This window comes from Camellia sinensis, unplaced genomic scaffold (assembly GCF_055761805.1).
Source record: "Camellia sinensis isolate YWXY unplaced genomic scaffold, ASM5576180v1 Unanchor3, whole genome shotgun sequence".
NCBI classification, from domain to species: Eukaryota; Viridiplantae; Streptophyta; class Magnoliopsida; order Ericales; family Theaceae; genus Camellia; species Camellia sinensis.
Genome location: NW_028129178.1, coordinates 13263312 through 13324259, shown reverse-complemented (window position 1 = coordinate 13324259; position 60948 = coordinate 13263312). Strand labels below are relative to the sequence as shown.

Below are 60948 nucleotides of genomic sequence, written 5' to 3'. Positions count from 1 at the left end.
CCTACAAGGTGGTTCGGGCGAGCTCAAGCGGGTACTACAAACTTGTAAGGGTTGAAGACGGCTTCCGAACTGGCCCGCTCAATGCAAAGTTTATCAAGCATTACTACCCATAGTTGGACTCATCTATGTTGAAATTCATTTTCACTTTCTTACTTTGTCTAAAAGATGTATTTCCCTTATGTTATGAAGAAGCTGGTTTTCTCTATGGTGCATGTTTTATCCCATCACTTACAGTGAATCTATTATACTTTCGTCAAGAAAGTTGAAGAACTAATGAGAATATTTCAGCTTTTATATGTGCATATGATTGTTCTTTCCATTGTATCATTCGAAATAAATATTTTATCAAGTAGAATGAGAAAACAATGCGAAAATGTCCAAACAACAAAAATTTTGTCATTTCATTGCATTGTCCTAGATAAAACATTTTTATCGAAAGGGGCAAGAAAGTAATGATAAAAAAAAAAACTCAATCTTTCCTAAAGACACCCTCGAAGAAGCTGCCCGTCATATCTACATCTGGAGGACAAACAGTAGAGTGTGCCTCTAAAGTCTCCAAGGCCCGAGCATAACCCGACTCAAGTTCACGAAGAGTTGCCTTTATCTCATCTATAGAGGTGCGATAAGAGGCAAGCACAGACATAAGTTCCAGCTGATGACTGGCGTTCGAAGCTATATCCAGGCGCTTCCGAAGCCATGATAAGTCCACTTGGTGACGCTCCATGTCAGAGATCCCCTGATACGCCGTCTCGACTACTTTCCCATTAAGGTCACACAACCGTTGCCTGTCCAAGCTATATAAGATAGTGGCAAAAGACTCGAGAAGAGCAGTCTGAATGAGTGGACACTGGCAAGCAAATGAAGCAAAGGTCTCCGGGTAACTTGAATGCACAAGCTGTAGAACTGAAGCAAACTCAGGATCTACCCAATAATGGAGAAATGATACTTTGCCAGAAGCTGAAGGAGGAATTGGGGCCGGAAAGCTGCTAGTCTCAGGAATCTCCCCAATGTCTATCGGGTTAGATGAACCACCCGGAGGGGTAACTCCCGGCAGAGGTCCCGAGCCTGAGAATGCCGAACGGTAAGGGGAAAGACCAAAAGCATCACTATCAATGTGGAAATCACTAAGATTCAGATCCAAAATATTCGAAGGCACTGGCGATGAAGAACCTCTGGCAGTCGTCTCAAAGGCAGGTGTCCCCCCTTGAGAAGGAGAACCGTGAGGAGTTACAAAGAGAGTCGGAGTAGAGCCCGAGGCAGGTGAAGGCAGGACCCCGGTAGCAGCTAACACTGGAGTAGAGCCCGAGGCAGGTGAAGGCAGGACCCCGGTAGCAGCTAACACTGGAGCAGAGTCCGAGGCAGGTGAAGGCAGGACCCCGGTAGCAGCTAACACTGGAGCAGAGTCCGAGGCAGGTGAAGGCAGGACCCCGGTAGCAGCTAACACTGGAGCAGAGTCTGAGGTAGGTGAAGGCAAGACCCCGTTAGCAGCTAACACTGAAGAAAAGATAAGAAGGCCTTATTAGAGGTAGGGAACAGGAAAGTCATTTAAGTAAAGATTTCTCACAGATATAAGTAAATGACAAACTTCAGAAAGAAAGATTACCAGAGGGAGAATCAATATGCAAAGCAGGGGCAACTGAAGGACTCCTAGCATCAACAAAGTCACTTGGTCGTGTAGAGACCACCTGATCGATCTCAATGTCTGATGAAGCCTGAACAGTAGCAGTCATCCCTGAAGAAGGAAGGAGGGCCGGAGGATGAGAATCACCATAAGTGCCAGAGCGAGTCTCAGAGATTTCTAGCACATCCACCTCCACACCATTCCCAGAGGCGCACCTCGTCTCTACATTGCTTCTAGAAGCATGGCCTACGGCATCAATTTCTGAGGCATCAGTCCCTCCAGTAATCTCAACATCAGAACGGTGAGCCCCAATAACCTCGTCACCAAGATAGCGCTCCTCCTCAGCTATGGTAGGGCGGTGACGATGCATACGTGGAATAAGGTCACAAAATTGGTCGGAGGACTCAGCCTCATCATCGTCATCATCTATAACTGCTATACGAGAGGTGCGCATCTTCACAAGTCTTGCAGACAAGGGGAGGGTGTCGTCCAAGTCTGAGTCTGGCCTGGGGGAGGCAGCATGGCCAGGAGCCACGGTACTGAGAACGTCAACAACCGCAGGATCCTACACAACATGGGCAAATAAAAGTTTTCATTTTTTAGAAGGTATAGTCGCAAAAAGGAAAGTAGCTTCAAATCAAAAATTTCGGGTACCTCATGAAGCCTTTTGGAAAGGCGAGGAGCGGAAGGACTGGCATCAGAAGTCCTCTTGTGAGCCATCTTCTTAAGGCGGGTCGTCCGAGGACCAGAGGCCTTATTCAAAGGGACTGGCTCTGGAGAAGTAATTGCCAAGCTAGAAGTAGATGCCCGAACAGAAGGGTCAGTTGGAGCAGATGAGGTGAAGAAACTCTCGTACATATGGTCAGATTTTCGGCTCTCGGGTAGCCGAAGAGAAGAATCCTTCTTATAAATCGGCGGAGGCAAACATACGGTCGGTCTGCTCTGGACAAATGCAATAAACGCATCGATATTCTTCTGCCAATACCGCCTGAAAGAAGGGGTGAAACCCCCTACTCGGCTCAAGCCTGGCATCGTCAAAGAGCCGGATATGGGAAGCACGGTGTGTACAAGCCCGCGACTGAAGCGCCCGTAGCTCGCTGAAAATGATAATAAAGGAGGTGCTGGCCCCGGGGCACATTGATCAAACCCGAATTGACATGCTACACGGTCAGGCCTATAAACGGCACTATCAACGCCTTCCTCATGCCACACCGGTAATGAACTCGGACGGATCATAATCAGCATATCAACAAAGGGTGCAGGGATGTTTTTCGGCAAAGGAAAGGACACCAAGCGGGAGGAACCATGATAGATAAGCGGTGTGGCCACACCCACAGGTGGGCATACATACGGCTGTGCCACAAAGCGTCGGGGATCATCCACCAGAGTATTCAAGGATAAGGTGGAAATGGTACGTGACCACCGTGTAATCAACGGCTGGCAAGACTTCGCTTTCTCAAATGTCCGAGACCCATCAGTATCGAGCACGGGGATGCCATCTTTATCCACTTTCTCCCGAAGAACTTCCGCCTCAAATACAGTCGGAGCAGGGGCAAATTTTGGGAACCTCTCGAAGAAGAAACATAGCAGGAACTGGCTGTGAATAAAGGAGACAGGCTCATATCGACCCACGGAGCGAACCATATCTCGATGTAGTAGATCCAGCCGATAGTAGAGATTCCCAAGAAATAGGGGAGCCAGAGGGATCCGATCTCCTCTAAAGAGCCTGACTGCCAAGGGGAAGACGAAAGGATTGAGGGAATCCGGAGGTGTGCTCGGAAGAATGAAGAATGAAAGGAAGCAAGCCAGAAATCCCAAGAAATAGAGCCTAGAGCCATACATCGGACCGGCTTCATACTCCCGAGAGTCAGGGTCAGCATCTCTGGCCAAGGGCTGAAGATCCTTGAAGAAGTGACGGATCCATGCAGTATAGGAGGCACGGTCCGTCCTTACTCGACTAGTCCTCCTCGCTGAACCATCAAAAACAGAACTCCACCGACCACAAGTTTGAAGATTTAGCTTCAGAGATTGGATCAAAGAATCATCTTCGGGGGGTGTCTGCTCAGGGTCGAAGGCATCAGGGCCGGTCACTTCCAGACGCAGCAACATGAACACATCCTCAAGGGTGGGCCCCATCTCGTGCTGGCCAAGTATAAAGGTGTGTGTCTCGGTGCTCCACCGAAGAGCCATGGCTTCCAGGCTAGCATTGTTGCGACGGATGGATAGAGATCTAGATATTTTCACCGGGATCAATAGCCGAGCCTCCTGAAGCCGTTGACAGAGGCTCTTGTCCGAGAGGACATCATCGACCCACTCTTGCCAACCGAAATGAGGGTTTGAGAAGGCCTTGAACTGAGGATAACAGTATGGAAAGTCCCCCCGCTCAATCCGAAAGCGTAGCACCGAGGAAGGAGAAATGAGGGCCTCCTGGCCAGAGTCAGTGTCCTCAGTGAGACATAATGGAGCCCCCTTCGGAGATAGAAGAGAAGTGGTAGAGGTAGCCGCCCGCCAGAAGGGGTCCTTCCGACCAAAATAAGGAGATTTCCTCCACTCAGATACCGGAGGTACATCCCTCTCTTTCATGAGAGCTGGTTCCGATGACCCCGGGACAACGGGTTTCTTTCGAGAAGACATATGGCTGAAATAACCTGTATAAATATTAAAGAGTTGACCGTATTAAAATTCAGAATATTGTTACATGCAACATGATGGGTTTATCAACAAATTCAACTTCGGACGTCATCAACAATTCATTTTCTTGGATATTCTTCAAGCTCAACAAATTTTAATACCAATGGGTGCATCATCAACATATAGATTTTCGTCTTCTATCATCAATAAGAGGTGCAATGTCATAGGTCGCTTCATGATGAAGTTCAATTGGGTCAATTTCTTAAAGTCACTATGTTCTATATTAAAGGTCCAATTTATACGGGGTTCAAAATTTGGACAGAGTGAAGTTCAATAGTAAATTTCAGGCCCGAGATCCGAAGTATATTACATTGCTTATCAGTAGCAAGATTCAATGGATCATTATGCAAATTACAAGAATGTCCTTTCCAAAGTCCATATTCATAAGTCCAGGGTTTTCCCTCTCCATGTCAAAAATGGAGCTCAAATACTAGTCAACAAGTTATATTCGGCCTTTCCTCGGTGATAAAGTTCAACAAATTATGTTCAAGCCAAGCACCTCAATAAGGTTTCAAGTGCTAGTGCATGTTTTCATATGGCCAAAATCACGGTGTTTGAGCTAAAAAAAAATATATATCATCGGGATTGCCACAAAAAAATTGAGTCCATATTCAGATTCAGTTTTTATTTATGTATTTTATTTTTATTTTCATCAGATTGCTTGAGCCCTCTACATTGCCACAAAAATATATTTATATATATTTAAATATATTTATATTCGGAAGAGGGGGTCGAATGTCATACTTACAAATTTGGGCAGTTAGAGAGGTGAAGTCCGAAGCCGATACTGGAAATTTAAGCTGAAATCAGAGAGGCTTTACAGACTGTAATCAACAAGACTGGGCTAGGCTTGGGCAAAACCACACACGTTGCGTTGAGAGGGCGAACGTGCGTGGTCAACGTCGGATAAGCTGAAGCCGGAAGCAGCGATGTGGAGCTAGGTTGGGCAAGACCACACACGTTGCGTTGAGAGGGCGAACGTGCGTGGTCGACGTCGGATAAGCTGAAGCCGGAAGCAGCAATTGATTGTGCACAAGCCAAGGCTAATGTGGGTAATCCGAGCTCTAAACAAAAAAAAATATATATATGATAATCAATATATATATATATATATATATTTGCCCAAAGTTTGTCAAACAGCAAAGTAAAAAAAAAAATGAAACAACCAACGAGTGATCAATATTTTTCAATAGCTCTATTTGTATCAAAATCATCAAAGCACGGGCTCAAGTTTTAAATATTAGCAGGAGTGCAATGTCATGAAATTCAACAGAGTATTACCTATCTCAGGTGAAAAATTGCAAATTCTCGGAGTATTAAATCAAGTTGTTCAAGGGCCAAAATTTACCCAGATTTTTTTGAAACCCGAAATCAAGAGAAGAAAGTTTTTTAAAAAAAAAAATGAAATTAGTTGAGAGGAAGACCAAGGCCCACCAAAAATGAAGCTCCAGAATATGAATTTCAGGATTACATTTCATATGCAAGTCAAGATTCAATGGAAGCTTCAGTTATCTCAAATTCAAAATTAATATAAAACAATGCCCACAAATCTCAAAGGCCCAAATCAAAAGAAATTCAGATTTCATCAAAGCAAGAGGATCGAGAGTGGGTTTCGATAAAATACTTACAGATCTGAAGGCCACGCCCATGAGAGAGAGTGGCCAAGAACAATACAAACCGAGATCGTGATGAAGTGGCGCCGGAGTGAGCAAACATTGAAGTTGGCGAGCTGAACGGGCGATGGCTAGGATCGCGGTGTTGGCGTATTCGGAGCAAATATAATCAGTGAACAACAGCGCAGCAAAGAACAGTAGCGCAGGTTGAGGCGGCTGCTGCGGCACCTAAGGCTGCTGTAACAAGTAACACACAAACAGTGGTGGTCTTCGGCAGAGCAAGACTGAGCTCTGTTCGGAGTTCTGAAGTGGCGTTGCTGCGCCGAAATGAAGCACCGACAGTGAGCAGCGGCTTGGGTCACAGGTGCGAGCCGAACCGTAGCGCAGTGAGGTCACAGGTGCAAGCCGAACCGTAGCGCAGCAGCGGCTGGAGCAGGACAACAACGCAGTGTACTAACTGCCGTGAGTGAGTGTGCGCTGCCGAGTTGTTGTGTTGGCGACAAGCTGAACGGTGGCCACACACGTCGCGTTGAGTAGGGCGACGTGCGTAATCGGAGCTGGACAGCAGAGGCTGAGAAGTGGTGAAATCGCAGCAGAGAAAGTGTGCCGAAATGGGCTCTGGTATTGTAGAAACAAGTTTTTCTTAAAGAAGAAGAAAAGCTGGGTTAAAGAAAGAAAGAGAGTAGGTGTGGCGGCTGTGTAAAAGATTTTGGTGAGGCTTAGGGTTTTGACACTTTCCTTAAATAAAAAAAAAAAGCATTATCCGTGTGTGCCAAACAACAAAGGCACGTGTGAGCCTAAAAAAAAAAAAAAAAAAAAAAAAAAAAAAAAAAAAAAAAAAAAAAAATTAAATTTTTGCTTGTCAATTTTTTTTGTAAATTGAAGTGCGTCATCAACTTTATCCATAGGCTCTGTCGTGACAAAATGTTTTTTTTTTTTGGGGAACGTGATGCGAAACAGGGTCGAAGAAATGACAGTATGCATGTCTGAGAAATTTAAAATTTCTCATACACGCAAGGGGCAAATGTAAGAGGGGCTAATTTGAGCCCACTAAATTATTTAGGCCCAATAGCCCAAGATTAGTGGGCCCGAATTTATCGCAAGTCCAAGAATCGGTGGGCCCAGATTTATCGCCATCAAACGGATTGAATCGCTGTAAGCCTCGAAAGGGTTCGGGTCCACGAACCTAGAGACTTACTCGGGCCCGGACTCGAAAGGGTATTAAGCAAGCCTAGAGATCCGAGGCACTCGGACTCGAAAGGATTCGGACCCACGAATCTAGAGATCCGAAGTACTTGGCTTCGAACGGATTCAGACGCAATCTAGAAGTCGCTCCGTTAATGAGTCCCAGAACACTTGCGGGCTCGGAGCTTTCCGGGATCTACGCACCAGAGCCATGGGCGTAATGGAGTTCGAACAAAGGACCCGATCCCGAGGACGGTGAGTGGAGATAAATTCACTCTTCGGTTAAACTAGCCTATACCCGGGTCGAGGTGGCACGACCCCGGGGGGTCCATGAGACTCGGCAATATTTTGCGGCAGGACGTCCTCTGGGACTACCCCTGACCCTTTGGGATGATTGGGGATCATTGGTTAGGTGTGGCTAAGAAGAAGGGTTCGCCGAGGGAGTGATCTCCTCTTCGGGGTTTTCTCATCCTCGGAGAAGTCACCTCCTCGGAGAGGTCACCTCCTCGGACAAAGTGGTTAGAGAGAATATCCCCCATGTGCCTTGCACATGGGCTCCATCCTACATCATGAGGTGCCTATAAATAGCACCCACCCATAGCTTTACAAGGGATGAATTTTGGAGATTTTTAACTCTTGGGAAAGAACTAATTTCCCTTCTCCATTATCAACCTTGAGAGTGAAAGTGGGAGATCACTGGGAGAGCCTTGCCATTATTCTATTCTCTAGCCATTTTGCCTTCTTCTTCACCCAATCTCTTATCTCCATCATCTCCTTTATTGTTGTGTTCCTAAGTTGAGATTATTGAAGAATCTAAGCCTCTCATCATATTCTAGAGAATTCGATCTTCGAATTTTCCAACTCCTTTCTTGAACCCTCTCCTACAGCACCTAAGGGAAAGTCAATCATATATGCTACCACCACAGAAATCAAATGTTGGCAAGGTAACAACAGAGGAAAACAAAAGCAAAATAAAATTCAGGAAACCAGCAAGAGTATCAGAACAGTCCCCAGTTTAGCCCAAGTCATAGCCGCTAAACCCACCAATAAGGCCAGGCACCAGTGTCTCAAAAGAAGTAAAATCCTCATATGATTGTAGGAACCACGAAGAAGGACTCAGCAACCCAAATATGATTGAGATGATGAATGAAATCATTAGCAGAGTAACCCAAATTCTTATGCTTACTTTTGACCCAAAGGGAAATTCTAACTTTAATTAATTCCACAACTCTCTTCCCATTGAATTCAGCTTCATTGTAGTTGTTGTCGTTCCTAGCCTTCCAAATTGACCAAAACATACCAGATGCAGAGTATAAGAAGCTCAAGGAAGCGATGATATTTGGACATCGGCATGATTTTAAATAGAAACCAATGGGAACATTATAAAATTATGTTTCTAGTGTTATTAAGTATTATTTTATGATTATTTTTATGTTTTCTAAGATTTTCAGGTTGGGTACTTTGATAATTTTCATATTTGCTGACATGAGTAATAAAGGGCTGCCCATGGGTTGTCTTGTAGATCAAATTATTTAATTGATTTTTATTTATATTTCTTATTTTGTCTTAAATTGGTTTTGGAAGTCAAAGATGCCTAGACTTTTTCTTCTTCTTTCTTCATTATTTCCTGAATAAATTCAGCATATTTACTGTTACTGAATGATGGTTCACAACTCCTAAACAGCCCTTACTTCGATCTCTTTCACCTGGTTTATCAATCCTAAACCTACTTCATTCCATTCATTAATTGAAATCCTAAAATGCCCATTGATTTTCAGCTTTAAACCACCATAAAAACCCACCGAAAATTCAGCTTTTAAGTCCTTACAGTGTTGTCCTGCATCAGTGGCTAAGGGGATAACTTCCAGCCCCCGCCAACTAAGACATTCCACCCAAATTTGAGCAAGGATCCTCTAGACACTCTAGAGGATCCTTGGTGCCCAAATTTTCCATGAAGCTTTCAAATGAATAAGAAGATGGTTGATTGATTCAATCTCGCAATTATAGAGAATGCAAAGTGCAGAAAAATTTTCAGAGAGGTTGAGCCTTCCATTCCAAACTAACCATCCCAAAAGTTGGACTGGAGGTGGGGCAAGATTTTCCCATAAAGGCTGAGGAGGGGTGTGATTTTGGGCGGTAAAGATTATCAAATATCATGTACAGAGAACGCAGAGAGAGAACAAATTAGGGCAATCAACACTAGTAATGCCTGAGACATTCTCGGAAGATATGAACATACAATTATTTATGTTTGATTGCTTAGCATCTTGATTGTTTTGTGACGTGAAATATCAAGAGTGAACTTAGGAATGCTATAGTTTTGAAAGCCTTAAAGATTTAAACTTCCTTGCCGTGTGTTGGGAGTTCAGGGACAAAAGGAATAGTCTTCTTTTGAGCACAAAAGGCACGCATGTATTTCCGAAGTCTTAAGGTGCATAATGTGTGTGATCTAAGGTGCTGGATAATTATATGAATTGTATGAAACCTTAATTGGGATTAGTGATAATTAAGTAGATTAATTAGGCTTAGGTTTGATTTGGCAACATCACATTTTAGCTTAAAAGTTAGAAAGTTATCAAATAAGCCCAAAAATCAACCGTTTCAGCCAAGCCCGTGACTTGCATGCTTTGAGGGCACGGATATGGACACGAGACACGATACGGACACACAAATTTTCAAAAAACGAAGGACAAAACACCTTAGGGATACGTTCAATATATATAATTTTATTTATTTATTATATGTCTAAAATAAAAAAATAAAAAAAAAGGTTCATTGGAAGGTAATTAAAAATGCAAAATAACACTAAAAAAAAAAATTAAAAGAAACATACATTTCACTACTTTTACATCAAATTTCATATTTAAGAATAAAAATTAGTATGAAATTACAATAATAATATAATTAATAAACACATTCAACAAATTAATTTTTCTAACAAATAAAAATAATTATTTCTATATATATGTTCACGGTTAAGAAAACAAGAATATCCAAAAAAAAAAAAAAATAGAAAAAATGAAAAGAGAGGAAAAAAGAAAAAGAAAAGAGGGGCTCAGATATAAATAAAAAAAATTGTTATAAAAAGAAAAAGAAGATATTTTTAATCTCTCATCGGAGAGAGAGGAAAATAAACAAAAAATAAAAAGTATTTTTAATCTCTCATAAAAGAATAAAAAATATATATATATATATATATATAAATAGAAAACAGAGAGGAAGAGAGACGAAAACATAGAGAGAGAAAGAGAGAGATGAACTACGTAAAAACGAGAGACAGAGAGGAGATGAAATGCAAGAGAGAGAGAGAGAGAGAGAGAGAGAGAGAGAGACGACCTGTGCGAACTAAAGAAAGAAGAAGAAAACAAAGCAAAGAAGAAGAGCGAAGGATACCTAGATCTACGCTTCAACTGGTTCTTCACCTACTTGAGTTTCAACAGGTTTAGGTTCTTCTTCACCCTCTTTCTCTTCTCTCTTCTATGTTCTTCTTTTCTCCTTCTTTGATTCTCTTCTTTTCTCTCATCTCTCTCTTCTTTTTTGGTTTTCATTTTTTACAATTTGGCCCCATATAGAAGCTTCAAAATTACATTTTGTACCTTGCGGTGTTCGAAACGTTTCCGAGCATGTCCATGTCACGATCCAAACCAGCCCTTATAGGTTTAGCATCGTGATCAGCCAGTAATCCTAGGATCACCGAAAGCCTCTGAAACAGATAAACATAAGAAGGGGGCTAGTGGAAGTAAATATTAAAATACAATATCCATAGAGTTATGTAGACTTACATGGGACAGAAGATTTAAAACTTATATTCACATATAAATAGTGACGTCATATATACATATCATTGTCTTATGTCACTCTTACATATAGATAAACAAAAGTCTTGTCCAAGTAGAAGAAAAGGAAAGATAAAAACAAACGTCACGTGCACAAAACTTAATCACTTGAACCACTTGGGAAACTCATCGGGAGACACATTGGTTGGCTTGACAAGACAGAACTCCAGGCAACAACTTATGCTTGGTCCTACACTTGATCACCTACATACATAATAATACAGTGAGTTAAAGCCTAGTGAATAACAACATGGTAAAGGATTTATGAATGATGTCCCATTAGATTTAAAAATCAGATTTTAGATCAGGAACAGATTTAGATTCACTTGCTTGTATAGATTTCATAAACAATCATACGTGGTACATCCATTAGCTAATAGATCGGATTGGTCATAAAGACCCACGTGCAGAGTAAGTGGTCATTAAAACCATAGTCGGTACCGACGACCATATAGGTCAACATCTTTGTGCACATATAGCCATGGTATTGTTACCCCTAGGTGAGGGCCACATGAACATAGGCCACGATATTGTCATCCCTCGGTGAGGGACATACAAACATAGACCACGTGAACATAGGATGCCACATTACATTACAGAAAATTAGACATCTATTTATGGTTTACAAATAGCATTTTAGAAAACAGATCATATCATTTCAGTCAGAACATACTTATAATCAAACATAACTTTATAGAATTGTGACTCACATATAGCTCCAATAGTAGAATAGATCACTAGAACAGAACCGACTGATCAGGCGGGCGATAACACGAGACCAATACAAACACATGATAGATACACATTGAACACACGTGCCAAAGGTGTTTAACTTGTCATTCTTCTATCTTAGCGTGTGTTTCTAACTCTTATCTTCATTATTGTTGCTTAATCATGGCCTAAGAATGCCTTAGATGCAATAAGGATGCAAATATGCACTTTGGAATACTTAACCAAATTTCTGAAAAAAGGGTAGTTCGCTCGAATGAAATTTTGGTCACAAGAGCAGTCTGTAAAGTCTGTGAAAGTACTGGATGCTCGATTTTCATACTTGACGGTTGCTTAAGCCAAGGTTCAAAGCAAAGGTTGGTTGCTCGAGCTCAACTTTAGCTGCTCGAGCCAACCCCCAAACTCTGCTAAACTTCTAAGAGCTTGAATTTCACGCTCAAGCGAAGGAACCGTCGCTTGAGCGATCATGCCGAATTCTGGAATTTTTAGATTGCTCTCTAAGCTTCAAAACACATTCTTTTGGGCCAAAACTTGAGAAAACAGGTGTAGACTTGTAAAACCTCATGAATTAAAGATCATTTCACAAAATCAAAGCCTAAAAGCAAGTCAATTATGCAAAACCAAAATTGAAACTTGAGATATAACCCATGAAAGAATTTACATGCTATTTTTCCTTCGAAAACATGATCAATTGAGATGTTTAGCATAAAAACATGTTGAAATCTTAAAACATAGCCAATATAAGAACATGCATGTGAGAATTCTTTGAAAACAACTACAAAATGAAATGAGATAGGCATGCATGCATGTATTGAGCTTAAATCTTCAATCCTAGCTTCATTCTTCTAATTCTCTTGATTTCTTGCACTAAGTGAATCAAATTCATAATTTAAGAGTTGAATTACTACCTTAAGTCTTCAATTGGGCTTTATATAGTAAATCCCTTGAGTTTCCAAGCTAATTCTTCCAAATTCCTTCTAATCTCATCAAGTCTTCCTTAATTCCCTTTTGTTTGATCTCTCTCTCTTCACGTTTTTGAGTTCAAATAGATGAAAAAGTGTGTATATATGAGTGTTTCTATGCTTGTCTAGGCTTATATAGATGGGATTAGTGGGATTTAATTAAGCATACTTTAAGTTGGTTAATCTAATTCAATTTATTCTAATTATTTGTTTCCGATTCAAATATTTATTAAACTTACCATAAATTTCTATAAGTTCTAAATTACATGTTGGCCTAACCAATTTTGTGTTCAGTTGTCGATAAGGCCTTTAGTTCACAGATTCAAATAAAATTACAGACATATATTCCTACAGCAGACAGATGTAAACACAAATAACACATGGCATATGCAATTAACTTAGGATTTCTCCTTAATTACTTGCTAAACATTCTTAATCAAGGATTATAGGCTAATCATAGGTCGAGATTATTATAGTCTTCCCCCCTTAAAGAGTTTGCTCCTCCAAACTTGAATTACCTTCATTTTGAAAGAATGTTGGGTCTAGAGGGAACAAATCCGGATATCGTTTCATCTTATCTTCTTCGATCTCTCAAGTTGCATACGTCACTCTATGATTCTGCCAATCTACTTTCACCAATGAGATTTCTTTGTTTCTTAATCTTTTGATCCTCCAATTGACAATTTGAATCGGTCATTCTTCATATGTGAAGTCATCTTTCAGTAGCACATCTGTCGGTTCAATTACATGTAATAGGTCTCTTAAATAATCTTGAAGCATAGAAACATGAAAGATATTGTGCATATTCTCTATGATTGGGGGTAAAGCCACTTGGTACATCACCGGATTAATTTTCTCAATGATTTCATGCGGCCCAATGTACCACGGTGCCAACTTGCCTTTAATTACAAACCGTGTTTGGCCCTTCATCAGAGTTACATTAATGAACACATGGTCGCCGACTTCATATTCTCTGTCTCTTTTTATGACATCCGCATAACTCTTTTGTTGACTCTGAGAGATTTTCAAACGTTGCTGAATTAGTTTTACTTTCTCAGTCATTACTTGCACAAGTTCCGGTCCCATTAATGGATACTAGAATATGATAACTCTTGTAGTAGACAAATTTAGCCAAAGGAAAATAAGCTTCTCAATTCCCTTGGAAGTCCAACATGCACATTTGTACCATACAAAGTTTCGTAAAGAGCCATACCGATACTGAAATGATAACTCTTGTTGTACACAAATTCGGCCAAAGGAAAATAAGCTTCTTAATTCCCTTGGAAGTCCAACAAGCACATTCGTAGCATGTCTTCTAAAGTTTGAATGGTCCATTCTGAGTGGCCGTCTGTCTGTGGGTGATAAGCACTACTCAGTCTCAGTTCCGTTCCTAAAGCTTGATGTGAACTCGGCCAGAATCTTGAGGTGAACTTAGTATCTCTGTTAAATACAATAGATACAGGTACTCCATGCAATCTCACAATTTCATTCACATAGATGTTAGACAATTTATCCACATTATAAAATGTTTTCACAGGCAAAAAGTGAGCAGATTTAGTCAAGCAATCAACAATGACCCAGATAGAGTCCATACCTCAAGAGGTGCGAGGCAGTCCAACGATGAAGTCCATTGTAATATGCTCCCATTTCCATTCTGGTATTGGAAGTGGTTGTATCAGTCTAGCAGTCGCTGATGTTTGGTTTTCACTTGTTGGCAATGCTAATACTTAGCCACATAGTCAGCAATACACTTTTTCATTTCATGCTACTAGAAATTCTATTTCAAATCATGATACATCTTCGTATTTCCCGGATGGATAGCGAATTTAGAGTTGTGAGCCTCGATCGTAACACGCTTTCTCAATTCTGAACAATCAGGTACACAAAGCCTACCCTAAAATTTCAACACATTACTTTCATACACAATCTTGGCCCTGGTTTTGAATCAATCTTATCAACAATCTTCTTCAAAAACTCATCTTGCAGTTGCATTTCTTTAATCTCCTAAATGATAGCTAGTTGTGCAGAAATAGTAGCTAGGATTCCACCATGTTCACGTAAAACAATCTCAATTTCATTCATTTCTAGATCATATAGTAACTCTTTCTAACTGGCGAGCAAACATGACAAATTCCCAATGGATTTTTTGTCATGACCCAAACCCGCCCCTATGGATTAGAATCATAACCAGCCAGTAATCATGAGATTACTTGCGACCTCAGTCAGAAATCAAATCATATTTAATAATAGAGGCTAAATTGCGAAAGTAGAATTTACAAAGATTGTCCAATGAGTTGTGCATACATGACTCAACCAAAACATTCTCAGATATCTAATAACTCACACCATTCAAACATCTATATTATGTATGTATTACATAAGTCCAGGATCATTCAAAAGTCAATATAAACAAAAACCAAGGTTATATGTAGGGTTGGTCATACATGACTATAGAAGAACAAAAGGGAAAGCAAAACAAAAGTAAGGCCTCTTGCGTGAGGCGACCTTGGTTGACCCCTCAAACCTTGGTTTCTCATTGCTCACTGGGGCTGAGGTTGGACATCCTGTTACTCACCTACATACATATAAATAAGGAAGGAGCTAACACCCAGTGCATAATACCAAAGCAAAGGAGTTCATGAACAAGATTTTTACAATCATAATTCACTATTACGCTTGGAAATCAATAATAAAGCAAAACGGCCTCAGGTCCTTTCTATCATTTCTTAAACACAAAACGACCTCGAGTCCATGTAGCATACAAAACGACCTTGGGTCCAACTTACACACAGAACGACCTTGGGTCCATTACACACAGAACGACCTTAGGTCCAATTCATATACACATTTGTGTGCACACATTTATATCCACAGTCATATACATATTCTTCTTGTATCCAAAATGACCTTAGGTCCATTCAACTCCTTATTCCGAACGGCCTTCGACCCATTTTACAATTATACAAAACGACCTTAGGCCCATTTCATACTTATATGTCGATCATTTCACATATTTCATTTTGAATTAAGTGATTAGAATACTCATTCATAATATCAAAAATATCTTTGCTAAGATATTACTCACAGTGTTCCGGTGCTTGATTCGTCCTTGCACTTGACCCTATATAATTCATAACACATTGGGTCATAATACAACTCAATCTGTTCTTTAATTTGCTTACTATTCTTAGGCTTCTTTCATGTCCTCTAATTCATTTAGGATGCTCAATGTGTGCCTAAGAATACCCATAAATGGAAGAGAATGAAAATTGGAACATAATACTGCTTTTCAAAAATTTCTAAAACAGGACACCTCGCGTAAGCGCAGCTTTGGTCGCTCAAGCGGTCTGTGAAACTCTGTAAAAGTACTAGTTGCATGAATTTTGTGCTCGAGTGAGACTTTTGTCACTTGAGCAATGAGCCATATAAAACAGGGTTCGCTCGAGCATAGGGTTTGCTGCTCGAGCTACCGTGTAATTCTCTGTAAAACTTCTGGGAGCTTGATTTTTACGCTCGAGCGACACTTTCCTCGCTCGAGCGGACATGTCGAATTCTGGAATTTCCATAATTGTGTTTGAAGCGCAAACTTGATGTTCTAAGTTCTAAAGCTCGTGTTTTTGGTACAAAAACATAGAAAGACATTACATAGCGTGAAAACATAGGTAATTTGAGACCAATTGTCGAAAACCATGATCCAATTCCCAAATTATTTCATATTCTTTTTGACAACTTCAAAACACATGCAACCAAACTTCATAACTACATGGATTATGCATGCATGTGTAATATAGACTCTAATACCATTTCAAATGGTAGAAATGATGGTCGAAATCATGTAGCTCAACAAAATTATGCATACATGAGTAATTTGGCACCAAATTCTTCATATTAAGTTTGTATTCTACAACAATCCACCAATTCTTCTCGAATACACATATTCTTGAACTTTAACTCATGAATTAGAGTACAAATACTCACTTAGAGCCTTCAATCCTTCTAACTCTATCAAATTCTTGAGCCTAGCTTTCCAATTCTTCAATTTTGAAGTTAATTCTCCAAGAATTTGGTCCCTCTCTTTCTAAATCAAGTGTTTTACCTCTCTAGTGTATAAACTCAGCCAAGATGTGAGAAATGAACTCAAAGATATGAGCTAGGCCCCTAATTAGCACATATATAGGTCTCACAAATCATATTGACTAATCAAGGCTTAGGCCTAATCAAATGAACATAATTAAATCAAATAAATCTAATTATTTTGATCTGAATCAATTTTTAATTAAATTTCACTGTAAGCTCTAAAAATTACACTTATCGCAATGGGACAGTCAATTTCACTTTTTATCGCCTCTACGGCCTTCAATTTAAATTTTTTAACAGAAAATCAAACAGATTTTTCCTACAGTGAACAGATAGAATTTAAAAAACACGTATAATCATAGAATTAGTACTCAAAATCATATCAAGCATATAATTATAAGCATAATTAGCATAACACAGAGTAGGGTTGTCTCATTTTTCTTCCCTTTAGAAAGTTTGGTCCTCCAAACTTATGTTACCTTCCGTTGGAAACAAATGTGGGTAGTGTTGTTGCATTTCTTCTTCTTCCTCCCACGTGGCATCCTTACCATAATGTTCTTTTCATTCCACCTTCACTATTGGAATGGATTTGTTTCTCAGTTGCTTTACTTGTCGATCGATGATTCGTTCTGGCCATTCCATATACTTCATATTTTCATCAAGTGTTATTCGGTGATGATCAATTACGTGAAACGGATCTCGGAGATACCCCTTCAACACTGATACATGGAATACATTATGCATTTGTTCTGTTCCCGATGGTAAGGCAACTCTATAAGCAACTGGACCAAGCCTTTCTAAAATTTGGAACGGCCCAATGTAACGAGGTGATAATTTATCTTTTTTGCTGAACCTTAATTGGCCCCTCATTGGATTCACACGAATAAACACTTGATCACCGACCTCGTATTCAAGTGGTCTTCTTCTAACATCCGCGTAGCTCTTTTGTCAACCTTGTGCTGTCTTAAGCCTTTGTTGAATAATTTTGATTTTATCGGTAGTTGTCTGCACAAGCTCAAGTCCAAGCAAGATCTTATCCCTAACTTTAGTCCAGCATATCGGAGATCTACATTTTCGGCCATACAAAGCTTCATATGGTGCCATGCCAATGTTGGAGTGGAAACTGTTATTATACTCAAATTCAGCCAACGATAGGTAAGTCTCCCAACTCCCTTGAAAATTCAAAGCACACATTCTGAGCATATCCTTTAGAGTCTGTATAGTCTGTTTCGATTGTCCATCAGTTTGTGGATGGAATGTTGTACTAAACCTTAGCTCTGTTTCCATTGTTGCTTGAAGACTTTTCCAGAATCTGGATACACATTTCGGATCTTTATCTGACACAATAGACACCAGGACTCCATGTAAACGAACAATTTCATCAACATAAATGGTGGCTAATCTATATGCATCAAACGCGGTTTTCACAGGTAGAAAATGTGTAGATTTAGTCTGTCTATCAACTATAATCGAAACAGAATCCATACCTTTAGGTGTTCGAGCTAGGCCAACAACAAAGTCCATGGTTACGTGCTCTCATTTTCATTCCGGAATAGGGAGAGGTTCAAATAGACCTGCCGGCTTTTGATGTTCAGCTTTAACTTGCTGGCACTGAAGACATTTAGACACATTCTGCAATTTCACATTTCATGTTTGGCCACCAATAACTCTATTTTAAGTCCTAATACATCTTGTTGTTACCCGAATGCATAGCAAACATTGATTTGTGAGCTTCATCAAGAATTTTCCTCTTTAACTCAGGGATGTTTGGAACACACAATCTGTCTTGGAATTTCAACACTTCATTTATAATAGTATATCCCAATTTCAGATTTGCTTCAAATTCATCAACCATCTTTTTGAGGAATCCATCCTTCTTTTGTTTCTACTTGATCTTATCAATGATTGCTGGTTTGGTTGAAATGACAGCTATCAATCCGCTTTGCTCATGTAATACTATTTCAATCCCAGATTTCTTGAAATCTTACAAGTTTTCCTTCTGTTCCGTAAGTAGGCAAGCTAAACTCCCTGTCGATTTTCTACTCAAGGCATCAGCAACTGTATTGGCTTTCCCGGGGTGAAACTGAATCTGAAGATCATAATCTTTTATTAGTTCAAGCCATCTTCTTTACCGCATATTCAACTCTTTCTGAGTAAAAAAAATACTTCAAACTTTTGTGATCCGTGTAAACTTTGCATTTCTCCCCATGCAAGTAATGTAGACAAAATTTCAAAGCAAAAACAATTATGGCTAATTCCAGGTCATGTGTTGGGTAGCTCTTCTCATGTGGTCTTAATTGTCGGGAAGGCATAAGCAAATACCCGTCCTTCCTGCATTAATACAGAAGCTAGACCTTTATAAGATGCATCACTATAAATCACAAAGTTTTCCGTACGTGCGGGCAATGTTAACACTAGTGCAGTAGTCAATCTTGTTTTCAGTTCTTGGAAGGCAGATTCTCTTTCATCATTCCATTCAAATGGTTGTCCTTTGCGTGTCAGTCGGGTAAGAGGTATAACTATTTTTGAGAAATCCTTCACAAACCTTCTGTAGTACCCAGCTAAGCCCATGAAACTGCGGACTTCTGTCACATTTGTTGGTGTAGGCCAATTTACAATTGCCTCTATCTTCTGTGGGTCTATCAAAATCCCATCTCTGTTGATGACATGCCCTAAGAAAACAACCTCATCCAACCAAATTCACATTTTGTGAGTTTAGAAAATAATTTCTTTTCTCTAAATGTTTGCAAGACAGTTCTCAGATGTTGTTCGTTTCAAATCTACTGTTTGAATATATCAAGATATCATCGATAAAAACCACAACAAATTCATCAAGATAAGTTTTAAAAATCAGGTTCATAAGGTCCATAAATGTTGCCAGTGCATTAGTCACTCGAAATGGCATAACAAGAAATTTATAATGTTCATATCTCATTCTAAATGCAGTTTTCTCAATATCTTCTGCCTTCACCTTCAACTGGTGGTATTCGAATCTCAAACTAATTTTTGAGAAGACTTGTGAACCCTGTAACTGATCAAATAAATCGTCAATTCGGGACAATGGATATTTATTTTTGACCGTTACCTTGTTTAGTTTCCCGTAGTCAATGCATAAACGTAAGGTTCCATCTTTTTTCTTTACGAACAACACTGGAGCGCCCCATGGCAAAGTGCTTGGTTGGATAAATCCCTTGTTTAGTAAGTCTTGCAATTGTTCTTTCAATTCTTTCATTTTAGCAATGGACATTCTATAGAGAGTTTTTGAGATAGGTTGGGTGCCTGGGACAACATCAATAGTAAACTTTATTTCTCTGTCCACCAATCCCCTTGTTAGTTCATCAGGAAATATATCCGAAAATTCTCTAACAGCAGAAATATTATCCATTTCAACACTCACCGATTGAATAAATAACATTGATACCCTTTCCTAAGCAGTTTACATGCTTTCATTGCTAAAATCAAATAAGGTGGAGGCACTACCCCATTACCCACAAATTCAAATTCAACATGCCATGGCAGTTTAAACACAACCCATTTTGTTACACAATTGATAGTGGCACAATATTTCAACAACCAATCCATACCTAGAATTATATCAAAGTGTCGAACGTCCGAGGGTAACAAATCCACATATAAGATAGCATCACCAATTCACATATCATAAATACGATACACAGATGTACACAATACAGATTCCCTAGATGGAACAGATACAAACAACAAATATGGCAATGGTTCTAGGGGTCTAGTCAATCTAGATGCAAATATAGTAGACACAAAGGAATGCATTGAGCCAGAATCAATTAACACAAAAGCATCTTGATTGCATATAGAGATAGTAGCTGAGACAACTACTTCCGTATTCCGTGTGTCACTTGGGACAAGTGCAAAGACTCTCCCTTGTTGCATTGTGTCTTTGGTAGCAGCAGGCCTTGTGGTGTTCCCTGGTTTTGGAATGGATCCAGTCGAAATAGCAGTCGGTTTCCCATTTCTTTGTTGCTCAGTTTGGGTGCAATCCTTTGCCATATGCCCCATTTCACCACATTTGTAGCAAGCCCCGGAAATATGGTAACAAACCCGCAATGCTTCTTACCACATTGAGTACATGTTGGTGCCGTATTTCTAGTGGAGCCCGAAGAACTTGAAGACCTCGTGTTTTGTTTCTTTAATGATTTCTTCCTTGAGAAAAAGCCTTGCCTCTGTGATACCCCTATTCCGTGTTATGCTAATTTATCCTCCTTATGCATATGATTATGTGTTTGTTATGATTTTGAGTGTCATTTATATGAATATATGTGGTTTTGAATTTCTATCTGTTCATTGTAGGAATATCTATTTGATTATCAGCTTCGGAATTTGAATTGAAGGCCTTATCGGCAACCGAAATCAAACTTGATTGCGCCATTGTGATTAGTGTAATTTTTAGAGCCTACGGTGAAATTTAATTGGAAATTGATTCGGATCAGATTAAATTGATTAAATTGGTGAATTAGTGCTCAATTATTTTATATTAAAATAATGTGACCAAGGGAGGTCTTATTAAGGCCATTCCACCCTCATTTTTGTTCCTTTTTGAGTTCAACTTTTGAAATTATGCTCTAGAAAGAGGAAAGGGCCGGATTTAGTGAGAGAAGGGGGCTCAAACTAGAGATTTGCCAAGGAACTTGGTAAATTTGAAGCCTAGCTCAAGAATTAACCATAAATTGGGAAGATTGAGCCTCTAGGTAAGTGATTGATTATGAATTCATGAGTTTGAACTTGTGATTTTGTGAATTAAAGATTAATTGGTGATCAAGAACAAGAGTTGTGCTCTAATTGATGAATTTGAAGTTGAAATGCACATGCATGTATAGGATCACCATGATTTTGCATAATCAAGCATGTATCAAGTTGAATATGGAAATATGAGTGTTAGATCATACATGCAAACATGTTTTTGTTGAGTTTCATGAGGATGAACACCATTTGCATCATCCAAGTTGAGAATAAGAGTAATACATCACATGCATGTACAAATTAAAAGAATAGGAGCCTTGATTGCATGAATTTGCATGTTGGAAATGAGTTTGGTGTCAATTGGGACATGCATGTGTTTGATTTATGAAATTGAGCTCCATTATGTTGTAATTTAGTGTTTGTACCATGTTAGTACACGAATATGTGAAGTTTGAGCTGAGATTATGAGTTTGGAACCTTTGGAGGTCGGATTTGAGCTCAAGAACACATTCTGGAAAACCCAGAAATTTGATTTCCGCTCGAACGGGGAAACCGCCGCTCGAGCGTGAATTTCGTGCTCCTAGTATTTTTTGCAGACCATGATATCCACTCGAGCGGGGAAGTCCACGCTCGAGCGGGGAGCTATGTAAGATGGACTTCCGCTCGAGCGTCCAAGTTCCACACTCGAGCGTAAAAATGACATAACTGGTACTTTTGCAGACCTCATGGGTCCGCTCGAGCGGGCAAGTCCACGCTCGAGCGGGGACCCTGTTTCTGAAAATTTTGTGTGATCGTTCTGTATTTCGTTTTCCGTTCTCTTTCACTTGCCAGCACTCTTAGGCATGCATTAAGCATTGTAATTGAGTTAAAGAGATAAGAAGGAAGCCTAAAGAGGAATATGTGAATTAAAGAATGGGTTGAATCATTTATGACCCATATGTGTTCTATGATGTGTAGGGTCAAGCTCTAGGGTAAATCCATGAGCCGATCACTATGAGTAATATCGATGTTTTGAAGTTTGTCAATTGTCCAATTGCTTATTTCTTTACAAGTTTGCTAATTTGAATTATGGACAAACGATTGATATGAATGATTGGGCCAAAGGCCGATGGACATGAATGATTGGGCTGAAGGCCGTTTTGACAAGAATAAATGATTGGGCCGAAGGCCGTTTTGACAATAATGAATGATTGGGCCGAAGGCCGGTTGACTGAATGATTGGGCCGAAGGCCGATTGACATAAATGGTTGGGCCAAAGGCCGTTTTGACACAAATGAAAGTTTGACATGCATGAATGGGCCAGAGGCCAGTTTGACATGCATAAATGGGCCAGAGGTCAGATTGACATGAATGAAAGTTTGAAAGGCCTAAAGGCCAATTTGATATGAAAGTTTGAAAGGCCTAAAGGCCAGTTTGATATGGAAGTTTGAAAAGGCCAAAGGCCAATTTGACACGAATAACAGTTTGACACGAATAACAATTTGACACTAATTGGAACTGCAGTTACTTAACTTACATATGTCTATGTATGTATGTATTAGTAGAAATATAAATTAGGCCCAAGGCCGTTTGATGTATATTGTTCCAATGTATATTCTTCATTTGATGTTATTCACTAGGCTATCGCTCACAGTCATTCATGTGTTTGTAGGTGAGCCAAGAGAGGTCCAGGCCCAGCCCCAGTGAAGTCTGTGTGGAACAACCGAGTTTTGGAGAGTTAGCCCATGTGTCTCACGCATGAGACTCGCCTTCGCCTTTTGTCATTTTGTTTTATGTTGTTATATTGGCGAAGTCTTTGTATATGTTGTATATAGTTTTCATGGGTTGACTTAGTTTTTGAATGATCCTGTTTGTACGGAACTTATGCTACTACATTTCTGTTGTGAGTTATTAATGTATATATGTTTGGTTGCTTGGATGTGCCATGTAAGCACAGCTCTATGGACAAAGTTTTTGAACTGCTTCCGTTTGGCCCCCATTAACTCTGTTAAAATACATTTGTCTTGGTTTGAGGCCGTAGGTAATCTCATGATTACTGGCTGGTTATGTCCTTAACCCACGGGGGCGGGTTCGGGTCATGACAGCCTCTTAGCCTTCCAGTCAGCCGATGGTTTACCTCGCTTCACCATGTTAATTTCTGACATTAAAGCTCGATCTAGCACATCAACAGAAGTGGGCAATTTTAAGACATTCACCCTTTCTAGGATGTCATTTCGAAGGCCATTTTCAAACTTCCTCGCCTTTTTATAGTCAATGTCAACCATATGCAGAGCCAATCTAGCCAATTTAGTGAACTTGGCTTCATACTCAGCTTCAGTCAGATTGCCTTGCTTTAGTCCTTCAAATTCTGACACCTTTCTATCACGGATAGACTGTGGAAAGTATTTCTCGTAAAAGACTACAATAAGTTGTACCCAGTCAATGCCCTTCTTATCATCACAGATTAGCATCCACCACCTTCTTGCTTCATCTTCTAGTGTGAAGGTGGCCAATTGCATTTTCTGTGTCTCCAGGCATCGGAATACTGCGATTAACTTCTCAATGCCAAGGACCCAAGCATCAGCCTTCAATGGGTCCACATCCCCGTGGAAAGATGGTGGCTTCATTTTCTTGAATTCTTTAGTGAGGGCTATTGTTCGGTCATCATTTTGTAAATCCAGCATGGGTTGTACCGGAGGTGGGGGTTATGGGTGTTGCCATTGTTGTTGCCACTGTTGTTGTTGCCTTAGTATTTCTGCCATATCTTTCATCATTCTCTCCGTTCGGTCTAGCCGAGCAATTGAGGATTCTTCTAGCTAATCGGCTCTTGTTCTCACCATTATCTAATGAGACTTGCATTATAATTCATACAGAAGATATACACCATATTCATGTACAGAAGAGCACATTTATACAATTAGGCAGCAAATACATATCATATAGTTGCATACTTCGAATCACTTACCAATTTCTCAATGCATTCAAGCATACATTTATCATATGAATGCAACTTAGACCTTTTCTAGATACTCTACTGCTCATTTGGACAAGTGTGTGAGTTATTACTCATGCTTTGAGATAACCGGCTAGTAATCATGAGATTACTTGTGGCCTCAATCAGAAATCAAATCATATTTAATAATGGGGGCCAAATTGCAGAAGCAGAATTTACAAAGATTGTCCAATGAGCTATGCATACATGGCTCAACCAAAACATTCTCATATATGTAATTAATTCACACTATACAAACATCTATATTATGTATGTATTACATAAGTTCAGGATCATTCAAAAGTCAGTACAAACAAAAACTAAGGTTATACGCAGGGTTGGTCATACATGACCACAGAAGAACAAAAGGGAAAGTAAAACAAAAGTAAGGCCCCTTACGTGAAGCGACCTTGGTTGGCTCCTCAAAACTTGGTTTCTTATTGCTCACTGGGGCTGAGGTTGGACATCCTGCTACTCACCTACATACATATAAATAAGGAGTGAGCTAACGCCTAGTGAATAATACCAAAGCAAAGGAGTTCATGAACAAGATTCTTACAATCATAATTCACTATTATGCTTGGAAATCAATAATAAAGAAAAATAACCTCAGGTCCTTTCTATCATTTCTCTAACACAAAATGACCTTAGGTCCATGTAGCATACAAAACGACTTTGGGTCCATCATAGGCAAAACGACCTTGGGTCCAACTTACACACAGAACGACCTTAGGTCCAGTTCATATGCACATTTGTGTGCACACATTTACATCCATAGTCATATACATATTCATTCTTGTATCCAAAACGACCTTAGGTCCATTCAATTACTTATTCCGAACGACCTTAGATCCATTTAACAATTATACATAACGACCTTAGGCCAAATCCACATCCATACTGAATATACTTGTGGGAGCCGAATATCAGGGGATGCAGATAGGCCGAGTACATATTTAGAAAATCAGGATATATAATATATTCGCCCCCATTTCATACGTTCTAGGTGCCGAGTAACCTAATCGGCCATAAAGCCAGTTGAGCGAGGAGTCGAGTGAAAATTGGAATACGACAAAAAGAGGGCCGAGTGAACAATTACACGACGGATTGAGAGTGGGCCCTACCTTGAGGACCATTAGCGTATATAAATAGAAGAACAACAGCCAAAGAAAGGTATGTGAGAAAAAGTTTAACTTGAGATATAAGCAACCAAGAGAGTATACATTGACTAACCTGTCGGAGTGCTAATTCTGGCACCCCCGACCGGAGTGCTCATTCCTTTTCAGGTGACTAGCTGAGGGTCGCGAGCGTCCTACAGGATCCAAAGAGTATTCCTGAACCACTATCCCACAATTGGCGCCGTCTGTGGGAATACTCTAGCACATCCATGGCGGGCGTGACGGAAACTCCTCCAGTAGTCACTGACGACCTTACACCTACGAGATGATACCACTCTAAGAAACATGTTTGGGCCAGAGAATATTACCGCATGAAGGGCCTTGAACTTCGATTCACCCTCGACATCAGTACAGGAGACAATGCAAGTGATTATGGAGCAAGCGATGCAAAACGAACAGAGGTTGGAAAACATGATGGCTGAGAACGAGTGCCTTCGACAGGATTTGGCCTTGGAGGTGGCAAAATCCCAACAGGCCGCGCGCCAAGATCCGGGACGACCTCTGAGAAATGATGGTCGACAACCTTGAATTCGGAGACATGATAGTGGCAGTGACTCTGACTCATCATCCCCAGAATCTACAAAGAAGGGACGAGTCGACATCTCCAGCTTTTCTGAAGAAAGTCCGCGTGCATGAAAAAAGTGAAGAAGAAATGATTCAGATAAAGAGGATCAACATGACCCCTTTGTGCGACGGATTGCAAGGGCAGTGCTACCCAAAAAGTTCAAAGCACCATCATTCACTCTGTATGATGGAAAATCAGATCCCATCGATCACATTCGTTATTACAAACAAGCCATGACGCTTTATGCAAACGACGAGGCCCTCACGTGTCGAATATTTTCGAGCAGTTTGGGACCACTGGCTGTCAGGTGGTATTATAAATTGGAGTCGGCATCGATCAAAAGCTTCCACCAACTCCAAAAATCCTTCAGGGCAAGGTTCATCACTAATGAGGTCCAACCGAAGCAAGCCAATTCTCTGTGAGCAATGAAATTCAACCAGGAGAAACCCTTCATGCATATTCGGCGCGCTATTGGGAATGTTTTAATCTAGTATATGATGGCTGCAATGACTCCATCGCCATTACCGCCTTCAAGATGGGGTTACATCCTGATAGTGCCCTCTGCAGCTCTTTGACCAGACGGCCCCCCAAAAGTGGTTTGGTCGTTGATGAAAAAAGTTGAGGAATACTGCAAAGTGGAAGACGATGCCCTACGGGTCAAAGCCGGGCATAAAGCCAATAAGCCGGCTCCGCCTGAAATCGTACAGCCGATAACTGTTGTACTACCACAAAGCCCTGAATCACAGAATCAGGCTAAACGAGATAGAAGACGGGATTCGCGCCGATCGAATGACCAATGTTCACAACGAGCTAATGAGCGGCTTCAAGTGGATAGCAGGCGCGCAAGGCGCGCAGACAAGAAATACACGGAGTTATCGGAGCTGATCAGTATGGTTATGTCTAAAGTTCAACACTTGCCGTTCTTTAAATGGCCTTCTAAGATGGTGGGACTTTCCGACACGAGAAGACAAGATAAGCGGTGTGAATATCATTAGGACCACGGTCATGATACCTACAATTGTTATGCGTTGAAGAATCACCTTGAGGAGTTGGTACAAGATGGGAGGCTCAAGCAATATGCCTGAAAGAACAACTCAACCAAAATAGTTGCTTTGCAGCAGGATTCACCTACACTCGGCGTAATTCATATGATATACAGCTTACTGACGGCTTCTGCGGTACATACAATTCAGTCGCATCCTAACCTCCAAAAGCAAATCACACCGGCGAAACAGCCCCATGAAGCTACGAGTATTTCTTTTGATGATTTTGATTTGGTCGGCGTAATGCTCCCTCACATTGATCCATTGGTCATCGAACTACGCATAAATCGATTCACTGTTGAACGGGTTCACATTGACCAGGGGAGTACTTCGGAAGTTATGTACTACAAGACCTTCACCAAACTCGGCTTTACCGAGTCAGACCTGTCTCCAGCTCATTATCCTTTATTCGGCTTTAACGGTAATCCGAAATATTCGTTGGGCAAAATCATGCTACCAGTTCGGGCGGGCTCCCGATCAGTGGATGTGGAGTTTTTGGTTGTCAAGCTTCCTTCGCCATATAACCTCATCACGGGACAAACTTGGCTATATGCCATATAGGCTGTGCCAAGCACCTATCATCAACTACTTCACTTCCCGACTGAACGCGGCATTGAAAAAATTCGTGGTTTCCAGAAATCGGTACATGCATGTTATCTTCTGGCCGCAAAGACACCAAGGGAGATGGAAGTGAATTCTATTGAGGTGCTGGATCGAGAGAGCCATGATGATGTTGGGCGGCTCCCAAGTGAAAAGGAAACCGAAGCCCTAGATCGAGTTGAAATATACGGGAATCCTGACAGGTTTTTCATGGTTGGCGCTACCCTAAATCAAGTCGACAGACAGCAGCTAATTTCCTTTTTACTCGGCAACCTTGATGTATTTGGGTGGTCACCATACGAGACGCCGGGGTTGGATCCATCTGTTTCTCGGCACCGTCTAAACGTTGACCCTAAATGTAAGTCGATTATTCAGAAAAGCCGGTGGTCAGCCGCAGAACACACTGCTACCATTGTTAAAGAAGTTGACCGGTTGCTTAATGCCGGGGCAATCCGGGAAGTGACCTATCCTACATGGCTGTCGAATATTGTGGTTGTGAAGATGAAAAATGGGACTTGGCATGTTTGTGTGGATTTCACGGACTTAAACAAGGCTTGTCCCAAGGATTGCTTTCCCCTCCCCAGAATAGACCAACTCGTAGATGCCACAGCACATCATCAATGTATGAGCTTCCTGGATGCCTACAGAGGCTACCATCAAATTGTCATGCATCCGGAGGACCAAGACAAAACTAGATTCCTCACTCCGAAAGGAACCTATTGCTATAAGGTTATGCCTTTCGGGGCTGAAGAATGCGGGGGCAACTTACCAAAGACTAGTCACTGCCATGTTCAAGGAGCAACTCAGCCGTACTATGGAAGTGTATATTGACGATATGGTGGTCAAGTCCAAAGAAGAGCAAACTTATCTAGCCGATTTGGAAGAGACATTCGGCATTCTACGCAAGTACAAAATGAAGCTGAACACTTCCAAATGTGCATTTGGGATCGGATCTGGCAAATTCCTTGGCTTCATTGTTAATCACCGCGAAATCGAAGCCAACCCGAGGCAAATCACAGTAATTCTAGAACTTGGCTCTCCTCAGTTGGTCAAGGAGGTTCAAAAGCTGATGGAAATGGCCGCCGCACTCAACAGGATCATCAGTCACTCCACAGATTGCTGTCGACAATTCATTCATACCTTTCGGCAGGGTAAAGCTTTTGAATGGACTCCCGAGTGCGAAGCCGGTTTGAACGGTTTGAAGACTTACCTCCGATCAGTTCCACTCCTGACAACACCTTCGGCAGGTGATCCGCTCATTTTATATCTGGCAGTTTCCGATCGGGCCGTCAGCGTCATACTGATAAAATAAGAACTTGGGGAGCAGCGGCTAGTTTATTATGTGAACAAAGCAATGGTCGACACCGAAACACGCTACCTTCCATTGGAAAAACTTGTCCTTGCTCTCGTCATGGCAGCAAGAAAACTGATGCATTACTTTCAGGGGCATACCATTGGGGTATTAACGGACTACCCCCTCTGGTCAGTACTTCGTAGTGCGGAAGCATTAGGGCGCGTTTCAAAGTGGGCTCTCGAACTCGGCCAGTACGATATTCAATTTTTGCCTAGGACCTCAATCAAGGGGCAAGTGCTCGCCGACTTTGTGGCCGAATTCACTGAAGGCCTCGCCGACTTTATGTCTGATCAAATTCAACCTAAGCCGAACTGGAGAATTTATGTTGGGGACATTTGGCAGTTGTATTGTGACGGATCGCCCAACCAACGTGGAAGTGGGGCGGGCGTAGTGATCATGGCTCTCGATGGGGCAATAATCGAGCAGGTTATCAAATTGGCTTCGAAGTATCGAACAATGAGGCCGAATACGAAGCATTGTTAACTGGCATACGGAATGCACTTCTCCTTGGTGCTCGGTGAAAGCTAGTCATCAACCAACCGAAAGAGGAATACGCAGCCAAAAATGACCATATGACAACTTACATGAAAACAGTGAATACTTTGCTGGTAAAATTCGACCATCATGAACTAAATCAAATAACTCGGGATCAAAACACACACGCCAACGCCTTGGCTTGCCTAGCTTCCGCCATCAACTCAAAAATTAAATGGACAATTGAAGTAGGATTCATCCCTGAGCCGAGCATCGCCCCCTCAGAGTCAAGTCAGATCAACATCATACAATCCGGTCCAAGCTGGATGGACCTTATCACTGCATTTTTATCTTCCGAACAGCTCCCGACAGACAAGAAAGAAGCGCACAAACTGCGAAATAAAGCCCCATGATATTACCTAGATCCGCAGGGAAAGCTCTATAAGAAATCCCTTTTTGGTCCATACCTAGAATGCGTTCATCCGGATAAAGTCGAAGAGCTCTTGACTAAAATACATGAAGGTAGTTGCGGTGCCCATTCTGGTGGGCGTTCTCTGGCTTATCGAGCTGTAACACAGGGGTACTACTAGCTGACCATGAGCGCTGATGTCGAATGCTACGTCAAGAAATGTGAATAGTGCCAGAAGTTTTCCCCTTTAACCCATTTGCTTGCTGAGGAGTTGAGCTTAATCACCAGCCCTTGGCCGTTTGCTCAATGGGGGATTGATATCATCAGGCCATTGCCATGGGCTCTAGGGAACATGCGATTCTTGACAGTCGCAACAGATTACTTCACAAAATGGGTCGAAGCGAAGGCGCTAACACACATCCGAGATACTGATGTTAGGCGTTTCGTATGGAAGAATATCATAACGCGATTCGACATTCCAAGAGCACTCATTTCAGACAACGGCACCTAGTTTGATTGTGGAGTCTACCGAGAATTATGCAGCACGTATGGTATTCGGCCCTACTTCTCCACCCCGGCTTGTCCACAGAGTAATGGTCAAGCGGAAGCCTCCAACAAAGCCATCTTGGACAGTATCAAGAAGAGGCTAGAGAAGGCTAAAGACAGATCGATAGAAGAATTGTCGAGTGTATTGTGGGCTCATCGCACTACGCCGAGGCGATCCATTAGGGAAACGCCATTTGCTTTATGCTTCAGAACCTAGGCAATCATCCCCTTGGAGATCGGCCTCCCAACCGTGAAATCGAAAGTTTTTGATATGGGCCGAAATGACATGATGTTGGCCTTAGATTTGACTCTGATTGAAGAATGATGAGACCGCGCCCTTACATCCATGGCACGGTATCAGCAACAACTTGCTAAGTGGTATAATCAACGTGTACATCTACGCCGTTATGCACTAGGAGAGTTGGTCCTCAAGAAAGTACTCCCAGCTGCCAGGAATCCGGCTGATGGAAAACTGGGTCCTAACTGGGACAACCCCTATCAGATCGATTCAATTGCGAGAACAGGGGGTATATCGGCTCAAAAACATGTCCGGGAGAAGTCTGTCGCGTCCTTGGAATTCCACGCATTTGCTTAAATTCTATAATTAACACGACTTGTGGGGCATGATAACTTGTTTTGGATGTTTGCAATGTACAAACTTTCACTTTTATAATGCAAGATTACTTATCTCACTACATGAAATTCTAGTTTGAAGTTGAAAGCTTTCGAATTCGGAGCGCCCATCATGGAATTCATGATTGGCCAATTTAAAAACCTCCGAATTCGGAGCCCCATCAGTGAATGACACTTTTGGGCCGAGTGAGCCTCCGGATTTGGAGCGCCCTTCGTGGAAATGACGATTGGCTAATTTAAAAGCCTCAAAATTCGGAGCCCCATAGTGAATGACACTTTTGGGCCGAGTGAGCCTCCGGATTTGGAGCGCCCTTCATGAAAATCACGATTGGCCAATCTAAAAGCCCCCAAATTCGGAGCCCCATCCGTGCAAGACCCGTTTGGGACGAGTAAACCTCTGGATTCAGAGCGCCCTTCGTAGAAACCACGATTGGCCAATTTAAAAGCCTTCAAATTCAGAGCCCCATCAGTGAATGACGCTTTTGGGCCGAGTGAGCCTTCGGATTCGGAGCGCCCTTCGTGAAAATCACGAATGGCTAATTTAAAAGCCTCCAAATTCAGAGCCCCATCCGTGCAAGACACGTTTGGGTCGAGTAAGCCTCCGGATTCGGAGCTCCTTTCGTGGAAATCACTATTGGCCAATTTAAAAGCCTCCGAATTCGAAGCCCTATTAGTGAATGACACTTTTAGGCCGAGTGAGCCTCCGAATTCGGAGCGCCCTTCGTAGAAATCACGATTGGCCAATTTAAAAGCCTTCGAATTTGGAGCCCATCCATGCAAGACACGTTTGGGCCGAATAAGCCTCCTAATCCGGCGCGCTTTTCATGAATATTATGATTAACAAGCATAAACACAATTGACAAAAAATGTAAGGTGATTGATAATACGTTTAAACATAAATTGAAACAACATGCAAACATTTAAACTAATATGTTTTATTGAATTAATCGATAATACATAATTCGCTCCCAATCTATGTTAGAGTGGTACAATATCTTCAGTTTTATTCGGCATCCTCCTCATCATCGCTCTTCTCAACTTCAAAAGCCACAAAGGGAAAATGATGACTCTGTTGTAATGGCGACACCGAATTAGCGCTTGCTACTTCGCCTTTGCGGCCTGAAGAGCCTTGACCCACCCGTGCTTAAATCCACGGTTCTCACACCGGCAGACCTCCTCGGTGAGCTTTTCTTTAGTCTTTTGTATCCTGACTTTCTGGCCATCGTGGAAGCCTTGTTCATAGAACCTGGTCTTTGCGGCCTCTATTACAAACATGCTTACTGTATCACGATTGACAATCGCATGACTTATAAGCCGTTGGGTCACCCTTTCATCCACGATCGGGTTAGCTTGTCCGGCTAACTGAGTATCCGCGGTATTGACCTTTTTTAACTCAACCTCGGCCTTCTCCGCATGAGCCTCTAAATTACGAATGCGTTCATCCTTCTGTTCGATCTCCCACCGCGTAGCACGAAGGCGCATGCCGATCTCATAGGCGGTGTACAGTCCTTTCACCGCTCCGTGAACGCCCTCTCGAAACACTTTGAAGTCTGGTCGACCAACCATCGACTGCTGCACTTCTGGAGGGAAAATCTGTCGTGCAAATTCAACTGCCACATTTGGGTCATGCATAATTGAATCTGCTTCAATCATTGGTTTGTTCCCCACAAAAACCGCAAAACTCAATGGACGCGGAGTCGCACTGGTTTCTCCTCTTGGGCGTGGTTGAGGGGAGCTGCCCCGTTGTTGTTTTTCCCTTCTGGGTGATCTATTTCGACGATGTGGGAACTGGCATTTTTCATGTTCCCTCGACGTCCTGCTCCCCGTGCACGTTGTCTCACTACCCCGAGTCATCTCTACATCCAACTCTGCGAGCGTTCTCCCTTCTCCTCTGCTGTTGAAGAACAATCTTCTTGCCATCCACAAATTGTCCACACTGCTCTTTCCCTCCCTAAATTTATTAACTCTGAACGCAACAATGGCCCCTTCGCGCAACCACCACCCGACCCATTTATACCTTACAGATGCAACACCCCTGAGGCGACATTATCAATGCTCAATTTCAAAACCTGGCGCCAATCATCTCATGTGCCCCAGCCCCGCCATGAGCTAATATTTTTCAGCGTTCAAGTTCATACACTAGCTGGGGCAAGGGCAGATTCATTAATCTAATCGGCCATAGGGCAAGCCTTTGCGCCGATCGGGCTGAGTGCCCTAGCCCCGCCATGAGCTCATATCATTCGGCGTTCAAGTTCATGCACCAGCTAGGGTAAGGGCAGATTCATTAATCTAATTGGACATACGGCAAGTCCTTGCGCCGATCGGGTTGAGTGCCGCGGTCGCTCCATCAGCTAATATCATTCGGTGTTCAAGTTTATGGGCAACTTCATTAATCGAATCGGCTTTTCCAGGCCTGATGCCGATCATCTCATGTGCCCCAGCCACTTCAAGTGCTAATGTCATTCGGCTTCCCAGTTCATGCACCGGCTGTTGCAAGGACAGATTCATTAATCTAATCGGCCATAAGGCAAACCCTTGCGCCGATCGGGTTGAGTGCCCCAGCCGCTCCATGAGCTAATGTTATTCGGCGTTCAAGTTCATGCACTAGTTGGGGCAAGGGTAGATTCATTAATATAATCGGCCAGACGTCGAAGCCTTAAGCCGTTTTACTTGTTAGTCTATCGAATTTTCATGCACTTTTCCAAATTGTTAACTGCTGATTCTTTTAGTTATTCGGCTAAATAGCAAAGAGGCAAAGGATGTTTAATCGATTCGGTTAACTTATTGGATATACTATTTACTCATATAGCAAACAAAAAAGCATAAGGAATTGTCATTAATGAATTAAAGACAAATAGTATATGCAGTAAACTTGCGAGCATAGAAAATTTTCATTAATAAATTGAGCACTAATAGCAGTCATTTTACACATGAAAATTAGCTTACATTTAAAGAAATGAAAATCTAATAACAAAATCCTACAAAAACTATGCATCTAAGATGCCTACCAAAAACTGAAATATGCCTTAGTCAATCTTCAAGGTCAGACGCCAGCAGCTCAACGTCCACCTGCTCGTATGGAATCGGCTGTGCCAATGTCACATTTGTAGCTGTGAGGGCTTTGATCCAGCCGTGTTTGAAGCCCCGATTCTCAAACTTCGGCACTTCTTCACGTAGTTTTCCAAGGTGGCATCCTTCCCAGCTTGGAACGCTTTGGAAATCTCGGAGTCGGCTATTTCCTTTGGCTTCTTCAATTCTTCCAAGTCGGCTTCCAGCTTGGCGATCACCTCCTTGGATAACTTGAGCGCATCTTCACTCGCCTTTGCTCTCTCCTCAATGGCAAGCCTTAATTGGTCGGAATTCCTCGCTCGCTCGACCTCAGAGTCGGCTCTTGCTCATTCCTCCGCCGCTTGAGCTGCCTCATAATCGGCCGTTTGAGAGGCTACCACAGCCTTGTTCTTTTCATTGTCAATTTCAGCTTTCAAAAATCTGATCTGTTCTATGGCATCATGTTGACAGTGGCTGATCTCGGCTATCCTGCTCATCGTCTACAAAATAAGGAAATAGAGTTAAAACAAACAAATAATAAGAATAATATTTATATATATATATATGTATTTAGACGAAAGACTGCAGATAAGGTAAATAATGTACCAATAAGGCCGACTGAGCGGCCAAAGCAATTAGTATTAGATCTGGCTCCGTACGAAATGTGGCTTTGTCAACCGGCAGGGATATTGAAGAGTCCATACTCAAGACAATAGCTGGGTCCTTCAAAGTCGACGCATCAGAGGCAATCGGCATATTTCTTATCCTTGGTTGAACAGTGAACGAAACCAAGTCTGATTCCTCAATGCGCGGCCGTTTGTCGCTTTGGTCCTCATCGTTCATGGCTTCTTGTTCGGTGGGGCACTTTTTCCCCTTCGCTCAGCCTCATCCTCCCGTTCTACCTGCTCCATCTCGGTCGTTTCGGTTTGAGCCATTTCTTTCGCAATAACAGGTGGAGAATCAACGACCGTGGCGGGTGGAGTTTCCGATCGGACGGCCTCGCTTCTCCTCCTGGCAGTGATTCCCCAGCCATATTCTCAGGATAAGTGCCGGGAAGGTCTCCTATGTTTGTCAAAATATCTTTGAAGAAGACGTTCGCTCGGCCTGATGTGGATGGAGGGTCGGACGAATTGAGTCCAGCTTCCTCAAAGGCCGAGTTAAGAGCTTCGTCTACCTCGGCTTCCAATTGGTTTGGGTCCTCGGTGACCGGTTCGGCTAGTTGTTCTTCCACCTGTTCCGAATCGGAGGCTTCTAAACCAATCTGCCTTAGGTTTATGAATTTGGGAAAGATAAGGGTTGTAAGATGCTCTTCGCCTCTCGGAACTGGAATGTGGTCTGCCGCCGAAAACGTTGCGTAAGTCGGCTCGTAGCGCAAGAGAATGTGGGCCTCCCTCCATTGTTTCTGAAGGCTTGGACGGCCAACGAACTGTAGTGCGATTTTAATTTCCGCAAGTACAGCATCGTCGGCTGAAACTAACACTTTTTTCAAATTGTTGTTTGCATAAACAAAACGGTAAGTACATGGGAGGAGAGCCGAATACATATATGATAATAAAAGAAACGAAAATGAGCTATACGACCACCTGGTTCGCCTTTTCGCCTTGGTACGGGATCTAGGCGATCTTCACCTTCGTCGAATTCCCAGTTGCCTAGGACAACGACCATCATGTCGTCAACACGCTTGCCAGAGTTGGCAAGCATGGTCACTAAGTGATGATTGGTATCCTTGGCCCTGAGAAAATAGCGTCCCAGCCGGCCAGTAGACTTGGCTAAGGCATAACAATGCCGAATTGTAGGTATACCTAGGTTAATCCTAAGACATCGGTTCAACTTTATAATCCCCATTGTGATACGGAAAAAATTCACGTTAGGTTAGGAAGGAATTAGACCCTAGTGTCGAAGGATGACCCTTAAAAATGGGTAAAGGAGAAAACGGACTCCGCCCTTAGCAATCGATAGGAGAGGAAAGGTGATTGTACTCTCATCAGTCCTCTCTCTATCAGTGGTACTGTTTGCCACGATTGACAGATGGACGTTGTCGGGGATGGAATAATGGCGTCGGAAGCCAGAAATTCGATCCGCAGAAAGGAGCTCTTTCAAATATTTTGCCATCCTAGCCAGCCTAAGGATTATGCAAAACTAAAAGTAAACAAGGAAATGGGATTGGAAGTGAAGGAGAAGAAAACTTACAAGAAGCAGAAAAGAGAATGAGAAACAGGAAGAAGTTGCAGAGGTCATGAAGTGAAGGAGTTGTACTAGAAGGTGAACCAGAAACTGAGTATTCAAAACATACATTCAAAGAGACAAAGTTTTAAATCACATTAAATGGAGGAAGTGTACGAAGAGGCGGGAAATTGTAATGATGAGCAAAAAGCGTGTGCGTTCTGACACACGTTGGAATGAGGTGAACCGCCGAATTTTTGACTTTTCAAGTTCGAAACCAAACACGCCGACTAACTGGTGTTAGTGGGGTGTTTGGAGGGCAATTGTGGGAGCCAAATATCAGGAGATGCAGATGGGCTGAGTACATATTTAGAAAATCAAGATATATAATATATTCGCCCCCGTCTCGTATGTTTTAGGTGCCGAGTATCCTAATCGGCCATAAAGCCAGTTGAGCGAGGAGTCGAGTGAAAATTGGAATACGACAAAAGGAGGGCCAAGTGAACAATTACATGACGGATTGAGAGTGGGCCTACCCTGAGGACCAGGAGCGTATATAAATAGAGGAACAACAACCAAAGAAAGGTATGTGAGTAAAAGTTTAACTTGAGATATAAGCAACCAAGAGAGTATACACTGACTAACCCGTCGGAGTGCTAATTCCGGCACCCACGACCGGAGTGTTCATTGCTTTTTCAGCTGACTAGCTGAGGATTACGAGCGTCCTACAGGATCCAAAGAGTATTCCTGAACCACTATCCCACAATACTGAACGGCCTTAGGCCCATTTCATACTCATATGTTGATCATTTCGCATATTTCATTTCGAATTAAGTGATTAGAATACTCGTTCATAATATCAAAAATATCTTTGCTAAGATATTACTCACAGTGTTCCGGTGTTTGATTCATCCTTGCACCTGACCCTACATAATTCATAACACTTTGGGTCATAATATAATTCAATCTGTTCATTAGTTTGCTTAATGTTCTTTGGCATCTTTCGTGTCCTTTAATTCATTTAGGATGCTCAATGTGTGCCTAAAAATACCCAGAAATGGAAGAGAACGGAAATTGGAACATAATACTGCTTTTAAAAAATTTCTCAAACAGGGCACTTTACTCGAGCGTAGCTTTCGTCGCTCGAGTGGTCTGTAAAACTCTATAAAAGTACTGATTGTATGAATTTTTTACTTGAGCGAGACTTCTGTTGCTTGAGCGACAAGCCATATAAAACATGGTTCGCTCGAGCGCAGGGTTTGCCGCTCGAGCTACTGTGCAATTCTCTATAAAACTTCTAGGAGCTTGATTTTTGTGCTCGAGCAACATTTTCCTCGCTCGAGTGGACATGTTGAATTCTGGAATTTCTGTAATTGTGTTTGAAGCTCAAACTTGATGTTCAAAGGTCTAAAGCTCGTGTTTTTAATACAAAAACATGGAAAGACATTATATAACATGAAAACATAGGTAATTTGAGATCGATTGTCCAAAACCATGATCTAATTCCCAACTCATTTCATATTCTTCTTGACAACTTTGAAACACATGCAACCAAGCTTCATAACTACACGGATTATGCATGTGTGTGTAATATAGACTCGAATACCATTTCAAATGGTAGAAATGATGGTCGAAATCATGTGGCTCAACAAATTATGCATGCATGAGTAATTTGGCAACAAATTCTTCGTGTTAAGTTTGTATTCTACAACAATTCACCAATTCTTCTTGAATACACATATTCTTGAACTTTAACTCATGAATTAGAGTACAAATACTCACTTAGAGCCTTCAATCCTACTAACTTTATCAAATTCTTGAGCCTAGCTTCCCAATTCTTCAATCTGGAAGTCAATTCTCCAAGAATTGGTCCCTTTCTTTCTAAATCAAGTGTTTTACCTCTCTAAAGTGTATAAACTCAGCCAAAAGGTGAGGAATGAGCTCAAAGATATGAGCTAAGCCCCTAATTAGCATATATATAGGTCTCACTAATCATGTTGACTAATTAAGGCTTAGGCCTAATCAAATGAACATAATTAAATCAAATAAATCTAATTATTTTGATATGAATCAATTATTAATTAAATTTCACCATAGGCTCTAAAAATTACGCTTATCGCAATGGGACAGTCATTTCACTTCTTGTTGCCTTTACAGCCTTCAATTTAAATTTTATAACAGAAAATCAAATAGATTTTCCTATAGTGAACATATAGAATTTCAAAAACACGTATAATCATAGAATTAGCACTCAAAATCATATCAAGCATATAATTATAAGCATAATTAGCATAACACAGAGTCGGGTTGTCATATTTTCGGCTCAAAGCATCTGCTACTGTGTTAGCTTTCCCTAGATTGTATAGAATCTGTAAGTCATAATCTTTAATCAATTCAAGCCATTTTCTTTGTCTCATGTTCAGTTCTTTTTGAGTAAAGAAGTATTTCAAGCTTTTATGGTCGGTGAATACTTCACAAGTGGTTCTATACAAAATAATGGCACCAGATTTTTAAAGCAAACACCATGGTTGCAAGTTCAAGATCACGGGTCAGATAGTTCTTTTCATGTGGGCGGAGTTGCTGAGAAGCATAAGAAATCACCTTACCATTTTGCATCAGCACACACCCCAGACACTTTATAAGAAGTATCACTAGAAATTTGGAACCCATTTGTACCATTAAGCAATGTCAGAATTGGTGCAGTTATCAATATGGTCTTCAGCTCTTGAAAGGCTGACTCCCTCTGATCATTCCAATCAAATGGTGCATTTTTCTGTGTCAATTGTGTGAGTGACATAGCAAGTTTGGAAAAATCTTTCACAAATCGGTAGTAATAACCAGCGAGCCCGAGGAAACTTCTAATTTCTGATACATTAGTTGGCCTTGGCCAGGTCACAATGGCTTCAATTTTTTGTGGGTCAACTGATATGCCATCCTTGTTGATTACATGCCTCAAAAAAGCTACGCTATCGAGCCATAATTCACATTTGGACAATTTTGCATACAATGTATTTTCTCTCAAACTCTGTAGCACAATTCTCAAACGATTTTCGTGTTCTTTCCTGCTTTTGGAGTAAATCAGAATATCATCAATAAACACAACAACAAATTCATTAAGATATGGCTTAAAGACTCTATTCATTAGATCCATGAACGTTGCAGGTGCATTAGTTACCCTAAACGGCATTACCAAAAACTCACAGTGCCCATATCTAGTTCGAAATGTAGTTTTCCCTATTTCTTCTACTTTAACCTTTAATTGGTGATACCTAGATCTAAGGTCTATCTTTGAAAACACTTAGGCTCCCAGAAGTTGGTTAAATAAGCCATCTATTCAGGACAATGGATATTTATTTTTGATGGTTACTTTGTTTAACTCTCGGTAATCTATATACAATCTCAAGGTTCCATCTTTTTTCTTGACAAATAAAACTGGAGCACCCTAAGGTGAAGTGCTCGGTCGGATAAACTTCTTGTCTAACAGTTCTTGGAGTTGAATTTTCAGTTCTTTCAATTCAAAGATCGACATTCTGTAAGGGGTTTTGGAAATTGGTTGCGTTCCAAGGGGTTCTTTCAATTCAGAGATCGACATTCAATACTGAATTCAATCTCTCTATCAACTTAGTCATCGGGTATTTCATTTGGGAATACATTAGGAAATTCATTGACTATAGGGATATTTTCCACATTAGTACTATCTGCAAGCACAATTAATACACAACACAAATAACCCCTATAACCTTTCCTCAGCAATTTATTGGCTTTCATAGAAGATATCAAATAGGGAGGAGGAGTTACACCATTCTCAACAAACACAAACTCAGGTAACCCTGGTGGCCGAAATATAACAGATTTAGGAACACATTCAATGGTAGCATAGTATTTTGTCAACCAATCCATCTCCAAAATACAATCAAAATGATCAATATTCAAGGGTAGCAAATCAATATATAACAGCACATCACCGATCTTAACATCACACGCAAGATATACATATGCACACAACATTGAACCCCCAGATGATGCGGATACAGATAATAGATAATTCACAGGTTCTAATGGTCTAGTCAATATCCGAGAGAAAGCATGTGACACAAAGGAATGTATAGAACCAGAATCTATCAATACATATGCGTTTTGAGCACAAATAGGAAGTATATTTGGCACCATAGATTCGGTGTTTTGAACATCTTCTAGTGCAAGTGCAAACACTCTCCCTTGCAAATAGGAAGTATATTTGACACCATATATTCGGTGTTTTGTACATCTTCTAGCGCAAGTGCAAAGACTCTCCCTTGCCTCAAGGTTTCCTTGCCTCAAGGTTTCCTTGCCCATATTGGTTCTTACATTTGTTTGCGGTATAGAAGCAAATCCGATTGAACTTACCGCAGGGCGGTTGTTATTTTTAGCTATGAGTGGACAATCTTTTACCATGTAGCCAATCCTGCGACACTTGAAGCAGGCACTTGTAGTACGGTAACATACACCCTTATGTTTTCTTCCACATTCAGGACAGGTAGGTGCAGATACACTACTTTAACTTGAGCTGCTCATAGATCCCGTATTTTGCTTCTTTGAGAATGATCAGCCCTTTTTGAAATTGAATCCGGACTGTTTTCCTCTCCATTCAATTGTTGGGGCTTTGGTCTGTTTCATGGTTGCTAAATTAGCTTTAGTCATTAAGGCTCTATCCAACAAATCAACATATTTAGTCAGCTTTAGAACTCCCACTCGATCAAACACATCCAGATTAAGCCCTCCTTCAAATTTTTTAGCTTTCTTGTAGTCTGTGTCAACCATGTGTGGTGCAAATCGGGCTAACTCAATGAACTTAGCTTTATACTCTGTCATTGACATACCTCCTTGCTTTAGCTGCTCAAATTCTAACAAGTTTCGGTCTCGGAATCATTGAGGGAAATATTTTTCATAGAAGATCTCTTTAAATTGATTCCAGCCCCATTATTATCTCTGATCAACATCCACCAACACCTGGCTTCCTCCTTTATAGTGTAGGTTGCCAATAAAACCTTCTGATTTTCAGAACATGGAAACACTTGAAATAATTTCTCTGTTTCTAGCATTCGTGTCTTTTTTTTGGGTAAGTACTAGCATCCGTGTCTCAGCCTTCAATGGCTCAATACCACCTAGAAAGGTCGGTGGTTTCATCTTGTTGAACTTCTAAGTCAAGCTAATGATATCATTATTCATCAGCTACAATTGTACTCGAGAAGACGGAGGAGGTAAATGTTGTTGTCTTTTTGTGGTCTCATTAATTCTGTTAAAGCTTCTAACATTCGTTCCATTCGGTCCATCCGAGCATCAAATGATTCAGTCATATCATTACTTCTTGTTCTTTCTATTGCTATAGATAAACAGAGCACTAATAAGCATAGGCAAATGATCTTCACAGTTTTCACAGTGTTCATATTCCTTTTATTTCGTGTTACACATTTACATACTTTCATTTCTTTTCAAATATATTCATATGATGTCACACAGACTGACACATGTAGATGTAATGTCCCTAATTCTCTTCTAGGACATCCTATAGCTCATATAGACTCGTGTGTGCGGTATAACACGTGCTTTGATACCACTCTGTCGCGACCCAAACCCGCCCCCTATAGGTTTTGCATCGTAACTGGCCAGTAATCCTGGGATTACCAAAGATATAGATAAAAACAAACGTCATGTGCACAAAACATAATCACTTGAACCACTTAGGAACCTCTTCGGGAGGCACATTGGTTGGCTTGACAAGACAGAACTCCAGGAAACAGCTTAAGCCTGATCCCGCACCTAATCACCTATATACATAAATAATATAGTGAACTGCAGCCCAGAGAATAACAACAATGTAAATGGTTTATGAATAATGTCCCATTAGATCCAAAAATCAGATTTCAGATCAGGAACAAATTTAGATTCACTTGCTTATACAGATTTCGTAAACAGTTTACATGGTACATCCATTAGCTAATAGATCAAATTGGCCATAAAGACCCACGTGCAGAGTAGGTGGTCATTAAGACCATAGTCGGTACCGACGACCATATAGGTCAACATCTTTGTGCACATATAGCCATGGTATTGTTACCCTCAAGCGAGGGCCATATGAACATACACTGCGGTATTGTTACCCCCGAGCGAGGGCCACGTGAACATAGACCACGGTATTGTTACTCCCGAGCAAGGGCTACATGAACATAGACCACGATATTGTTATCTTCGGACAAGGGCCACATCCACATAGACCATGGTATTGTTACCCTTGGGCAACGGCCACATGAACATATGAAGCCACATTACGTTACAGAAAATTAGACATTCATTCATGGTTCACAAATAGCATTTCAGAAAACAAATCATATCATTTCAGTCAGAAAATACTTATAATCAAACATAGCTTTATAGAATTGTTACTCACAGATAGCTCCAATAGTAGATCAGATCACTTGGATAGAACAAACTGATCAGGCAGACGATAACACGTAACCTACACAAACACGTGACAAATACACATTGAACACACGTCCCAATGGTGATTAACTTATTATTCTTCTATCTTGGCTTGTGTTTCTAACTCTTATCTTCATTATTGCTGCTTAATCATGGCCTAGAAATGCCTTAGGTGCAATGAGGATGCAAAAAAGCACTTTGGAACACTTAACCAAATTTATGAAAACAGGGTAGTTCGCTTGAGAAAAACTTTGGTTGCTTGAGTGGTCTGCAAAGTCTGTAAAAGTACTGGATGCTTCATTTTCACACTCGACAGTTGCTCGATAGTTGCTCAAGACAAGGTTCAAAACAAACAGTGGTCGCTGGAGCCCAACTTTTGCCGCTCGAGCCAACCCCCAAACTCTGCAAAACTTTTGAAAGCTTGAATTTTATGCTCGAGCGAAGGAACCATCACTCGAGCAATCACGCCGAATTCTGGAATTTCCAAATTGCTCTCCAAGCTTCAAAACACATTCTTTTAGGCTAAAACTTGAGAAAACATGTGTAAACTTGTAAAACCTCATGAATTAAAGACCATTTCGCAAAATCAAAGCCCAAAAGCAAGTCAATTATGCAAAACCAAACTTGAAACTTGAGATATAACACATGCAAGAATTTACATGTTATATTTCCTTCCAAAACATGATCAATTGAGATGTTTCACACAAAAACATGTTGAATTCTTAAAACATAGCCAAGATAAGAACATGCATGTGAGAATTCTTTGAAAACAAATACAAAATGAAATGAGATAGGCATGTATGCATGTATTGAGCTTAAAAATCTTTAATCCTAGCTTCATTCTTCTAATTCTCTTGATTTCTTACAGTAAGTGACTCAAATTCATAATTTAAGAGTTGAATTACCTATCTTAAGTCTTCAATTGGGCTCTATGTAGTAAAATCCCTTGAGTGTCCATGACAATTCTTCCAAATTCCTTCTAATCTCACCAAGTCTTCCTCAATTCCCTCTTGTTTGATCTCAATCTCTCCCTCTTTCTCTCTCTCCACATTTTTGAGTTCACATAGATGAAGACGTGTGTGTATATAAGTGTTTCTAGGCTTGTCTTAGCTTATATAGGTGGGATTAGTGGGATTTAATTAAGTACACTTTAAGTTGGTTAATCTAATTCAATTTATTCTAATTATTTGGTTCTGATTTGAATTCTAATTGAACTTACCATAAGTTTCTAAATATTCTCAATTACATGTTGGCCCAACCAATTTCGTGTTTGGTGGCCAATAAGGCCTTCAATTCATAGATTCAAACAAATTTATCGACAGATATTCTTATAGCAGACAGATATAAACACAAATAACACATGGCACGTTAACTTAGGATTTCTCCTTATTTACTTGTTAAACATTCTTAATCAAGGATTATAGGCTAATCACAGATCGAGGTTGTTACAGTCCAAAACGTGTCTGCTTGTAAAAAATTTCAAAGAAAAAAAGGGGGAACACCTTAGAGAGTGTGTCGGAGACATAATAACAGTTGCACGTACCCGAGAGATCATCTGTCGGAAATCACCCTGTTTTGCTTTGTTTTGCTTGGAAAAGTCATCTGGCCGAACAAATAAATGGTCTGGCCGGATGAAATAATTGTTGGCCATGCAATTTATCTGGTCAGCCATACAACAAATTTGGAAAACCCTCTTTTGTGCAACAGAGACAAAACATAACAAACAAAACATTTTCAAGGGATGCTCATATTTTCTAATCCTTCCTATCATAAAGATGTTCAAGGAAGATGTAGATAGGCCTCATCCAACACCCAACAACAAAATGTGCTATGTAACATGAACAAAAGCTACATGAATAAAAGTTAAAAAGAAATACAAGCCAAATAAATAGATGGAAACCTACATTCATCTCTTTCTGGATAAGGGTAAATTTATACCCAAATCCATGCTATTAAATGGAGAGAGTATATTGCCACCATTTCTAAGGTAAAGCCTCATAAAGCTAATGAAAGCTCTATAGGGCTTCTAAGAAAGCAGGGAAGAAGAGAGTAGAAATACATGTAACTCATCAAAATAGTTGAAGACTCATCTTCTTGGCCATGGAATAAGGATGTCAAATCCATTTCCATGTTCAAAATTGATTAAGAAAAGAGTTTTCAACACTTTTGATGAGGAAGCTCTTATAGCTTCAAAGAAAAAAAGGAGAGAAAGAAAGATAACAAAGGATCATCCAAGGGATCATATTAAACAACCACAAATACTCATCAAGATTGAGTATGGATTGAATCACATGGATCATAACACTGGGATGGTGCAAAAGAGACAAGAAAGTGCAATAAAGTAAAAATATTACACTGTCTAACAGTTCTATCATGGGTGGTTGAGCCATCTATATCCCAAAGCTAAAAAACTACATTGAAACAAAGATAAATTATATTATAACTCTATGGGGGTGGCTGACCCATCCACATCCCAAACAGAATCACCAGTTTAAACAACAAAAAGCTATAGAAATAAAGAGAAAGAAATGAGAAAAGGATGAGAAAAGTTCAAACTCTTACCTTTCAAAGTAAGGAAGAGATTTTGATTACCAAACTTGCTTCCAAACACCCTCAAGGTCCTTGGATATGGCTTGAACACTCAGCAAGAAGCCTTGAGATCAAGATTTAGTGGTGTTTTGGTTGTGTATGTGTCAAGGAAAGAGGTGAAGAGTTGAGAAGACGAAGGTTCAAAGGTGATGTGATGCACAAGCTCATAGAATTGCTCTCTAAGCCTTAGAAAATATTTCTTAACTTTTTGAAATGAATTGACAACCCTTTGAAATGAGGTGGAGAGGTTGTATATATAGAGTTTTGAGGCCAAAAATATCTAAGATATTTGTGGAGGAAGTCAAAGGCAAAATATTTAAGATATTTGTGTAAAATTCGCAGAAATAGCCGAATTTCTCAAAACCACTCTGTTTCCAGAACAAATCATTCGACCGAACAAAAACTCCTTCGGCTGGACAAAAAATTGTTTGGCCAGATCACTTGGCCAGGTAATTTTTTCCTGCATAACCAGATCAATTTTTTAAAGGGAAAACATGGTTTTTCCAGAGAATTTCCCTCCTTCCACGCACTCAACTTTGTCCTTGCCCAATTTACTGCAAAAGTATAATACTTGAATTTTAAAAATGCGAGCGTCAAAACTATATAGAAATGTTTGGATCCACATGACAAAAAAACATTTTGAAAGGATTTTAAGAGGATCTAAAATAGTTTCGCCAAAATGGGTGTAAGGTTAAGATTAAAGCTTGAACATGGCTCTCTTGCTAAGGAATTCGTAAGATAGCACATTCTAACTTTCATCATTCGGTGTTTGGAAGAAAGTGCCCAAGTTTTAGTGCCGGTCGAAATAGGGTGTCTGTAGTTAGCCAATCCATACCCAAAATTATATCAAAATGTTCCATATCTAGTGGCATTAAATTAATATATAATGTAACCCCTCTCCGCAATTAAAATTTCATATGCAGGATATATGGATGCACACAACATAGATCATCGAGACGGTGAAGAAACACATAACACATAATCCAATGGTTCCAATGGTCTATTCAACTTATTAGCAAATAATTTTGAGATGAACGAATGTGTGGAACCCGAATCAATTAACACATAGGCATGTTGGGCACAAATAGAAAGAGTACTTGAGACAACGGCCTCAGTATTATGGGTGTCTCCTAGGATAAGCACAAAAAATCTCCCTTATCTGAAGTTTTTCTTTCCTAAAGTAGTTTTTGCGGTAGCTTTTGTCATTGATATTGAACCGGTTGAACTGGCGGCAAGTCTACTACTTCTCTGTCCAGCTTGAGGACAATCTTTCACCATATAACCTATTTTACCACACCTAAAACAAGCTCCAAATGTTCGGTAACAAACCCCTCGATGTTTCTTTACACACTCTATTCAAGTTAGTATTGAATTGCTTTTCCTGATTAGAGTTTCTAGATGTCCCCAAGTTTGGCTTCTTGTTCATCGAAGTTGCTAGCCACCTATTCATGTCAAAACCTTATCTTTTCCCTTTCCATTCTGAAGATTGGTTCTATGCAGCCAAATTAGATTTAGACATGAAAGCCATATCCAAAATATCAACATATTTCGGTAGCTTTAAAAGATTAATCCTTGAATGGAATCTCAAAGTCCCCCTTCAAACTTCTTGGCATTTTTGTAGTTAGTGTCGACCATATGCAGTGCAAATTTGGCTAATTCATTAAATTGAGCCACATATTTTGCCACTATTCTATTACACTGCTTCAATCTCTCTAATTTTGAAACTTTTCGATCTCGAATGCACTGTGGAAATTACTTCTCGTAGAAAATCTCCAAAAATCAAGCCCAATTGATACCTCTAGTTTAATCTCTGACCAGCAGCCACCATCTTCGGGCTTCGTCTTCTAAAGTAAAGGCAGGAAGTAAAACCTTGCGTGCATTTGTGCACGAAAAAACTTTAAATAACTTTTCCATTCTGAGAGCTCATGCCTCGACTTTCAATGGATGAACTCCACCCCAAAACTATAGCAGATTCATTTTCTTGAATTCTTTCGTGAGAGAGATAGTTCGATCATCCACCTCATTGACTTGAATTGGTGGTTGTTCATTTCTTATGAATTCTTGTCGTGGTAGTGGTGGTTGTTGTTATTGTTACTGTTGTCTCAATGTTTCACCCACTACTTCTAACATTCTTTCCAACCTATCAAGTTGGGTTGAAGATGATTCTGCCCCTTCATCTACTCTTGTTCTCACCATATTTCTATGCATATGAACATGAATTATAATATACACAGGACAGTATGCACGTATTCGCATATTTATCATGCTCAATGCATTTGCCACACATTAATAATAGGATGCAAATCCTAAATCCATTATAACAAATCCTAATGCTCATATGAATGAGTGCGTGGGTAAAAGTAATTTGTGCTCTAACACCACTTTGTCACCCCCCCAACTATGGATGTCGTGCCTTTTTTGAGTCTAAGGCATACATTCCACGCCAATTGACTTTATTGACTTAGAGTTGCCACTTAATTTTTTTATGGGAATTAAGAAACCTTTAATGAAAACAAAGTTAAGGCCCAGTCCATCATAACCAAGAAAATTCTAGGTTAGGGAGCTTAGGTACAAAAGGGGAAGGCTATTTACATGGAAACACCCCTTTTTGCCCAATCCAAAGATTAGCCTCTACTCACTCTCTATTTTATGATTTTAGTGATCAATTGTTCACAAAAATTCATTTTAGACTTAAAATTCTTAACTAACCTAAACTATTTGGTTTGAAGAAAAGTGAATATCGTATACTTTAGATTAAATGAATAAAGCAATATTTACATAAAAAATGATTTTTCGAAGAAACTTGGTTTTTGATAACCCATGGTTTTAAACATAACCTAAAATACCCAATATTTAAAAAAACATACAGAACACACAATTTTGGATACAAAGTGCATAGACACTTGCATTATTTAAAGGACAATGCAAATTGCACACATATGCTAAGGAGGACAAAGAAACGTACCCGGATGCCCACTTCCACATCTTACATGCATGCATAAAATAGATATGATCTAAATGCAACCAATATATACAAGATATGAACCTAGGCCCAGTTTGAGGCTACTAAATGATGAATATGGATAAAAAGACAACTAACACATGAAAGTACAGAAGAAAAACACAAGCTACCTATATGATGATCAAATTGGGCCATGCATGCTGATTAGGTAATTAAAATAAACCTTAAAATATATTGTTTTGATAAAATTAAATGAAACATGCAAGGCAAGGCAAAAAAGCTAATAAAATGAAGAAACTACATGATGAGAGAATGAACTGAGATCCTAATATGCTTTGAATATTACAATAGAGGGATTAAAATACAAGAAAAAGATGGGTTACCAACTGGTTTGCTTAAACTGTAGTATATGCGAAGAAATAGTGAAGAAAGGCAAGTTCCTTGCTTGCGAGCCTCCCTTAAACTTAGGTTCTGAGTTTGGTCAGGTTCTTTAGCCTTAGGATGGTTTTTAGAAGTCTAGGATTGCTGTGTAGTTAGATATTTTCGAAGCTAGGAGAAGGAGGAGAGAGGAGAGGTGATATTTGGCTCTTAAACTTGCAAAAAGTGGCTCAATTTCTTAACCCCTTCAAAGGGAGAGAAAGAGAGCCTTTATATAGGTAGTGGGACGCGTGGGGAGGCAAACTATGGAAACCCCCCATCGGTTGCTCTACTGCCTCCTTTAAAAATACTCCAAGATTGAGTTTCTATACATGGCTTTATGATGCTTCAATGTGTGCACGGACAGACCTCGTGCTCACATGCATTTTACCTTGGTGCACGTGCCATGCATACATGCGTAGGTACAGGGTCCTACACCCTTGGCGTGCTTGCGGCACAAGTAAGCCCGAATTGCATTCTAATTAAGTTTTTTTTAATAAAATGGGTCACTTACGATCAATCAAAGCACAATCGAGCTTTTCGAGGTTAAGAAGTTGGTTTTTGGCTAAAAACAGATTCAAGGGTAAAATGGTCATTTTTGCAAAAAGTTAATTTTTTGGCCAAAATGGGTATATTACAACATCTCTAAACACCTTTAAACATTCCAAGGATCAAGTATCATTTCATCACCGGGAGGCATGCAAGCGCCCAAAATCTTAGGGTAGTCAAAATGGAGGATCTACACCAACGCGCCTCAAGAAGTTAGAAAAGGTGACCGGCCAGTAATCTTAGATTATCGAAGGCCTATCCGAACAAATCACAAAATAATTAATAATATAATGGGGCCTTAAGGGGAAGCATATTAATAATAACAAATCTGTCCATTGAGCAGTACGTAAATGATATAGAAGTAACATACACATATTATTACATAAACATAACTTTATTTACATCAAGTGCAAACATTCACATATACAAGTTCAAAAGTCTTGACTCTTCAAAAACATTTTCAAAAGGAGGCAAACAAAAGCCTTGACTCAAAAACACCATCTACAAGGCTTCACAAAAAGGTCTTCAATTGCAAACTCTAGGGTTGCTCCTCATGTTGCTCACCTAGATACATATAAGGGAAGGGAGTGATCTGAAGTCCAATGAGTAACATCAAAGTAAAGAGGTTAATGAATGAGTTCCAAGCATTCTTTAAAACATTCCCAAACGTTTTCATATCACATTCAAAGATAAGTAAAGAATTTTGTCAAAAAATTCATAAGAAAATGAAATATATGGTATATCCAATAGAGCAGAACATAATGACCATTTCAGGTCCAAAACAGAACAAAACAACCATGTTAGGTTGCAATAGAACAAAATGGAGATCTCCATAGGCCAAGGCATATAATCATCCCTCAATAGTTAGGACTCACTAAAGGATGCCACAAAAGATATACAAAATATGATTCAGAACAAAAATACAATTTCATAAAACATGTCATATAATAGCATATTCAAAACAATTTGTACAAAAATAACTTTACAAAGACATTACTCACTATCAGCTTGGTTTCAGTGTTACTCCTCGACGGTCCAACCTACATGATGCACATACAAACATTGGTAATGCATTTTATCTAATTAGACTTACTTTTCTTTTCTAATCAATTAGCTTATGTCAGTTTCTAACTTAATTTAACCCTAAATTATACTGAATTTAAGCAGGGAAATGTTTTGTGAAAGAGAGAAAAATGTGAATAAAAAGTGGGTTTGAGACTGGTTGAAACAGGGTAGTCCGCTCGAGCGACACTTTCACCGCTCGAGCAGTGAACTCAGATTCTCAGAAGTTCAGAACTGCAAGACAAAATACTAGGTCCCTCTTATCTTCGCTTGAACGGTGAAATGACTGCTTGAATGGTTTGCGGCTGCTTTGTTTTCGAAAAACAGCAATTTCAGCTTCCAAAACTCAATTCCAAGGTTAGGGTTCATGCAAGACTTGAGCAAAAACATGTAAATTCATTATTAAACATAAGAACATGACCAGTTTCAAATCATTTGCATTAAAACCTTTTCAATTTCAAGATTAAAGTCGAAAATTTCATGAATGTTACATTTTCAAAACAAGAATTTGAGGTTCCAAAACTCTTAGAATTCAATGATGCGTGTAAAGATGGAGCTCAAATTCATAAAAGATAACAAAAGTCAAACTTAAATGATGAATTTCAAAACTAACTTCTTAGTTCTTACCTTAACTCAATTTCTTCATTCTTTTCCTTAATTAATCCATATTACATGCAATTGAGTTCAATTTCTTCTTGAATTTAGGTGTTAGAAGGACTTATTACAAGAATTAAGCTAAAAATCTTACATAATGTTCTTCAAAGATAAATTTCTTGTCGATTTCCTAACATCTTCCCTCTTTTCTTCACTTATCTCTAACTTCTCTGGAGTTCTCTTCAACTTCCAACAAAAAGATAAGCTCTCTCTTTTTATATTCATAGAAAAACTAGAAAAATGTACAAGTCTTTCTATCTTTTAATTGACTTAGAGTAGATTAATTCACCAATCAACTATTAATTTAATTAATCAATTGTTAGTTCTAATTAATTATGTTTAGCCTATAATTCAATTAATCTAATTAATTATTGTTAGTTTTTACTAATGTCACATAATTTTCAATGAAGCTTCCTTAAGGCTCTACACATTAGACTAAACTTATTAAGCTCATGATTTAGGAATTTCGGAATAAAAAATTGTAGCACTCCAGAAAATTTTTTCCTTTTCTCATCGCTTGAGCAATGGACTGGTCGCTTAAGTGGTCTCGTGAAGCTCCCAGTACTTTTGCAAGTATGAGATTCTAAGAGTTGTTGATGTTCACTTGAGCGTAGGAGTGGTAACTTGAGCGGTATGCCATATCTGGTCTGAACTTGTGGGAGTTCGTATTGTTCGCTCGAGTGAAGTCTCCGAATTCAGCACATTTAAAAGTCACTTTTGGCCCTCGTTTTCATTATTCTCCCTTGCTCCTTCTCTCTCTTCTTCCTCTTTTCCACCATTGTTGGGGGTTTAAGCGTTCAAGCTTGGGTTTCATCTCTTTTCTTTCATTTTCTACCCCATGTTCCTTATGTATAAACAAAGAGTACGCCGAGGGCTTTCTATTTATCCAAGCGGACTGCATTTTCATTGAAGTTGAAATTTTGGGTCTCTTTCTCTTCTTACTTGAGGTAGGGATTTTCTTTGCTTCTTTTAAATATTTTCTTATAAATAGATGGGTGGTAGATTTCTACTGCATAAAAACCTCATCTAGAGGATATTTTTTTTACAAAGCATGTGAAGAAAGTTAGGGTTTCCAAAATAGAGAAATTAAATGAAAAATTGAGGTGGATTAAGGAAGTTTTAAGTGATTAGAACAAGATTTTATGCTTATGAGTATAAAGCCCTAACTTATGCCTAACCCTAGTTATGGAATTTATTTTGGAAATCAAGAATGTTTGTAATTGACATTAGATTCATGAAATTAAGTTTATGTTTGGTTAAGATGAGTACAAATAATGATAATTAGTGGTTGTGGGAATTGATTATTGTATATGAAGGTCGTGTTAAAGAAATTTATGTTGGTAAATAAATCACTAAATCTTGGATAACACATATATATAATTATTGTGCTGGTCAATTGAGTATTAAGATTTGATGATAATGTGGAGTAGTAAAGAGAGAAATGGAACACAAGAATGGTGATTGCTTCTAAAGATAACTTATATGCTTATGGTAGATGTGTTGCTAGATTAATGTATGATGGAAATAATGAATGGTGTAATTGGCTTTGTCAGAATGGTAACAATGAATACATGATGAATTGATGGATGGTGATGTTGAAACAAGGGTCCATTTTCTTCCCGCTTGTGACCGGTAAAGTGTGGCACTTAATAGAGTGCGGGCTCACCTTTTTCCGCCCCCTGGCCATTCGGAAAGGGTTTGAAAAGAAGGCCTCACAGTTGGGACTCTACTTGTGGTTCTGAATCCAGTCTCATAAGTGCAATGTGAAACTGGAAATCACCAAATAGTCCAAATCTGGCAAACCTTTTTGGAAAATCGATTTTAAATCAAATAATGCCAAATTGGACTGCTTTGTCAGATACAGAGTCGCTACCTAAATATTTTGTTTTGGGGGAAATTTAGGAAACTCTGACTCGTGCCAAAGGCCACGTGTCCGTCATCACCAAAGTTGCTTCGGCTCGGGAACTTGGGTACGAGAGGGGAAGGTCCTGAAATGAGCACCCCTGCTTGCCCGATCAAAAATTGGCCTCTACTGATCATGATATGTTGTTTTATAAACCTCATGTGTTCTTATTCTGGTTATTAGCTAACTTTACTATATGACGCACACAAGCAAGTATAGACTAAGTCGCAAGACTTGGAACAATTCAACTCATGTTTGTTTTCAAAAATGGTTTGAATTTGCCACCTGCAAGTGGGCTTAGAAATGCCGATTTTCCACCTCAAGTGGGCTTAAAACATGATTTCACCCCTTCGCAAAGTGGGCTTAAAACTCACATTTTGTTGAATTGTTCCCATTCAAACAACAAGCCTTCAGCCACAGGCATTCATGCAGTTTAGCATTTAAGCACATAGCCTCATGGCAAGCATACGAAACATAGAAATATGGCAATCACACTCATGCAGGTATGCTAAAGCATAAAACTTACCGAGTACTCAAGGCCAAAACAAAAGCTAGTTAGAAAAATGAATGATCCTAACTATACAAGATGCCTAATGCAACACATGCAAAGAATACAATTAATAGGCTTGGCTACTAATATGGCATATGATCAATTTGAACAACATGCGACTAAACACGTATTCAAAGAAGTGTATTGAAATTCCAATGCAGTTTGATTGATGCGCCAAGCCTCGGTGCATGCAAGACAAATGAATGGATGCAAGCATGCGATATGCTAATTGAAATATGATCCCTAATCTAACCATCAAAACCAGATAAATAAAAGGGAGAAAGACGTGGGGTTGGAAGACATGCACACACGCACGCACACTTATTACAACATTATGCCCTCGCGAAGGAGGGTCCAAATGAATAAGCCAACTAGCTAGCTACGCTAATTAAGTTAACTTTTACAAACTAACACTAATTAACTATTCTAAGCTAATTATTACAACAACTGAAATAAATTGACTAACTATTCTGAGCTAGCAAAATATTACAAACCGAAATTGAAGAATTAGTTACATTAACTAATTAAGTACAACATTTGAATTAACTAGCTACACTAAGATAACTAAAGCAATTAAATGGCCTCAAGGGCAAGGGACAAATGCATGCTCGGTTGCTCCCTCCAAAAATGCCACTGCCTTGCCATCGGACGCCTCTGATTGCACTCGTTTGATCACTGAAAATTGTGCCAACTCCCAGAATGCCTCTGCTCCAACTCAGGAGCACACTTGTGCAAAAATTCATTGGTGGCCGGTCGGCTACAAAAAGTGGCCGTCGGCTACTATAACTGGCCAATCGGCTAGTGCTAGTGGCTGTCAGCCACTACTTCTGGCCGGTCGGCCACCCCTGTCCCAAATTTCCTTTTTTGCTGCAACAGAGGCAAAGCAGTGTCTTCTTAAGGAGTGTATGTACTGTTACCCTCCTTATCATCACACAAGCTCAAAGAAGTGTAGCTCTTGGCTCTCAAGCCATCAACCAAACAATTTTCATGCATGATGGCCAAAGAACCAAGCTTATACAAGCTTAATGAGTGCAAAACAAGACTCAACAAAACCACAACCCTATCATGCATGATCAAGGGTGATGGTGACCAAGAAAAGTGGCACGTTTTATCATTTTGAGTATGAAACGTTTCATTTTTCTCGTGTTCGAATTAACGTCTGATCCGAACACATGCAATGCAACACAAAGATGCTTTATCTTGCCTTTTTTACTTTGTTCATTTTGTTTACACATTTTAACTTACCAATCCATTCTTTAATTGATTAGTCCAAAAGATGAGTGTCCTCTAATGGAAAAAGGGCTTAAACCACAAGTCCCTTTAGCATGAAAGAGACCTCATGCCGTTGGTTAGTAGAAACCCTCAAAAGAGGATTAAAACCATTAAGCATAAGTGTCTCAATTTCACACGTAAGCCAACAAGGAGTTCAAAGCCACTTTCAAAGTAAATGAAAGAGTGAAGAATAGAGGGAGATTGCAGAGATTTCAGTGCTGAAATGGAGTGCAAAATGACACTAAAACATGCAAGCAACTCATGCAATTCATGTTTAAAAGCCTAACGCATTAAGCTAGTGAAAGAGATTGCACAACAACCACACAATACAAGACTCATATGACCAAACCAGCTCAAAATAGAGTTAAAACCAATCAAAACAGTGGCAAAAACATGCTGAAATAAAGGTACAAAATACTAGAAAAGTATGCTCACATGTTAAGCTACCTAGGCTTGCAAACAAGATTCAAGAGCAACTCTCAAAAGCAATGAAAGAGTGAAACAAGTGAGCATGTGACAAAGTTATATATGCTAAAATTACATGTAAAAAGACACTACAACATGCAACCAACTCAAGCAACTCATGTTTAAAGGCCTAAAACACCAAACTAATGAAGCCATTTGCACTACAACCATGCAAAACAAGACTCATTTGACCAAAAAGCAGCCCAAAATAGAGCTAAAACAGTCCAAATCAAAGGCAAAAATATGTTGGAAATAAGCTAAGTTAAGCTACAAAAACATGCTACCATGTGAAGCTAACTAGGCATGCAAGTAAGACACAAGGATGGGAGGCCAACCCCTCCATTTTTGGACTTCAAAACATGTTTTCTACCACTAAAATAACTCTGAATTTTAGTGGTTTAAAGGTCCAAAAATTTTGATTTTGAAAGCCTTGAAAGATGGCACAAAAGGCTTCACAATTAATCAACAAGAAGGGTGGACTATCCCTTAACACAAAATAGCCTCAAACGACCATTTTTAAACCATAAAACAGAGTTTTTTTCGATTCGAAACCACCCCAAAAATAGTACAAAAAGATGGCAAAAACAAGTATGAAAAACAAGCTTAGAGGGTAATGGTTATACCTCTTGAAGCAAAGCACAAAATAGGCACAAATCTGAGCTTAAACCACCTTCTAGAGCTCAAAGGAAGCTCCAAGAGAGCTTTAAGCAACCTTAACCCAAAGATGAATCACTTTGATCAAGGATGTCTAGGCAAAGGAGAAGTGTATATCTACTTGTATGCACAAAAGGGCCAGAGAGAGAGAAATCTAGAGAGAGAGAGAGAGGATTTTTAGAGAGAGAGGCTCCCAAAATTTTTCCAACCTTACAATATGAGAGATATGGCCTCTATAAATAGAAGAAAGAGAGCCTTGGTCGAAAATATCAATTCAGAAATATTTGGAGCAGTGTGGAACAGCTAGAGGGGAAATATCTACAAAATATTTGAGTTTTGGACACCAGTAGTCGACCAGCCACTTTTGGTGGCCGTCGGCCACTTTTAGTAGTCGTCCGGTCACCTTAAGTAGCTGACAAGCACAACTAGTGGCCGATAGCAAAAATCTGCTCTTTAGGTCCAACTTCAAATGGGCATATCTCCTTCGTCTGCACTTCTTTGCAGGTCATTCTTGTGCCTAAATTGAAGCCCTGGAAGTCTTATTTCCAATGGTGGCAGCCTCACATAAAAAATCCAAGTGTGAAAAAAGATATGCCTCTTTTAGTGAAGACTGCTCAGTTTTGGTCCTAACCAGATTGATGCCCAACTTTAACCAACCATATCTCCCTCATCCGAACTCGGGTTTAGGAGATTCTTGAGTTCAAAATGAAGCCCCAGAAGTCCACTTTCCAACGGCGGTGGCCACATAGCTGAAATCCAAGTATACAAACGGATAGGCCTCTCTTAACGGTTCATGCCCAACTTCTTCCCCAACTAGGTTTCTTCCCTCTCCTCCAATTTTCTTCAACTCCAAAACTCTAAACAAGATGTTTTGGAAGATTTTTCAAAAATTTCACCTCTCTTTCAGCATTTCCACTTTGTCCTTGCTCGGTTTACCGAAAAGCGCAACATTTAATAAAATGCGAGCCTTGGAACATCATAGGAACTATTTTTCAATTTTTTTTGAAAGAGAGGGTTTTATGGTCTAAAAATTATATTAGTCAAAAGGCTTTGGTTCAAAAAGTGGTTGTGCATTGGGATTTGACGCTGTCCTTGCCGAAGAAATCGAACCTTTGCACAAGATAGCCTGCACCATCAAGATAACCTTGTCTTGATGTGAATTATTGTAGGATGAATGGTTTCTATATTCATGATCTCTAAGTAATGTTAACAAGAGATCTTTAAAAGAACTTTTGAAAACTATACTAGAATGATATAGAAATAAAAGAACGAGTTTCCTTTGAAAAGGATTCATGGATTTTTCTTTATGAGAAAGGTATTATCAATATGAATTGTATTTTGAGTATTAAAAGTGCACACTAATTATATATATATATATATATATATATCATTCTTTAGCATTCATGATCACATATATCTATAGATCTTATTGTTGAGAATCATTGAAGATTCCTGCTGGACATGTTTGTTCATCCCATGTGTTTTAACCATTTCAGGGACAAAGTCAGAAAGATCGGGTTTGATGATTTGAGGAGCGCATTTACCTTTATATGTGGTTATTGTACAAAGTGTAAATGAGAGGTGCTACTTATGTTGCAGAAGTTATGAGTGTTTTCTTGTGTAATTAATTATTTAGTGTATTTCAATGTAAATTCCGGCATGTAATATTGTTGTATGCATTCAAAAGAGAACACTTTTCTTCTACTCAAGTGTAATGGTCACTTGTATATATAAATGTACTGCGTAAAAAAGACTTAATTAAAGGTTTTTGGTAATGTTTCCTAGTATTAAAATTTGGGGTGTGACAACTTGGTATTAGAGCTAACCAAGTTTGAAAACCTTGAGCTTATGGGAAGTTGTTTTTACCATAGTGGGTTGGCTTCGCCTAGTGAGGACATTTTCATATAGGGAGTATGAGGTGTAGGACATTAAGTGTTGCATTGTGTGAGCATGAGTTAAGTTTCGGGGATAATGCTTGTAGCCGGTCAACTTGCTTTGAGATCTCACTGGAAACGCGTTTGATTAACATGGTCTCTGGTAGGAGTTCCTTGGAAGTTCTGACACAAGTGGTCATCCTTTTAGACTTGACTTGATTGCATGGTTTGCTGCTTAAAACTGTTTATGTGCTGTGTGATTATATGTTAAGTTGGTTTTGTGTCTTGGTAGGAAGTGTAAGTGTCTCTGGAAAGGTTTAGAGTTTGGTTAATTGATGTTTGATGTTGACATTCAGGACAAGCTAGATGAGGTCGTGTTGGAACTAGGGGTGCCGGTAGGGGCACAGCAGTCCCAGTAGTACCCGCACTTGTAGCATCGACTATAGGCGAGGAGATTGCACGTGAGATAGTAAGAGTTGTACGAGAGGCTTTAACATGCAATGAAGGAGACGTGTCTCATGCCTTTAAGACCACTAAGGAGTTTTTTCGCTTTAACCCACCGAATGTCACGACCCAAACCTGCCCCTAAAAGTTTGGTCGATGACCGCCCTGTATATAGGCCTCAAACAAAATTTCAAAATAATATTTATTCAAATACGGGGCCTTAAGCGGAAACAAATACCAACATAAAAATATCGCCCATTGAGCTTGTGCATACATGAAATCTTAGATTAATTTAAGCATTTAAATATACTTTACATATGTACACCTATAATCACAGAACTTATATAGATCTCACACACAAATACATAAGACTCAATAAAAGACATAATTTTCCAATACAAAGTTAAAGCCTCGACACGGAGGCGTAACCCGGTTGGTTTGACAGAGAGGTAGACCTCGATACAACTCTAGTGTTGATCCCCGATGGCTCACCTACATATATAAAATAAAAGGGGTGAGCTAACGCCTAGTGAGTAATATTAGAGTAAAGAGGTTAATGAATGATGTCCTTAACATTAGGAAAACATATTTCATAATTTTGAAACGTATCTTAAATCATTTCAAAAGAAACATTTATCGTATCATAATCCATGCCTTTTCAAATGGAATACATATTTTAAACTATTACAAAACATTTTACATGGTATGTTGTACGCTCACTTATACAAAAAGGTAGAAGCACATTTCAAAATAGGACATCCATTCATGCATATAAAATAATATTTCGTAACATGAGTCATATAGCGACATAAAAACATTTGTATTCATTTCACATGTTCTGAACGACCTCGGGTCCATGTATAACAAAACGGCCTTAAGCCCAATCATATTTCAAAACGACCTTAGGTCCAAACGTATCATATCGTATCATGGAGTAGATGGAACATCGACATGTCCCCATCTCTCCTTGGGCCCAATTCATGTATGTATGGATCCAAGAGGTGACTCGTACGGACTCTAGAAGTGACTCCCACTGTAGCACTTAGTTCCGTACAGCACTTTGTTCCATATTAAAAGTCCATAGGTCTTAAAGACCGAACAATCATGCCATAGCATAAACGAAACAGATAAGCAGAATGGCCTCGGACCTACCATATCATATTATAAACAATTCACATTTTTATTCATGACACATTTTACTTTTCTTGGAAACTTTGTATTTTAGCAAAATACGACATTTAGAGAATCATGTCACACATTAGTCAAAATAGATAATGAAAAACATATCTTTACTATACTATTACTCACAGTGATGGGCTTCTGGTAACAATGGAACGATGTTCTCGTTTTGACCTACAAACACAATGCACATAGCATAATATGAGAATATAACCAATCCCTTTCTTGTTCTTTAATCAGTTAGTCATGGTGGTTCTAAACTCATTATTCCTCACTAGGTCATAATCCGTGTCTCAAAAAATAGGAAGAATCGAAAGGAAAATGGTTTAGAAGAAGAAATGGTATAAAATCGGTAGATAAAAAGTGAACAACCTTCACTAATTTGAGCATATCTATGTGTATAGTTAGAATTTGGGTATGAGACCACCACCATTGGAAACTAGACTTCCGGGGTTTGAGTTTAGGCTCAAGAATCACTTAAAACGGAGTCCGGATGCAAGAGATATGCTAATTCGAAGTTGGCTGAAACAGGGCTGTCCCACACGTGCGGGAAACAGGGCCGCACGTGCGGGAATTGAGCCACACGTGCGGGAAAAGGTGCTTTTATTTTAGATTCATTTTTGGTGCTAGAAGGGGACTGCCGTACGTACGGGAAGCCCTGCCGCACTGCGGCTCTGGGCAAATTCTGTTGTCCGAAAATATTTGTTTGCTCCAACATTTGTTTTTCCATTTTCTAAGCTTGGTTCCAACTCTAATCACCCAAAAACATGTAAAATTACCCCACAACATGATAGACTAACATCATTCAAGTGTAATTTCATTCCAAACAAATCAATCTTTGCCTCAAGTTCAAAATCAATGTTCCATCTTTCATAATCCTTAAAGTTCTCAAAACACAACCCACAAACACACTTGATTCTTTCATAATCTTGTTCCATGGACAATCTAGAGTTCATTTCATATGGTATTCAAAAGGTTGAGCTCCAGTCATAAACAAAATCATAGGATTCAAGTTCTAATTTCTGAAATTGAGCTCAATTAAATACATACATAAAACTCTAACCCAAATGGGTTTCAAATCTTCCAATATCATTATAATTTCATGACATTGATGCATTAATCATAAAGATTCAAGACAGATTTCCATACCTTAGCTCAATCTTTTCCTTTCTTTTAGTTCTCTTCAATTTCCCAAGCTTCCATGGTTGATCTTCTTTCTCTCTCTTCAATCTCTTCAATTTATCTTCAACCCCCATGAATGTTGAGCTCTCTCTCTCTCTTAGAGAAACTTTGTTTCTCTTTTGCCCTCTCTCTCTCTCTCTCTCTCTCTCACGGTTCTCTCACTCTCCATCTCTCTTAGATATTTTTGGACTCCAATTGATGAGTTCAACAACTCATATCATATATATACATATATATATATATATATAAAAGCTTATCACAATTAAGGAGAGCCAAACGCGCCCTTACGAATCGTACGAAATCAAATTCCAGTTAAACT

At 39.8% G+C, this 60948-nt stretch overlaps 3 protein-coding genes and 1 pseudogene across 3 annotated transcripts; all 4 read right to left on the bottom strand.

The window, feature by feature from the left end:
- Positions 1-384: 384 nt before the first annotated feature.
- LOC145816099 (uncharacterized) lies at positions 385-20099 on the bottom strand. The gene is made up of 6 exons (XM_082912341.1): positions 19800-20099; positions 10707-10813; positions 8802-8988; positions 8322-8387; positions 1604-2186; positions 385-1494 (listed from the first exon to the last, which is right to left on the bottom strand). The coding sequence occupies exons 1-6, from the start codon at positions 20097-20099 to the stop codon at positions 470-472; spliced, it is 2268 nt and encodes a 755-aa protein (XP_082768467.1). The 3' UTR covers positions 385-469.
- Positions 20100-23505: 3406 nt separating this feature from the next.
- On the bottom strand, positions 23506-24093 carry LOC145816098 (uncharacterized). The gene has a single exon (XM_082912340.1). It carries the CDS (start codon positions 24091-24093, stop codon positions 23506-23508), a length of 588 nt encoding a protein of 195 aa, XP_082768466.1.
- A 14923-nt stretch (positions 24094-39016) lies between these two features.
- On the bottom strand, positions 39017-39624 carry LOC145816096 (putative mitochondrial protein AtMg00860 pseudogene; annotated as a pseudogene).
- Positions 39625-40035: 411 nt separating this feature from the next.
- Positions 40036-40749, bottom strand: LOC145816095 (uncharacterized). The gene has a single exon (XM_082912339.1). It carries the CDS (start codon positions 40747-40749, stop codon positions 40036-40038), a length of 714 nt encoding a protein of 237 aa, XP_082768465.1.
- Between the last annotated feature and the right edge of the window lie 20199 nt (positions 40750-60948).

Bases quoted from the DNA above. Each gene is read 5' to 3' on its own strand.
- LOC145816098 (XM_082912340.1), bottom strand. From the start codon at position 24,093: ATGCTGGATTTACAAAATGATGACCGAACAATAGCCCTCACTAAAGAA.
- LOC145816095 (XM_082912339.1), bottom strand. From the start codon at position 40,749: ATGGGCAAGGAAACCTTGAGGCAAGGAAACCTTGAGGCAAGGGAGAGT.
- LOC145816099 (XM_082912341.1), bottom strand. From the start codon at position 20,099: ATGGATAATATTTCTGCTGTTAGAGAATTTTCGGATATATTTCCTGAT. The intron at 10,814-19,799 runs GTAACGGTCAAA...TATCTGTTTCAG, and splicing joins ACTACGGGAAACTAAACAAG to AGGCTTTCGGTGATCCTAGG. The intron at 8,989-10,706 runs GTACAAAATGTA...GGAATGTCTTAG, and splicing joins AACGTTTCGAACACCGCAAG to TTGGCGGGGGCTGGAAGTTA.